The sequence below is a fragment of the Fringilla coelebs genome, assembly GCF_963513975.1.
Source record: "Fringilla coelebs genome assembly, chromosome: 13".
In the NCBI taxonomy this organism is placed as follows: Eukaryota; Metazoa; Chordata; class Aves; order Passeriformes; family Fringillidae; genus Fringilla; species Fringilla coelebs.
In genome coordinates, this window is record NC_140039.1 from 3,954,285 (window position 1) to 4,019,442 (window position 65,158).

At 44.6% G+C, this 65,158-nt stretch overlaps 1 protein-coding gene across 1 annotated transcript; it reads left to right on the forward strand.

Moving 5' to 3' along the window:
* The first annotated feature begins 12,085 nt into the window (after nucleotides 1–12,085).
* On the forward strand, nucleotides 12,086–59,911 carry VGLL4 (vestigial like family member 4). The gene is made up of 5 exons (XM_084214759.1): nucleotides 12,086–12,478; nucleotides 33,561–33,747; nucleotides 49,222–49,444; nucleotides 54,083–54,197; nucleotides 57,063–59,911. Exons 1-5 carry the CDS (start codon nucleotides 12,397–12,399, stop codon nucleotides 57,332–57,334), a joined length of 879 nt encoding a protein of 292 aa, XP_084070885.1. The 5' UTR covers nucleotides 12,086–12,396; the 3' UTR covers nucleotides 57,335–59,911.
* Nucleotides 59,912–65,158: the final 5,247 nt, after the last annotated feature.

Here is a 65,158-nt window from a genome sequence, read left to right on the forward strand (position 1 = left end):
CCCATCTTGCTTTCTATCCATTACTCTATTCCAAACTCAGAGTTTCCCACCCTGTGATATCCCACACTTCTGATCAAACTGCACACCCACAGTCCCAGTTCTGTCATTCCATTCTGGAAGCTTCTCCAGAGCCCCAGTTCAGTGCAGTGTTCTCCTGGGGGGCAGTGCCTGGCAGCACAGAGAGTTTAAAATTTTCACTAACCAGGGTTCCAAGCAGTTTGCAGCCTGAGCAGAGTGTGGAGAAGGAGGTGGGTGTTCCACCAGGGTTCCTTTAATAACACTTTATTAAAGGCTGGTGCTGTTTAAAACCCATTGTCAGTGCATTAACAGGTCAGACAGGTTCTGCCTGAAAGGAATACCCAGAGCAGAAGTTCTTTTATTTGTGATTTTGAGCGTGGATGAAAGCAAGGCGTGGTCCTGGGGCAGTCAGGACCTGACTGGCTTCTGTGCCTTCAGGGAAATCTCAGCTCCTGCCTGATTCCTGCAGCTGGAGACTCGCCCCAGGTGAAAACCGAATGGATTCCTGCGTGCAAGGCTCCTTGCAGATGGAAATTCTGCATGCACAACAATTCTGTGTGTGAAAGGTGATTCAATTCACCTTTTAGAAGTCAAAATTCTGACCGTGTGGCTTTAGTTTAGGTGCGTTCTTGTCTTTATATAGAGTAAAAAATATAATAATTTGTTCCATTGTGTTATGGGCGTCCAATGTGTGACCAGAGGAAGTTCAAGATTGTGAATTTGTTCTGAGACAGAAGATCTCTGCGTGCCTGAGTGCATTTGATGATGGGACACCAAAGGAGAAAATGTATTTTGGCATTTGGGGCAGCCTTTATCCAGCTACGCTTTGAAAAAGTTGTTGTGTTCTGCCCAACCCCAAATGTTTTGGCACTTCACAATCTGCCTTCAAAAATGTTCAGTTCAAAAGTTTTCTCTCATTTCCAGTTCTGAGCTTGTGGATTCACTTCAAGGCCTAATTTGCATGATTAAAAAAAAAAATCTGTTAGATTCAAAAGCTGAAAAAAAGAAATTGTGTGCAAGATCTTCATGGAGAAATGGGCCTTTGAGGAAAGCATCAGCATTGCAAAACTTTGCAACATTATGGAGTTGCAACATAGAGAACCTGGAGAAAAAAAGGAGCAGTACTCTTTAAACATTTCTGTATTTTAAAAATTATATATGGCAATATTTATACTGAAAACTGATCCCTAAGACATGTAGTGCTAGAGTGTGTCCCGCTCAGGATTGTAACTTTGTTCAATTTAGTTTATTAATAAATTGAAAACGATTATATAAAATTTATTCACTTTTATCTAATCTATTTTAATTTATTAAATTATTTTGATAGTTGCATAGAAATTAGTTTTATACTTTATATAGATAAATTTATATTATGCATAATATATATTTATATATTTAATTTATAATTCTACATTTTTATATATTTATACATTTTATTAGAGGTATATTAGGGTACAGTTTAGGGTATATTTTTAATATTTAGGTACAGTTTTATATTTTATATGTTATATATATTTATGTTTAATATGATTTATATTATATTATATTATATTATATTATATTATATTATATTATATTATATTATATTATATTATATTATATTATATTATATTATATTATATTATATTATAATTTTGTTTATATGTTTATTTATATATTATATATAAATATAAAATTTAGATTATTTATTTTTATATATTATATATATAATTAATATATTTTATTTATAAATACTATATTTTATATAGATTTATATATAATTATGTTTATGTTATATATTATATAGTTTTATTTAATATTTTACTTCTATATTTTATATAGAAATAAACATATAAACAAAAATTTAGTGTATATATAATAAAATAATAGGTATTCAATATTTCTATTATATATATTTATTTATGTATTTTATAGTTTATTAAGTGAAATGCTTTGCAGCCAGGGTTTTTGCTGCTGATCTTTTCCCAGAGCAGGCCAGCCCAGCAGCCTGGCAGCAGGGTGGGACTGGGGCTGCTCCCACACCTGCAGCCAGACCTGCTCCAGCCCCCTGGCCAAGGCTGACACTGTGAGAAACACCAGCCACTTGTTTTTAAAATTTGAAGGGTTTAATGGTAATAAAATGGTTATAAAAATAGCAATACAATTAGAGTAATAATAATTTGGATAATTTGGATTAGGACAATATGAGACAATAGAAAGGAAGAGTTACGGACATCCGGGTACCTTTTTCTGGGCAGCATAAGCCTGAAAAAAGACACACGTTAAGAGAGAACTAACCCTTAAAAACAATAATCTGTTGCATATTCATACATCTCAGACATGATGCATCAATTCCATTCAAACACAGGATTCTGTCTGGGCAGTGTCAGCTTCGTCCTCTGATTCCTAACAGCACCTTTGAGGTGGGAAGAAGTTCATTTCTTCTGATAAGAGGGCAATAAATTCTCTTTCTCTGAAAGATCTTGGTGTCCTGTGGCTGCTAGCTTGCTGCAAGTCCTTTCTTTAAAACAAGTATCCTACATAGCATCGTTTCTATTTTAACATTTTTTTATAACCTAAAACTATATTTAACACATGACTTAAGAGAATTAATACACCATTCCTTTCTAACACAACACATATAATATTCATTTGAATATTTGCAAAAAACCAATCATAAAACACACATTTTCCACAGACACCAACTCAATATTCAGGTTGTAGCCTGGGAGCTGGAGCTGGTGAGGCTCAGTGCCCCGCTGTGCTGCTGCTGCAGTGCCTGTTGGCGCACGCTGTGTCTCTGTTTGGCACCCTTGCAGCAAATCAGTGCCTCACACCAGGGATGTGACTCCTCCTTTCACTGGCCCAGCCCCAGCAGTCATTTTCATCTGACACTTCAATTCCTTCGAGCTCTGCAAGCAGCAAGCCCAGGATTTTTGGCAATAATCTGATTTACATAATTAGCCCAGCTCACCACCTTCAGCTGATTTTTCTTTTTCTTGCTTGGGAGTTGGGATTTGTTTATAGGGGAATTTAATCTCAGTGGAGAGCTGCTGGGACTATTAAGACTTCTTCCTCTTTAGCCTCCAGTCCTGTCCCAAAATAATGCCTTTTTCCCCTTTGCTCTGGAAGGAGGTGGATGTGAACTCCAGCACAGCCAGAACATCTGTTTTTCCAGCTTTTTGGAGAAAAGGTGGAATATCACTGGGTTAGAGAAGCAACCACTGAGTTCATGGCTCTGAGAGCACCTGTAGCTCGAGAGAAAGGAAATAAAAGTCTGTAGGAAAAGAGCCAGGACAGGGAGAGTTCACCCTGAGAGTGGGATCTGCCTCTTCATTTGGGGGATTTCAGCATCCCATCACTGCCTGTCTTTGGGTGCTGTGTGTGCCTGGGGCTGGTCTGCAGGGAAACAGGGAATTTTAAATCCTGGATTGTTATAATATCTTCTTTAAGCCAGTTCTCAAAAGCTTTTGGAGGGCTATAACACATTCAAGATGGCTCAGCTACCCTTGGAGGCATAAAAATCAGTAGGATGGCTTTTGCTGTAGTGTTGGAAACAAAAAGGTTTAATAAAAGGCAAAATAACAGAGAAAAACCGAGTAGGTGCAGGAGGTCTTTGCTCTTGGTAAAATACCCCACAAAAGCCATTAGTTTCTTTGTTCTCTTCTTTTAGTTTCTTTGTTCTCTTCTTTTTCCAGTAAATTGTTTAGGCAGGACTTTTTGGCTCCTGTCCAATTGGTTATTTGTTTGAGGTGAAGTCCCCCAGGTCTATAAAGTGGCTTTTTCACCTAATCAAGGAGAGAAACTTCTGGGCTTCTTTCTTTTTTGGGAGTTATATTATCTTCTTTAAAGCAAGTCTCATAAGCTTTTAGAAGTCTATAACACATTCAAGATAGCTCAACCACCCTTAGGAGCATAAAAATCAGTAAGGTAGCTTCTGTTGTAGTGTTGAAAACAAAAAAGTTTAATAAAAAGCAAAATAACAAACAAAAAAAAAAAACCCCAAGCTAAGTGCAAGAAATCTTTGCTCTTAGTAAAACATCTCACAAGAGCAATAAATTTTTTTTGTTCATTCTTTTTCCAGTAAATTGTTTAAACAAATGTTTTTTAGCTCCTATCCAATTAGCTATCTTTAAGTTTGAGGTAAAGTCCCTTAGGCTTATAAAATAGCTTTTTCACCAAAACAAACAAACCAACAAACAACTTCTAAGCTTCTCTCTCTTTTGAAAAGACAAAAAAATAGTTTTGTCACTCTGGGTCACAAAGAATTCATCTTTGAGAGTAGCTTGAAGTGAGTGAAAGGGGATGTTAAGATGGAAAATATTTTAAAAGGCTGAGGAAATTTTGGGGGTGTTGTGGAATATTTGTCCCTTTTGGGGAAATGCTGAATTTCAGGAAGTGAAGGAGGTGGATGTGAGCATTGGGGAAAAAAAAACTGATATAAAAAACCTGGTGTAAACCCCACAAATCTGCAGAGCCAAGGCTTTTTTTGTGGTTAAAATTTGGTAAATGCTAAAACATGACAAAGCTCAGGTTGTGGTCACTGCAGCACCTGGGATTCCCCAGGGCCTTGGGGACAAGCTGTGGCATGGGCAGTGCTCAGCAGAGGGAGAGTTTGATGACTTTTTGGTAAATTAAGGGAGATTTTTGGTAAATTAAGGGAGATTTTGACTTTTTGGTAAATTAAAAGCCAAAAAATTGGGTTTACAGAATGGTCTCTGCTTTTAAAGGTGGTTGTGTGATCCCTAAGAAAACCAGGGTAGAGCTAGCAGGGGGGAAGTGATGGGAAATGTAAATATAGATTTTACTGGTTTGTCAGAAAGCTGGAAATTAATAATAAGTGAGTGTCTTTTTTAATCCAAAACATGAAAAAAACCCTTCTTTTTCCCATTTCTTTTTGGAGTGAAACCAGCAAAAGCACAATTAAAAAAAGCTAATATTGATTCCACTGAAAAATAGTTTTGGTGAGGAATTTTCAGCATTCTCTGGGCTTCATTTTTGGAAGGAAAATGGACCTGTAGAATTGGAAATGGTAACTTTGATCCTTTGGAAAAAGAGCAGCAATGTTGGAAGGTTGTGCTTTGGAGCAGGGAGGACTTTTGGGACTGCTTTTATCAGGTTTTCCCCATTATTTCTCTATTTGGGAGGGTTTTTGTCACTGCTTTTATCAGGTTTTGCCCATTATTTCTCTATTTCTGAGCCCTGAATTTGTACTTCTGGACAGCAAAGGCATCCTCTGCAGGATTTAGTGGGATTAGGACAATTTATAATATTCCACTTGTGCCCTACAGAACACATCCATGTGTGTGAATAAATAATGTATAATATTATATTTTATATATTAAAACATGCTATTCTTGTATTAATACTTTAAATAATGCAAAGGCATTGTTCTTTTTATTGTTTTCTTTGGGTTTTTTTCCTTCCAATAATTCAGAGGACACCCCTCAGCATCCTGAGAAAAGGTTTTTTTGAGTGGCTGGGTTTTTGTGAGCACTAAAATTTGGGATAAGTGAGAGTGTGTTTAAGGTTGGGTTTGGTTTGGTTTGGTTTGGTTTGGGGGGTAAAAAATATTATTAAGGTCAAATACTTTTGAAATAATAGAGAACAAGACCCTCAATTGGAAAAGAATAGCCTTAGAGCTTGAATGAAATTTCATTTTAATTTCATGGAATAAGTTGCAAGTTACATAATTGGGTTTTGCAATAGCTACTTATTAATATTTTAATCTTAAAATTTAGGATTAAGTAATTAAGATTAAGTAATTGCTAGGATGTGTAGAAGCCAAAATGATTCCATTCTCTGAGAAAAGTTGTGATTGATTTTAGTGCATGGGACAGCATTGGGAATCCTGGTTTTATCTCATTTATAAGGGGATTATAATTATTGGGATATATTCAGTCTGTGTGCAAGAAGGGCAGCTCCACAGATTTGCATATGTTAATACCTAAGCTCAATTAGGCCATACACATTTATATATATATATATATTTATATAAAAAAGTGTATTTCATGTCTTGCCAAGTGAGCTATAAGGGGAAATGTTTTCAAAGACTTTAGCAATCTTAGAGCTCTGTGCTTTATTTCTAAACCCTGCAATTAGTGGCTTCTGGAAACTGGATTTGCTTCTTCCCAAAGCTGAGGGATACACATGGTAATTTTGAAATCTAACCTCTAAACACAGTCTGGCTCCTCATTTTCCTAAGTTAAAAGTGGTTTAGATGCCTGAGCATCAAGCTGACTTAAAATTGGCATTTTTTCTTTAGTAATCTCTCTTTTTTTTAATTTTCTTTTTTTTTTTATCTTCTCATTTCTCCTATTGGAAGGTTATAAAGTAATTTTTTGCCATGGCAAGGTTTGCACTTCACTGGTGGTGTTTGAGACTCTTTGTAGTTCAAGTTGAATTATGTTCGTGATTATCATCAACCCTTCAGAAATTTAAATTAGTATGCAAACAACAGAAAAGATTATCAAGTTTTTAATTAGCACATAACAATTTTCCCACCCAGATAAACCAGATTTATCTGTTGTGTGCTTTAGCTGTATTTTTGAAGTGTTCTCAGCCCAGCCTAAGAAAACAAAAAGAGAAAAACGGCAGCAAATTGAGAGCTGCAAGATACCAGTGAGAAATGGAAAATATTCTTGATAAACCAGAGGCCTCACCCAGCACCTCTGTGCCTATTTTATATATTCACACAGAAATAAACCTGGGGGTTTTGCCAAAAAAAACCTACAAGGGAAGCTCTGTGTGTGCCCTGCCTTGGATTCTGCCTTTCCTGGCCCAAATTCCCACCTGGAAAAGGCTGTGGAAGGACAGCAGGTGTGTTTAGTTTGGGGTGGGAGGCAAATGATTCCTGCTGCTGAGGGCAGCTTTTCATTAACCAAAAGCTTTTTTGAGTTGGAATTTTCTGATCTGGTACGAAATAGTTGGTCCTAAATCACTCAGTATTTACAAACAAGTGATCTGAAGTTTGTATTTACCAGCAGGGTGAGATGCTGTTTGAAATCTGTGTGTCTTTAAAGAAGGGAGTAGTGCAGAATAAGAACTGCAGTGCAGCAAGGCATTTAAAAAAGTAAATAAATTTTAAAAAAGTCCATCTGCCAGTCCAGACAAGCCACTGCCATCTCTTCCTGGGCCCTACAAGTGCTTGCAACTCCAGGCACTCTGAGGCATCTCTGTGTTTTTGCTTTCCCTGGCATTTCAGATTCCCTCACCAGACAATGCTGTGTTTGGGATTTTTAAGCAGCATTCCCTAAGTTTAGGTTATGACAAGAATGATGGGATACACAAGTTCTTTTGTTACAATATTGAAGGCTGGAGAAGCTCCAGTGATCATTAAAAAGGCATTTTTTGTGTTCTATAATGTCTGGCACGGGGTTGAAACCTTTAACTAGGGACAGATCAAACAGGAAGGCACCAGTTTGAGCTCAGAGATGCCCTACCTGATGGGGCTTTCTTTAATTATTGATTTATTTTAGGGAACGGGTAGTTGGGGGTGATTAAAATCTATTTGCAATGCAACTTTATGATTAAGGAAAAAATGGAAGAATGCACGTGGGAATGATGTGTGTTTTGGTATTTTCTGTTCACTGTGAGTGCTTAGTGCTTTGTGAGAAGTGTGTAAAGCTATTTTTGTGGTGTGTGACTCACTGAGGGAAGAGTTGTGTTTGTGGATCTCAGAGGCACAGCTGGGAGATTGCTGCTTGCAAGGAACTTGGAATATCATTTTCCTTGTCATCCACTTCTGGGCTTGCTGCATGTTCAGTCTGTTGTAACTCTATATCCTCATCACACCTGAATGGATTTCAAAGCAAACACCCCATCCTGCTTCAAGGGGAATTTCTGTTTTGCCTTTTTCCTGTGCAGTGCACTCTGAAAAATATCAAAACAGGGATGTTGAGAGCAGCTTTTCCCACCCACTGCCGTGGAGTGTGTGGAGAAAGAAAAGCCTTTTCCTTCAGGCACATCGCCACCTAGCAACCCCCAACTCCAATTTGCTCTTCTCTTAGGCAAGAAAAAAAAGTAAAACCTGTTTTTTTTAACTGTTCTTGCTTTATTCCTCCACCTTCTCCTCAGCGTGCATTGAGGTTTCAGTTGGTGCCTGTCTGACCTGAGGAGCTGCAGCTGATAATTAGCAGCTCAAAAATAATAATAGAGATTCCATTCAAAACTGGAATTATGCTGAGCAGCACTGTGTGGCCAGACAGACACAGCAGAGTGTGTCCCACCTCTAGAAAGACTATTTTTTTCTCTCAGCTGCAGAACTGGTCACTGTTTCAATAGTTGCTCTCTGCTGATGATCTTCACAGGTGGAATTTCAGTTGTCTCCCATCCGTGGGGTTGATTCTCAGCCAGTGTTGCCCATTTTCCCCCTGGAAGATGTTGTAAAAATAAAGGAATTTTATTTTCTCAGGCTCTTCAGCACTGCCTGAGGCAGCAGCACGTGTGAGAGAGGAGAGGGTCGAGGAGGACAGAGAAAAGGCACAGAGAAAAGCAGTTCCCTGTGTGTTTGTAATGCTCTGAAGCAGCTCAGTGCTTGTTCAAGCGCTCTAAAACCCATATAAACTCACTGTCAAATCTGATGTCACAGACTTGATATATTAAGAATTTTCCCTACAAAAATCCAGGTGAATAATCTAGAGTTGTAAGGATTTATCTTTACATTAAGTGGTGATTTACAGTGGCGATTCACCTGCTCTTTTTGCTTTCCTTACTTTGCTTTTCGTGTGTTCCGAGGTTGCTGTGTGCAGGCTGGATTTGCTTTCTGAGTTGGAGTGAAGCAGATCCCTGAGAGGCTGAAGGCTCTGCCCTGCTCTGTGGGATAATTAGAATAAATCCCATGTCAATCCCAGCCTTTCCCGTTACCTCTAGAGGCTGCTGTTGTGTTAAGTTAAAGTTCAGCGCGTTCCCAGCGGATCCCAGGGCTGGGATTCACTCCAGGAGCAGGGAGGGTGCAGTCCTAGAGGAAATCCTGCAGACAGTGACAGGCAGAGATGCCCCAGCTCGGCTCTGTGTTTGCAGCTTTGGGGATGTAGCAGGAACTGATGAAAAGCAGCCTTTTTTGCCAGCCACTGGTGCTCTGATTGTCGCTTTCAGTTCAATGGAAGGTCTCTCAGAGGATGAGCAGCACTCTGAACTGAGAATTTGCTGACAGGAACCAAGTACTTCACAGTGACCCTGTCAGTATTTGAGGTTAATGTCTGCTGGACTTGGGTTTGTTAAGCTGATAAAATTCTCTGTCAAAGAAAGTTTTCCTAAGAATGGATTTTGGGTTTAAAATGCAATCTAAGGGCTATGTTTACATTGATAATTCCTCTCCACTCTTTCACTAGGCATTGCCTTGTTTGCAGCATAGATATTTTAATTTAGAAGATATTTTAATTTAGAAGATATTTTAATTTAGAAGTTCAAAAAGCTCTCGGTGTTTGGTACAGTTTATTATTATTTATTGTGAAGCATGCTCGTTATGCAACATTTGACAAGTCCAATCAGAGTTTGTACCGAAATGCTGAAAGCCATTCACCTAACAGGGATCATTACTGCCTAAAAACCTGCACACCAGTGACTGCTGGTCTAATAAAGAAGAATTAACTCCTTTATTAGTGTCTGGACAGCACCCCTGAGTAGTCAGTGGTTTCTGGACAGCACCCAACCACGCTTTTCCAAACAGCTTGAAGAAATCTGTAACTTTGAATATAGAGAATTCAAATTGGACTGGGAATTGTAATGCCCATGTGCACCCCTGCCTCGCAGAACACTGCTCTAAAGGAGTTTAAATAGTGTTTTCTTCCTCATCACCTGCACCTCCAACAAAAATCTAAGTATTTTAAAGTGAAAAAAGCAAATACTTATCTTCTTGTCCTTCCCAAGCACCCAATAAATGTGTTGCATTCCTGTGAATTCAGGGATGCTCTCTACATTAAAAACTGAACATATCAAAATACTGTCCCCAAAATTGGTGAGGGACTTGCATTTCATGCTGAAGAAACGTGTCTCTATTTTTGTAATGTTGTAGGTCTGGGTTTTTATTGTTGTTTATATCTTAGAGGGCTCAGATTTTTCTTGATGTCTTTATCAGATGGCTGTTTTAATTTGATGGGTTGGTGTAGAATATCTCTGAGTATGCTCAATGTGCAAAACTTCTTATGCCCTGCTTAAAAATCACCATACACTACTCTTTATTAAAGATGTTTCTCCTTCTAGAGAGTATCATGGGCTGCTTTGGTCTGTGTGGTTGCAACTTTTACAAAACAACTGCAACTTTTTATTCAAGAAATGTACTGTTACCTCAGCATTGTGTATCTGAAGTGGGGAGACACCTTTTTTATGTTCTAGGCAATCTTCCTCAGAATATTCAGTAGACACCAGCAGTAAATTTAAGCTACCTGTTCTTACTGAAATACCCAGAGGATTCAAGCAGTGACTTTCAAAATGCCACCAGATTGTATCACTCTGTGAGTTGCCTCTGTCATGTCATTGCCTTCTGTAGCAGAGGGGAGAAGTTCTCAGGGTGGAAATTGAAGTTTTTTACTGGTTCTGCCCTTTTGCACCATGAAGATTCCCCATCCCAGATGGGCAGGCATGAGCTGTGCTCCAAGGTGAAGAGGGCAGAGGGAGAATTAGGATTCCATTAGCTTTTTTATTTCACTTTTCGTATCAGCCAGGTGCTGCTGAGCCGCAGGAAACACGAGCTGACGCCCATCAGGTCAGCACACGCTGCCACCCATCCAGATGTTTGTAGTGCCATGTCAGATGAGTGGCACACATCTGTCTGAGAGCTCTGGGCTGCAGGAGGGCAGCACATCCCGGGATGGGAGAGCGGCAGGAGGGCAGCACATCCCGGGATGGGAGAGCTGCAGCAGAGCAGCACATCCCGGGGTGGGAGAGCTGCAGGAGGGCGGCACATCCCGGGATGGGAGAGCTGCAGCAGGGCAGCACATCCCGGGATGGGAGAGCTGCAGCAGGGGAGCACATCCCGGGGTGGGAGAGCGGCAGGATGGCAGCACATCCCGGGATGGGAGAGCGGCAGGAGGGCAGCACATCCCGGGATGGGAGAGCGGCAGGATGGCAGCACATCCCGGGATGGGAGAGCGGCAGGAGGGCAGCACATCCCGGGATGGGAGAGCGGCAGGAGGGCAGCACATCCCGGGATGGGAGAGCGGCAGGATGGCAGCACATCCTGCAATGGGAGAGCAGCAGGAGGGCAGCACATCCCGGGATGGGAGAGCTGCAGCAGGGCAGCACATCCCGGGATGGGAGAGCTGCAGGAGGGCAGCACATCCCGGGATGGGAGAGCTGCAGGAGGGCAGCACATCTCGGGATGGGAGAGCGGCAACAGGGCACCACATCCCGGGATGAGAGAGCGGCAGGAGGGCGGCACATCCCGTGGTGGGAGAGCTGCAGCAGCACCAGCCTCCGCCACCTCTTTCATCTCGGCCGGAGCTTCGGCAGCTGCTGAGCCAGAGCCCGGAATGTTTAATCACTAATAGCACTTAAAAAATCCGATCTGGCTGTGCCCTGATGGAACTGTAGCAACGCGTGCGATGCCTGTTTATATGGAGAGAGAGAAACCTTTTAAAACTATTTATATATAAACTACATACACGGGGCAATGGCCATTGCCTCACGCCTTTCATTTTGTCTCTCTCATTCCTGTGATTCCACGTATCATTCCTGTGATGCCACGCCGCGATTCCATGGCTGCTGTTGCTGTAGCGCCGCACTACTCCTCGCTGCGAGGCGCTGAGGCCGTGCCGGGGAGCGCACAGAGGCAGAATCAGTTTCAAGCAGCAGGCTCAGCACCCGCCCCGAGCCGCCGCGCTGCCGCCCGTGCCCGGAGGAGGCCCCTCAGCGCCGCTTCCTCCCCTCGCCGCCGCCTCCTCCTCCTCCTCCCGCCGCTGTTTCCTGTGCGAGCGGCTCTGACGCGGCCGTGCCCTCCCTCCTTCCCCCGTCCCCTCCTTCCCCCGCTCCCCGCCGGGCCCTGCGGAGCACAAAGCACCCGCGGCCGGCCGGCGGCGCCTGCGCGGGGCGGGCCGGGCTCTGAGGGCAGCGGGCTCGGAGCGGGGCCCGGCGGGCAGTGCCGGCCACTGCCGCTGTCAGCGCCGGCGCTCGCAGCAGGCTGCGCCCTCCTCCCCGCCTGCCTGCCCTGCCCCGCCGCGTTCGCTTTGCTTTTACGCTGTTATTTTTAATTATTATTATTATTTTTTTAAAAAAAACTTGGAAGAAGCCCCCGCACGGCTCCCTGCCCCCGGCCCGCAGCGCGTTCCCCGGGCTGTCGGAGCCCGCTCCCCCTTCCCGACCCGCTCCAGGCTGGGCCTCTGCTGGGCTTTGGAAGCCGGGAGCGCCTCGGCACCGTCTGCCTCCCCCTCCCGGAGCCGCTCGTCTCCGCCAGCCCGATAAATGCTGTTTATGAGGATGGACCTGTTGAACTACCAGTACTTGGACAAGATGAACAACAATATCGGCATCCTGTGCTACGAAGGTAACAGCGCCTGGCCGCGGGAAATCAATGGTGCCCTCGCACGGGGGGGGAACGGGTGCCTCGATCCCTCGCACGGGGAGGGATGGATCCCTTCCAGGGAAGGATCCTTCTCTGTTCGCTGTTGTTTGTCAGCGGGGATGTTTCTGGAGGTCGCCGGTGCGGGACGCCCCGCGGGCTGTTGTCAGAGCTTTGTTACAGGGCAGGGATTTCTTCCTTTCTTTGTGATTCTTTTTTTTCTTTTTTTTTTTTTTTTCCCCCACAATCCGCCTTTTCAGCGCCAACTTTCCTTTCCCTGACGGGCAGCACTGCTGGCACTAAAGGCCGGGGGGCGGGCGGGGGTTTGTCCGTCTGGGGTTTGTCCGGCTGTCCCGGCGCCGCGGGCTTGGGCCGTGGCCGGACACGCGTGGGCCCGGCCTGGCCACCGCCGGGGCCGAGTGTCCGGCGTGTCCCCGAGTGTCCGGCGTGTCCCCGAGCGTCCGGCGTGTCCCCCAGTGTCCGGCGTGTCCCCGAGCGTCCGGCGGTCCCCGCGGGGCCGTGGCCAGTGCCCGGCCCCCAGCGCCGCCCCGGGCGTTGCACAGGGCCCGTTGTGTCCGGCGGGGCTGGGGCTCGCTGCCCTCCCCTGTCAGCCCTCAGAGCCCTGCTGGGACGGCGCCTGAGGTAACAGGGCAGAATCAGTTCGTTAATGTGCGCGGAGTTTTCTCTACGTGCGGCTGCGAGAAGCGGTTATGGCTTGGCTTTGCCTGGAGAGAAAGGCACCACTGAGCTAATTCGGCTTGGCAGCGGGGCTGGTTTTGCTGTAGCCACACACAAGCGCCGCGAAAAGCTTTTTTTTTTTTTTTTCTGATTCAGCAGGAACGCTTTCCATGTTCGTTCAGAAAATAAAACTTGCTGGAGTTGTCAGGAAAGAAACAATGAGGAGCGTACACAGGCCAGGGAGATATCTGTTCACAGCGCTCAGAAAAGGCCAGGCCAGAGCACAGGCAGCTGAATCTCACTTTGGAAATTACAGTCTCTTCTATCCCTAAACCAGCATGGCCACATTTCTTCCCTTCAGGAAGTGGAGGGGCTCCCTGTTGTACTGTTCATATCTTTGTTTCTCCTTTTTTCCTGCACAAATATGTATATATTCATTCGGATTAAGCTCTTTTACAGAAGTTTGAGCTGAATAATGCAGAGCTGGGGTTCCATGAAGCTGAATTCCCAACTTCTTTCTTATGCCATGCTTTCTTTGTTAGAACAGGAAAACTTGCTTAAAAAAAAAACAAAAAACTTTCTGGATCCTTTAACTTTTTCATTTCAGGATCCTTTAACTTGTTCACCGCTCTCTGCAGTAATTAGTGTTTTCTTTGGAAGCAATTGGTAACTTCTGATGAAGATCATGAAATTTTATGCAAAGCTTTATTTATGTAATACATCTTTCTTAGCGTTCTGTTCACTAAGTTTTGTTGCTCTGTAGTTTTGGCTCATTAGTTCAACTCATTGTAATTATGCCCAATATTTATGGAATATTCTTTCTAGCCCCCTTTTTATTCCCCACCCTCTTCTCCAGTAATTGTTATTTAACCGGATCTTAGCTTTAATAGTTCAAAAGCAAAAGAACAGCTTAAGGAATACACTCCACTGGAGCAGCTTTTGTTTAGGTTAAACATCTGTTGCTATTTTCCTTATTCTGGAAGTTAACATTTTTAACACTAAAATAAACACACACAAAATGAAGAGAAGAAAAGCAAAACTTCAGTGGTGTTTATAGTGAGGTGTTTATATCCCAACGGTTTAAAAAGTGTAAACACTGGCAACATCTGCTCTGAACTCAAAGGGTGTTTTAGAGATGCCTACAGATCGTCCTGGCCTCTGCCATAGTATTTATTTTAGAAGTGAGTTGTGTCAGCAGTGATGGATCTTGTCTTTCCAGGGACACTGTTGCAGTAGTAACTACATTGACAACAAAACTCAGTTAATTAGGATTTACTGAAGGCCACACTTGAGCTACTTATAAATTGATGCCTTCCTGAAAAGTACTTCTGAAGATGCAGGATAAGATAAAAATAGGTTTGAAATTTCAGAGGAAAGAGTGATGGGCCTATAGGCCACAGGAAATAGATGGGTTCCTTGTTCCTTTAGATTCTCTCTGGAAACATTTGGTTTTGGTTTTTGAGATGATTTCTATGCTGGTGAGCTATGTCAGCGTGTTTTCTGAGGTTTACTGGTGTTTTACTCTTCTGGCACTGCAACTGTTGGATTTGCAACAGCCTGTGCATCAGAGATGTGTTGATACCTAAGAAATAGGCAGAGTTCCTCCAGTGTGTGCATCTGGCAGCCCTTCAGTTCAACATGGAGCAGAGGAGTGTGATTTGCATCCCAAGAGGAGTCCTGCTTTTTCTTGCCCAGCAAGAGTCCCAGATAGCAATTTGTTATCTGTGAGCTGCAGGCTGCTGAGTTAATGCCAGCCCTGGAGAGCCTTCCCTGCCTGGGAGGGGCAGGAGCCTCCCAAGAACCTCAGCCCTGTCTTCATCTCAGTCTGCTCCTGAATTGTGCCATTCGTGGTCACACTCCAGCCACGGAGTTGCCAGCAAGGAGATATTGTGCTGCTTAGTTCATTCAACACATCTCTGATTTTGGGAACAGGTGCTGCTCAGTTCATTAATCACACCTCTCATTTTGGCCTCCTCTCTGGGGGAAGAGAAGAAATGGTGATAACATAGATGGGATCTGCCTTGTGGACAGCAAATTGTCCTTCTGCTGGAGCTGGGCTGGGAGTGGGAGAGCTGGAAATTCTCCCATTAGCTGTCCAAAAGTGAGGCTGTGCTGCAGGTTTAGCTCTGCAGGTGAAACCTCACCTGAGGTTGGCTGTTTTCTCAAACATGGGGTGATTTCTTTCAGTTTTTGTCATGAGGTTGGTGAGCCACAGGCACAGGTTCTTCAGAGAGGCTGTGGAGTCTCCACCTTGGGAGATACTCAAATCCCACCTGAGCATCCCACCCTGCCTGAGGCTGGTTTTGAGCCAGACATTTCTAAATCACCTCTAAAGGTGCCTTTGTAGCCTCTTGGAAATTTCTGCACACTCATGTAATTAAGACAGCCACAGCCAGGAGAAGGATTATAACCAGAAATGAGGGGAAAGAGTTTTAGAAAGGAGGCCCATAACTCTGAAGCACAGGATAAAGCCGTTTCCTTTCCTCAAGGTTGTTTGTTTTACTGATTATTTATGTCCTTTGCAGGGTTTTCTTATCTCATGACTAGGTTTGAGTCCCTATGATGCCCTATGGTAATCTCAAATCCAGCTGATGCTTTTGGAGGAAAATCTGAATGTTAACGAGTTGGGGTTTTTTAAACCAGTTGCATATGAAAGATATTTGACTTTTGTATCCCTTTCCAGTGAAAGAAAATTTTTAAATCATTCAAATGGGAGTGCTTGGTCCTCACCAGTGGAAAAGGACAGTTGTGTTAGTGATGCCCAACCATTTCAAGCAGTTTTGGTGCAATAGGAAAGAAAAGAAGGAATAATTAGAGAATTGTATCTTGGCATCTGGACGCTCATCTTTAGCGTGAATACATCTGATATTCTTCTACTCAACATTTGCTGCCAGTGATCAACAATGGCCAGTTTAATGAGTGGTGCTTTCAGATCATTGTTTTCTTCCTAATGAGCTGCGGGCCATGGGGAAGCTCCTGGGAGCCCTGGCCGAGGTGCAGCAGCATTCTGAGGCAGGCTGGCATTCCCAGCGCTGCCTATCGAATGACAGCCACTCGATCCGGGCAGGTATTCAGGGCTGGAACATCTGCATCTCGTTTTGTGGTGGAAACTCACTTAACTCCAGCTCAATATTCCTTCAGAGCCCGATGTTGAGGTAATGGAGTGCTCAGAGTTAAACAAAACAGAGCACAGGTGATGCTGCTCTTTGACTCCAGGGCTGTCCAGCCAGTTCTGGCTCCTGCTTTCCCACGGAATATGCATGAGGAGGAGCAGTCTCCAGGCAGATCCCTTTCGTTCTGTTGTTTATCACAGATGGTGCTGTGTTGGAAGGCAGATTTCTGCCTTCCTTCCTCTCTCTCCCCCAGTTTCAGATGCTCTGGGTTATTGCTGCATTCTCAGGGCTGGAACTGCTGTGCTGGGAAAGGTATAAAGAAATGCAATAAGATGCTAAGAAATCCCCCAGGCATGTTACTTGGAGCACTCAAAATAGTTATGCAGAGTTCTCTGGATAGTCCAGAAGACTGGGATTTTTTTTTTTTTTAATGAAGAAAATTGGATCCAGATTTCTAGCAAAACACCCCTTTTTGGTTGCAGGACAGCTTTCATTAGTTAGTGGCATATTACATAATTATTTCACTGACTTCCTGTAAGGCTGGAGTGTTCCTTGGCTTGCAGAGCTGGGTGTCCTCTCAGGGCACTGCAAAGCATCCTGAAAATGTCTGTGTCTTCCCCAAAAGGCCACTTCAGATGTTTGCTGTCAGAGGCACAGATCCTGCTAACTTCATTTGGGTTTTAATGAAATGCAACATGTTTTCTTAAGTTATAAAAAAGAGTTTCCATCAGCTCTCTCTGCTGACCTTGCATTTTTCTCTTTCTCTAACATCAGTTTCTCCTATTAACTGCAAAGTTTGGGTTAGTTTCTAAAGATGTAAAATGACTTAAGCACTATTCTTCTGCTAAGAATTGGATAAGAATCTCCTTCATGGCAAATTAAGTGTTCTTATTTGTAACACAGTGTAAAATTTCTGTTCAAAGCCATGTAAATTAAGATGCACCTACAGAATGTTCCCCATTTATAGAACATTCTGTGGGTTTTGCATTTTCAATCTCTTTCATCAGGAAAGAAACAAAGAGCCCCAGCTTCACAGTTGGGCTTTTCTTGCTCATTTCCTCCTAGCATGAAGTTGGGAATATCCTCTTCAGGACTGACATCAAAATTCAGTTTATTTTCCTCCTTCATCAAAGGCAGGATAGATTTAGGTCATACTTGAACTTTTTTTTTTTTTTCCCTGGAGTACTGTTGTTCTCACCCTGGATGCTAGTTCAGCATTTGTACTGAGAGCTCAAACAAGGAAATTAAAAACCCAAATATAATAGAATGTTATCCCACAGCTTTCTGTAGATAAGATAGGCAGCATATTTTTTTTCCTGAGATAAAAGGTAGTGAGGTTTGTAGCAGTAAGTTGAAGTCTGTGTTAATGAGCAATTTGCTTAAAAGCTGTAACTTGTTACTCACAAGTCAAATTTGTTACAGTGCCAGCTCTCTTTGGATATAAATCCAGGGATTTTAGGAGACATTGAAAAAGCTTAAATTGCTCCAGAGTTTGAACAATGCACTGCATTGTATGGAGAGCTGTTAGAGAAAAAATAAAGCTTAAACAACAGTCTTCATTGTGTGGCATCTAAAATTATGAATGAAAAAGTTCATCCATATGTATTGGCTTTGCCTTTTTTAAATATCTGCTTTGCATGAAAATAGTCCTCTATTAATTTCTTCTTGAGCTTTAATACAGATGGGCCTTTATATTTGATTTTGGCTGAATAGACTGCAGGGTTTGAACATGCTGCATGCAGACACGGTGCCAAGCAATTTAGCAAAGTTGTTTACACTAACAATAATCCAGCAGGACAGAGCCTATAATTTCTCACTGATAATAGTGTGAGGTAGTGGTGAACACAAGGTCCTGGAGAAGTGTTTACAAGAATGGCTTTATACTTCCTCAGCCTTAGAGAACCGGGAGGGCTTTGGGCTTGAATTCCTTCTTTAGAGGCAGCCAGTTTTTCCTGCAGCCTGGATCATCCCCCTGCAAATTGCTCTCCAGATCAGCATGGATAGCTGCACACACAGGGGCATTGTTTGTCCCTGCCTTTGGGGACAACTGTGGCATGAGGCTGAGGGGCAGGGACAGACAGCAGCAGTGCCAGCAGGCTCCCTCTGCATTTCCTGGGGGCAGATTGCCCCTGGTGCTTCATCTCCCAGCTCTTGGAAAGGTTCTCATTCTCAGCCTTCCCTAGCAGTGGGTGAGGGGAGCTCAGGGAGCACTGGTGTGTGTCCTGGGAGGGATAGGGACACATGGATCCTCCAGGGCACTGAACAGGCAGTTGAGCTCTTAATTAGGGTTATCTCTGCCCACTTGTAAATCTTAGTCACAGATGGATGGAGCTGGAAGAGGTTTGGTCTTAACAGCAGGAGTAGCTGGCACTGATTGGAGGGTAAGGCGAGCTTGGGGGACTTCAGTCCACAGAATCACAGAATGTCCTGAGCTGGAAGGGACACACAGGGACCATGGGTCCAACTCCTGGCCCTGCTCAGACCCCAGCAATCCCACCCCGGGCATCCCTGGGAGCTCCTGGAGTTCTGGGGGCTGTGCCCATTCCCTGGGGAGCCTGGGCAGTGCCCAGCACCCTCTGGGCTAGAACCTTTCCCTGAGATCCACCCTAACCCTCCCCTGATGCAACTTGAGGCCATTCCCTTAGAAAAGGTCATTCTTGTTAGGAAATATCTCAGTACAGCTTCTTGTGCAACCTCGGGGGAGCTGAGGTACCCAGCACTGGTTCCTGCCAAAGGAAAAGTCACCCAGAAACCTGGGTGAGGTGATGGGACTTCATCACAGATCCTGTTTTAATAGGAATGGCAGTCCTTAAATCTCAGGGTGATGTGGGTGGTGGGGACAAAAGTGTGAAACTGAGGTTGGAATCGTTCCTTATCTCAGTTTCACAGCACTGGTTGATACCAGATTTTTTTTAAAACAGGAGTTTAGAGTGTTTCCTTGCCTAAATTTCATGGCGCTGTTTGGTAACAGATTTTTTTAAGTAACTTTTTTTTCCCCTTATCTTTTAAACTTGGTTGTTGCTAGTGTTAAAAACAAGAACTTGTTAAACATAGTAGCACATGGTGCAGTCCAGCCTTTCCCCCTGAAAATGTTGTGTGATGCTTTGTGCCTCATTTTGGTTTTGGAGAAAAAGCTCATCCACAAGTGGTGTTGGTGGATAGAAGCAGATAATATTTGGGATAAAGTGGAATGTTGCAGCCTTGGTGGCACGCAGGGAGGGAGGGAGGGAAGTTGCCTTCAGCAGGCTGGTGTCAGCTCAGTTCCCTCACAGAACCTATGGCTCCTGTCCTCTCCTAATTCCCCTTGTTACAAGAGTGTGATTATTTAAAGACATGCTCCTTTTCACTCCTCATCACTCTGGAGTGTTCCCTGTCAGCTGTGAGAACCAGGCATTGTAGTGTATAACTTTCCTCCTATTCTTCCAAATGTTGCTAGCAGGTTCCAGGAAATATATTTGCTCTCCCAGGGAAAGTTTGGAACCAGTTGTGTTTAAAAAGCAGTAGATTTTCCTGGAAACCCATTTGACAGGGCAGGCATGGAAACCTCTCAGCACTGCACTTTCCTGCTTTGTGAGGTTTAATATTTATTTCTCAGCATGCAGAAATAGGGGGTTTTTTGCATTTAAATATGGGTTGTAGTTAGATGTGAGAGAGATTTAGTCAGGTTTTTTTTTGCCCAGGGTAGAAATGGCACTGTTGTATGAGAATATAAACCAATTTAGAACATTTGTTATGTTTTGTTGTAACCCAAAATCTCAGAACAGCAGATTGACAATACCCTTTGTAGTTACAACCTACAAAGTTTTGCATGAGAAGAGTGAAACCCAAAACTGCCCAATGGATCTTTTTGAGTAGCTGTTGTTCTTTTGGGAACGAGTGGGGATTTATTTCTTTTGCAAATGGTATCAACACACTGTGCTTGCACTTTAGAGATGATATTGAGACTTCCAATTTTGTTATGTAGTTGCTAATGTTTAGTAGGTCTCACTTCTGAAAGTAAATTAAGATATTTGTGACAGTAGCAGGTTTGGACATTTTCAGAGGAGAACCTTTCAGAAAAATATGATTTCTTGGCTCCTGATTACAACATTGGAGTTGTTTTCTGTGATGCTCTGCTGATTGTAATAAAATATCCCTGTGAAGAAAATTAAATTGTCCAGGCAAAGGGAAACTATTTCTATGAATCTAAATGATCTGGGAAGATCAGTAAATGCCCCACAAGAGCTGGCCAAGTAAAATAGGACTATTCAGTTGTTCTGTTTATATTCTTTGGAAAGCAACATCTTCTAAAGCAACTTGACAAAAACTGCTCTTACCCTAGAGAAAAAGCAGCTGACACAAGTGTGGCACCTCCTCTGTGGTGCTTTTCTCCAGAACACATGAAATGAGGGAAGTGCTGTATGATTCATGTAAGGCAAGTCTGAACTCGGCCAGTTCCTTGGATTTAGTATAAATATTTATGGCATTGAAGGGGATTATTTTTTTTTAAATTTAATATTCTTCCTCATGCTCTGGATCCTTTTTAGATGTCCTCCTCAGACATCTGGTGAGCAGTGGTGCTTGTTTAACCCCCACCCTGCAGTTTTCCTGCTGTGCCATCTCGGAGCTCTCGCAGCCGCTCTGTGGTTGGCGTGGGTTGGATCTCCTCGGGCAGCTGGGGCAGTGCTGACGTGCACACTTTTCCTGCTGAACACTCCAAACCCAGAGGTGAACACTCTGCTCTTGTCCTGCTGCAGCCATCACACTGAGCCATTTACCAAAGGTAGCAAAAATAGGAATTCCAGCAGTAGCAAGGATGTTTACAGAGCCTTGGCTGGCTTCTCTATCTTCAAAAATGCTTCTCTCACTGGTGTTACATAATCCGTGTATTTAACTCAGCTTGTCACAAAAAAAAAGTTTTGAAAACTTGTTATCTTTCTTGAAAAACTCTTAAAAGTCCAAATATCTAAGGCTGTGACTGCTTTGAGGTACATTATCTTTGCCTTAACAGCTAATCTGTGGGTGTTCTGAGTTGTTCTTTGCAATACAGTAAATTGAACACTACCCTGTTTGAGTTCAAGTGTTTCTCAACTGGTGTGTTTAGCAACAAGTATGACAGCAAACATTTTAATGCTCACATTTGCATATATTTTTAATCCTCTCTGCAGAATCCTTGCTCTCACAGAAGCCCAGTTAATGCAACTTTTAGCCAGCCCTGTGAAATAAACAATGGCTGTTATCCTTATTTACAGTGGAGAATAAAGAGCTGTAACTGGTTGAACTCACAGAAGTCTGGGATAAAGCTGACAGCAGCATTCCAAGTGCCTCCATTGGAATATTCTGCCATAGCTGCTAAACCTTACTGTGACCTCTTAGTAAAGAAAATTGCTTTTACCTGTTTGAGATGTTCAAATAAAATATGTCATTAATCAGCTAAGCAGGTGAGAACAATGATTCTTGGACTGATGCTGTATGGACTTGATCCTTACTTTGTGCTCAGCAGTCATGGAGGGGAAACAGGAGCTTTTGGACCCAAATATTGTGACTTTGGTACCTCTGTAATGGACCCCAGCCAAACTGAGGTGATGGAATCTCCTTCTGTGGATGTAGTTGAGTCTTTTTAGGTGATAAAAGGAATGAGGCCCTGCAGACAATGCTGGGAAGAATTTGAAGTTCCCCAGTCTGAGCCACAGGACCTCACCAGGTCAGTTCCTTGAGATCAGAGCCCGTTGAGTTGGATAAAAGGAATGTGCCCACAGATGTTAATTTTTATATTCTCTTTGCAGGATGGGTTGGGATCAGAGACTTAATGAAATAGCAGTCCAGCTGTGCTCCTGCAGTGCAAGGCGGGCTGAGCTCATTTAGGACCTGAAGCAGGGCTTCCAAACCCTTTAATTAATCATGCAGTGTCTCACTGCCCCCAGCACTGCTGTTTGCTTCCATTAAAAACTTCACAGTTAATACAACCCCTGCTTAATTATGGGGTGGAACATCTTAAATGTGTGATAAGGGGGTAGAGATCTGCAGAAATGTTTTTCAGCTGAGATGGGGAAGGTTTTAACAGATGATTCACTGGGGAATTATATCCCAGTAATGCAGTGAGATGTTTGATTTCTGGCTCCTGTGGGAATAGTGTGATGTGAGTGGTGGGTCACAGACACACAGCTGACGTGGTTCTGTTACCTTTGTTTTACCAACCCATCTGCACTTCCTGTCTTTTCTGGGTTCTGTCAGGATTGAGTTGCTTCTGCAGCTCTGAAAGAAATAGAGAAGGAGCCTGGAGCTGTTGTCAAAAAGGAGATTCAGCTAAGGACTTGTAGGTGTAGGGCAGGAAGACAGCCCTAATTGAAGGCAGAGTGTAACTTTGGTGCTGCTCACCCCTTTTAACCCCATGACTGTCCAGATAACTTCAAAAATAAGAACCTCTGCTTGTTCTTGTTTTTCCAAGAGTTCTGGAAAACCTGTCCTCAGTGCCCAGAAAACTGTGAGAAAGGCTGCCCAGGCAGCATGTAATTTCTTGGTAGCAAGCACAATCCCTCCCTCTATCTGCCCTGCCTTCTCTTCCCCTTGGACAGAACATTGATTTGGAGTGACCCTGCAACTTGGCCCCACAAAGCACCCCCTGCTTGTGAAATAAACAGCCGGGCTCTGGGCTGCCCAGTGCTGCCATCCCTCCCCTGGCACCACGGCACTGGCTCCCTCTTATCCCTGGGACAACTTCCAGCCATCCCAGCCCTGCTGCTGGCCTGGGTGGGAGTGCTTGAATTCACATCCACCACCTTCAGTCCTTCTGGGCAGGAATTCATTCTGGGCTACCAGCTTTTTCAAGCTAAACCTTGAAGTGGAGCAACAGTTGGAAAGCTTTGGTGCTCTCTGATTAGCTAATTTTTTTTCTGTACATCTCTTCATAGCCATTTTCTTTTTCCCCAGTAAAATCAATCTAGTTGTGTGTCATGAACCCAAGATTAAAAACTGCTCTGTTAGAGGCACAGATTTAGTTTTATCTTTTTCCTTAGTGGTGCTGTGTACCTGTTTGTTTTGGAAGACAGTCCTGTCAGGAACAATGGTGATATTTTAGCTTTTATGTGTTTCTTTACACCAGCATCCATAACCCTGGAGAAATTACATGGAATCCTTTCCTCTGAATCTCATGAGCTGCACTTTTCTAGAAGCCTTCACAATTTCCTGGATAATAAAACACTGCATGAGAGCAGCATCTGAGAGAGCGTTGAGCTATACCTCAGAATAACACAGATCCAGAGGGTTAAAGGTCCTTTATTAACCATCCAGGGCTTGTGCTGAGCTGAGTTTGCTTTCTTTTCCTGTCTGGGGCAGTGGCTGGGCCTGTGTGAGCTCTGCCCAGGAGGAGGGGGCAGGCTGGCACATCCTGCCCCTTTGCCACGCTCCAGAGAGGATCTGGAGAGGGGCTGGCACATCCTGCCCCTTTGCCATGCTCCAGAGAGGATCTGGAGAGACAGACTGGCACATCCTGCCCCTTTGCCGTGCTCCAGAGAGGATCTGGAGAGGGGCTGGCACATCCTGCCCCTTTGCCGTGCTCCAGAGAGGATCTGGAGAGGGGCTGGCACATCCTGCCCCTTTGCCGTGCTCCAGAGAGGATCTGGAGGGGCAGACAGGCACATCCTGCCCCTTTGCCATGCTCCAGAGAGGAGCTGGAGAGACAGACTGGCACATCCTGCCCCTTTGCCGTGCTCCAGAGAGGATCTGGAGGGACAGGCTGGCACATCCTGCCCCTTTGCCGTGCTCCAGAGAGGATCTGGAGGGACAGGCTGGCACATCCTGCCCCTTTGCCGTGCTCCAGAGAGGATCTGGAGGGGCAGGCTGGCACATCCTGCCCCTTTGCCGTGCTCCAGAGAGGATCTGGAGGGACAGGCTGGCACATCCTGCCCCTTTGCCGTGCTCCAGAGAGGATCTGGAGAGACAGACAGGCACATCCTGCCCGTTTGCCATGCTCCAGAGAGGATCTGGAGGGGCAGACAGGCACATCCTGCCCCTTTGCCATGCTCCAGAGAGGATCTGGAGGGGAGCTGGCACATCCTGCCCCTTTGCCGTGCTCCAGAGAGGATCTGGAGAGACAGACTGGCACATCCTGCCCCTTTGCTGTGCTCCAGAGAGGATCTGGAGGGGAGCTGGCACATCCTGCCCCTTTGCTGTGCTCCAGAGAGGATCTGGAGGGGCAGACAGGCACATCCTGCCCCTTTGCTGTGCTTCAGAGAGGATCTGGAGGGGCAGACAGGCACATCCTGCCCCTTTGCCGTGCTCCAGAGAGGATATGGAGGGGCAGGCTGGCACATCCTGCCCCTTTGCCATGCTCCAGAGAGGATCTGGAGAGGGGCTGGCACATCCTGCCCCTTTGCCGTGCTCCAGAGAGGATCTGGAGAGGGGCTGGCACATCCTGCCCCTTTGCCATGCTCCAGAGAGGATCTGGAGGGGCAGACAGGCACATCCTGCCCCTTTGCCATGCTCCAGAGAGGATCTGGAGAGGGGCTGGCACATCCTGCCCCTTTGCCATGCTCCAGAGAGGATCTGGAGAGACAGACTGGCACATCCTGCCCCTTTGCTGTGCTCCAGAGAGGATCTGGAGAGGGGCTGGCACATCCTGCCCCTTTGCCATGCTCCAGAGAGGATCTGAAGGGGAGCTGGCACATCCTGCCCCTTTGCAGGGATCCAGGGATCCTCCAGAGAGGATCTAGGATCTGTTTTCCCTCTGCAAGGCTCCCCTGCTCCCTTGAGGGTTCCGCGGGTCCCCCTGCCCCGCGCAGTTCTCGCTGCTCCCTTGCTCTGCCCTCCCTCTGCACAAGGGATTTTGGAGCCCCTTCTGAAGGACAAAGGGATTTTGTTCTCCACAATGGATTCTTTGTGGGAGATGGGTTGGGATTATTCTGCTGCTCAGTGGATTAAAATCTTGGATATTCTGTCCAGTTTGGCTGGAGGGGCTCAGTGTCCCTCAGGTGGGAGACCATGGGGCTGCACATCAGGTAGCAAAAAACCAAAGTGGAAATCCAACTTCTCCCTGTGTTTGTGGTGCCAAATGTGATTTTTTTGTCATTTCACTGTGGTTTAGGAAGAGAATTTGGTCACTTGGATGCAAGTCCCAGGGATCCCCTCAGGATCTTGCACTGAGCAGTGACCCTGCTTTATTCCAGATCCATCCCAAAGGCAGCAACCACCCATCCATGTCTTTTCCTAACATTTTAAGTCCATCTGCTTTTCTGTTCATATTTTAAAGCATTTCTATTCTCTCTTGAGGGCTGTTTTACCTTCCAGGTAGGGAATTTGGGGAGAAATAAAATGGGAATAAAAGAAACATTGCTGGAAAGTGCAATATCAGATTTCACAGCTCTTTTAGAGAGCTCATTTACTTGATGGTCTGAATTTTTCCACATGTAGCAAAGGAGAATAATGTGAGAAAAGGTGTTCAGAGCATGTTTATTTTAAACTGCAATAAAAGCCTGTAGTACTTCTAAAAATAGGCTCCAGTTGAAATAAGTGGAATATTTTTTTACTTTTCTATTGCACCTTTTGCTTCAAACCCTTATGATGGAGAGGGTGCACAATTTATTGGATTTACTTTTAATATGACCCCATTGCAAGTGAACATCTCAGAGTGAATATTTGAAGCATGGTTGGGTTAGCACATCCTGACTGTGTTCATACCCACAAGGGACACTGAACACCCAGAACTGAATTTGTGTTACAGGATCACAGCCATGGAATATCAGCCATCAGAGCAGGGAGGGGTTAAACCTGAGTGTCCAGTAACAGAAACAATACCCAAAAAAACCCAAACCCAACCAAACAGAGGGAAGGTAACAAATATTTTCTCTCTAGGGGGAATTATTCAAATCTGAGCTTTCACAAATTGAATTTGTCTCTCTGCCATCACATGACAGCACAGCTATAAGGTAGGATTTAGTGCATTGAAATACTGCTTTAGCCCCAATTTTACAATTTCTTCTGTTGTGACCTTGCTGTGACTTTAATTTACTTTTGGAATAGATGGCAGGGCTTCTGGCTTGTATTTTTTCAGCTGGTCTTTGATTAGTTTAGCTTTGCCATATTTTATGTAACAAAGTCATTTAAGACTCTCAGTCTTGGTGACCAAAAAAAAAGAACACTTAGATTTGAAACCACCTTTGGTCTGGGAAACAACATCTTCAACGTGTTCCCTTAATTATATTTCACTCAAAAAAAAAAAAAATTGGTAATGCTTTTACATATTAAATAATATCACATTATCACATGTGTCTTTTGCTGCCCAGTAAAGAGGAATGTTATGTTTGCTAAGCAAAAAAGAATATGGAACTGACTGTTTTCTGCATGGCATGTAGAGAATTCTTCTCCCTTTCTTCCTTCCTCCCCTCCTGTGTTTGGGATGCCCAAACTGCTGCCCTTGGCTGGACTCAGGAGCTGGGCTTAGCCCAGAGCTTGGTTCGTCTCTGAGCCAAGACAAAATGATAATTGTGCTAATTTTGAGTCCCTCTTAACTGAGTTTGGATGGTTGGTGCAGGATTTTCCTGGGAGAGCTGGCAGAAAGGCTCAGAGGTTGTTCCTGGGGTGCAGCCTGGCTCCTTGAGCACAAACCCACCCTCTGTCAGAGAAATCCTTTCTGACACTGATGTTAACAAGTATTGCAGCCAGCCCTGGTGTTGTTTACCTGGAGATCAGTCTAGTTTTACCATTGACTTCATCCAAATCGTGCCTGCCAGATAACTGAAATCTTGTTTTAGCCACAGTTTGCACAAGTGCAGGTACTCTGAGCAGAAAAAGCAACACTTTTTTCAGAGTTTTGTAAGAGTTACCTACATGGGACATGATCTTAGTGAGAGTTGTGAATTCATAAAGTAATCTCATGGTCTAAAGTTAGACCCAAGTCTGAGTTCATTGTTGGGCTGGAAGTGAACACAGCTCACAGTCACAATTGTTGAGGTGTGAAAGCTGCAGTTTGACAGAGGAAATATTAAGGAGCTCTGCCAGACCATAGCATTAAAATTTATTCCACCCTGCTTGCTTTGTGGCAGATCTGCTGCCCTGTTTCTTCCCATGCCATCAATTCTTGCCTCCTTACCAAGGAGACTCCCTCAGGTATTTTTAGGTACCAGGGAAAATACCATGTACCTGAATATTTCAGGGAAAGTTTTCAGCCATTGTTGAAGTGTTCAGCAAAGATGTTGGTTTTATTTAGTAATCTTATGTATTTGTGAAATAGTTTGTGGAACTGAAGCAGTTCCCCAGCCAAGGCAGTTGATGTAGCCATGGTGTTTTGTCCAGCTGTGCTTTTACAACATGAGGAGAGAGAATTTCAGATGACTAGTCAGTTTTTCACGCTACCTCTGAAGGAGCAAATTGGGTGATGTTGGCTTGGGGGAGGCAAATTTGCCATTTTCTGCCTGTTGCACTGTAGGTTTTGGTACATAATGCAGCATTTTCAAGACCTATTAAGTAGAAATGATCTCTAATTTTGATGGACAAGATATTTTTGGAAGGATCCTCGAGCGAGCTTGGTGCAGGCTGCCAGTGATGCTGCTGCACCAAATTCTGGCTCCTTTGTGAGGCTTTTGAAGGGAAGAGGAGGAAAGTGGGTGGAGGTGATTGAATGCAGAGGTCACTATTTAATGTCCCTGCCTGCAGTGTGGAGCAGAATGTGTCCCTGCTTGGCAGGCAGGGGCAGCTGGAGGAGCCAGCCCAGAGCAGTCACTTTAATCACTGTATTTTGGTTTTGGCCATGGGTTTTCTGGCGTACAGATCTCTGCACAGTGGTAGCCAGAGCTTGCTTCCAGGAGTAAGTGCTGTTCATATGTTTTGTAAACGGAGGAGAAGAGGCTTTTTGCCAATTTTTCTCCACATGTGTATGTGACTTTCTGGTTTCCTAAATTAGCTTTTTGTTATCATAGCAGAAAGTCAGTAAAATATGTGGCAGATAAAGGAATCAGTAAGTTGGCTGCTGCAGGAAATCTGTCAATTATAATAAAGAATATTTCCAAGATCTGATGTCTTAGCAGCATGTTTTAATCAGGCTGTTGCCATTAATACTTAATTTTTTGTTGTTCTGTACTTTGCTGTTTTATTATGCTCTCCAGATAGGCCTGTTTAATGTACTCTAAAGGAAATACAGACTACTGTGACTCTGTTTATAGTGGTTGATCTACTACTTCCCAGAATTAAGTCTTATTTAAGCTCATCTTAAATCATAACTTCTGTAGAAGCAGCCCTGAAATAAAGTAGTGGTGCAGAATGCTGGTTTTTGGGATGAGGGATTTTGTTTGTTTTTCTGAGTGAGGGTTACAGAAGTGCTCAGCAATGATACAAATAATATAATTTGTAATTCTTCTTGGGACGTCTCTCACGGTGACCGAAGATTTCCTCCTGAGAATGGATTAATTTGTTGTCTTTGGTCAAGCAAGTGAAGCAGATCTGCCTGGAACTGCACACTTTTCAGCTTGCCTGCAGGCTGTTTCACACAGATCTGATTTCAGGGGAATTTCCCAGTGCCAGGGCCGTCAGTAACACCCAGAGCAGGCAGCTGGCCACATCTGCACAGGGACTCAGTGCTGCATGGCAATTCTCTGCTGAGAACTTGTTCTGATGCCTTCTTGAATTGAGTAATTTGTGGTGGCTTCCCTGCTTGGTATTTGATATCTCAAATCATGTGATTATTTTGTGCATGAATTGGAATTTTTATGCCATTTATCCCAATTTATGTTGGCACAGACTGATTTCAGTGGAATAAAACATTCAGTCGTTTAGAAATTTGTTCCAATCTGTTATTCAATCTCCTAATGATTTTTAGAACATAGTGATAGAAAATAAAATAAATTTTCTTTTATAATATCTTTTTCACATTTGTATTGCTTTTGTGAAGATCTTGGCTTTTCACCATATGCCATGAAAATAAATTTTGATCTTGGATCAACAGAAAAAGCTGCCCTTGAAGGTCCTCATGTACTACTCTTTCCTGGGAATTTGGCCTTAAGAACATGAGGCAATTCCTCTCACTAATGAGAGTTTGTCTGCAGGTATTGGAAAAGGTAATTAAAGGTGTGATGCCCATTAATTAAAGTCTGTTTAATGCTCTTACCCATGATTTTTTTAATTAATAAGTGGCCTGAGGTCATAGTAATTCAATCCAAGAATTCAATATACAGCTATACACAGACAATGGTAGTAACATTTAGCAAACAGTGATATTTACACATATTTACACATAGTTTTTTGGCTAGTTCACTTAAAGATAAGAGGACCTTGATGACAAACACCACAACTGAAGAATTGTAAGGGTTTTTTTTCCTTAAAAGTTAATAAACTTGTCAGGAATTCGCCCTAATGGATAAATCCATCTGTCAGAGGAAGAACAAAAAACGGGTGAGGGCAGTGCTGGGATTTTCTTTTGAGGAGTTTTATTGTAACCTAAGTTTGGAATAGGTGCAGGCAGCCCAAGCTCTGCAGCATGTCAGCCTTAGCTGGCAGGACAAAGGCACGTGTGGCTTTCTGGGCTGTAATTAGTGCTCACACTTTGTGCTTTACCAGCAGCCAGCGGGACAGAGGAAGTTGGGAGGGGGGATAGGATATGGCAGCGCTGTGTCCCTGCAGCCCATACCGAGTCACAGGAAGGAAGCTTGCTGCCAGAGCAGTGTATATTTTTTTTTTCCCAGTCTTTGGTGACTCCTGGAGCTCTCAGACAGATTTCAGACCCCTCTGGTGTCTCTCTGTCAAGGCACACTTGTTAAAACACGGCTTTTGCTGTTGTGGACGTTCCGCTGGGGCCGCTGGGCTCCCGCTGGCCAGAGAAAGGCAAACAGAGCTGGACATCCTCTGTTTACACAGAGCTGTCCCAGGGCTGTGAGGCTGGGAAGAGCCCTGCTGGCCTGGCAGACATTGTGCTGAGTGGAAGCACTTCCAGCCAGGCTCCTAAGTGGTTAAAATAAAGCACATTCCTGCTGACTGCATGGGCTGGTGTCAAGTGAGAGCAGAGCTGCTCTATAGGCAGACACTACGTCACGGTGTTATCTTTGTTTAGCTTGTCTGTGCTTTATCATGTTGCCCAACAGTTTTAATAAAAAAAGAGAAGGAGGAGGAGAAGGGAAAATATAAAAAAAGACTAGTATGAATAGTTGTAAGTAGAAGTATCTGAAAGCAGCAGATCTGGAGTGCCTTCTACCAGCTGCTGGCTGAAACAAAGAGGAGCATTATGAGAGGCACAATAAATGTGTTTGCTATCTCTGCTCTCAGTTGCAGGGCAGACACAAGCCGTCACAGTAATGAATTTTGAAGCCTGGAGTTTGGACTTGGGGAATTTATAAAACACAGTTGTTTTATCAGAGTGTTGCCTTGCCAGCTGTGTGATGGGAGTCTGGTTTCCATGGAGTGTGGTCAGCTGGGGGAGACAAATCTAGTCCCTAAAACAGCATTTGGGGCCATAGTCTCCTCTGTGGTTTCTCTCTCTCTGCTTTAAATTCACATTTGGTAAGGAGGAAAGTAGTGGGGGAGGAATGTTATTTAAATGAAGAGCAGTTTTAGCCCTAATCAAATGTGCAGGCCCCATGAGAACTGAGGGTGCTGTGCAGAACCAATGGAGGAATTTGCATTTTAGCCCTCTAAACAATGTAAAGAGATGGTTTCCTTGATTTTTCCTGTCATCTGGACTCTTTTTGGCATTGTTCTCCTGCCTGGTGTGGGCAGGAGGGGCTGTACAAACTGAACTGTCCTGTCTGTCCTGTAAGAGACTCTCACTGCTCCCACCTCTTCAAAGTTTGGTTAATTTAATTCATTTTGGCCCAGTGGTGCTGGTCAGATCCTGGTGTGTTTAGCTGAAGTCTTGGTGTTCCCTGCATAGTCAGGAAAATGCATTACCATCATTAGAAACCCTTCCTTTCTTTGCTAAATTTCTTTAAAATAGGTTTCTTCCAGCATACAATAGCATTTTTACCAGATTTTCTACTCAATCTGAATGTTAATATATAAATGCTGTTCTTACCATACATAGAAGAAATTAGTATTTTAATTTTGAAATTAAAAAGTCTCAATTTTGATTATTGTATACTATCAATGTCCTGTTTGGGGAAAAAGGGCAAGTTTCTGATTTACTGGGTTGAAGAATGCCTAGAGATTTTTGGTGTTTTGTAAACACCCAAGTTAGCTTTCCATGGGTGTTTAAACTGCCCAAGGCACTTAGGAGTTGCTCAGGAGTCAGTGGGAGTGAGGTGCCCACATGGAATTCGTAATTGCTGTTGTGGAATTTTGTGTTGGGAGTCCCCAGAAGTGGTGGGAGATGCTGCAGGGAGAAGAGTGATTGTGCTTGGGTGGGAGGAGACAAGCTCCAGCCTCAGGTGCTGAAAGCTTTATCTCTTGACATTGCTTTTAGATTATTTCTTTTCAAAGACAGGAGTGAGGGAGATTCCTCATGGAGAGGAACTGGTGTGATGTGGTTTGCTTTGAAAGTTTAGAACGTGAACGCTCTGTAGGTGGGGGTTTCTGTTGGCAAAATACAAAGGAAAAATGCACAAATTTACTGATCCGAAAACAAATTCCAAAAGATGTTGTGTTGATAAAAGCTTTTTTGATGGCACTGGGGTGGTTGGGGATGCTTCTCAATTAATGTTTGGTTGGAACAGGAGAGCTCTGGGTGTCTGTCCCAGAGCATTTGCAGCAGGGCACAGTTTTTGCTATTTAGAGCTGAGATGGAAAGTTCCTATTTAGATTTGGTGCCAGAGTCTTTAATAGAAATCATGGCTTGTGGTGTATTATAGGTCAGCGTATATTTGCTAGTTTATATTATGCTGACTAAATTGGCAGAATGCTTATTTTTACTGGTAAACATTCAGGAGGTTTTCTCCTCACTCCTTCTTTTTCCAACAAAATGTTATTTGTCGTGTGTAGGAATTAAGGCAGCATTTTATAAATCATCTGCCTCGGTGATGATGTGAAAATGTGTGGTGGCACACAAAGATTTCCATTGTCAGGTACCACAGGGCTCTAGATGGAGTTAACTTAGGCCTAATTTTAGGTCTGGAAATTATGGCTGTGTAAAAAACAAAATGCTTCTGGCAGTGTAGGAAAAATACAAATTCTAAACTCCAGCAAAAGCAGCTATTTCAGGGATATTACCAGAATAGGTAACTCTGGTTAATTTAGCTCCTCTCCAAGCCCCTGATGGAGCTCCAAAAGCACTTTTTTTACATCTTTAAATCCCTTTGAGGTCTAAATACAACCAGAGGATGTGAGTTCCAGTAAAGCCCATCGGGAAAAGCCTGGTCACGCTTTAACGCCTGCTTAGCAAGGATCTGTCCTGTGCTCTGCACAGCCAACTGGAGCATCGCTGGAATGACCTACACAGCTCCCATATGCTGGCAGTGGCTTTTCTGGGGAGTGTGAGATTATATAAAAACTTACCATCTACTCAGTCTGTTGGAAATTAGCATTTCTGTGATTCCTCTGCTGAAGAATTGTGCTCTTTTGTTCCTGGGTCCAAACATAGGTTTAAAGTATAGAGAAAGACATTTAGGGACATATTTAAAAGTTGAATCAGCAAGTTCCAGTTTCCCCCCCTAATTTTTCCCTTGCATAGTTATATACCAGACAAGCTTGTTTTGGACAGCATTTTATAAAGGGAATCATCTGAGAATCTGAACGTTTATTCAGTTTTAGATCTGGAATATTTGGCATTAACGTGAACTGTAGCCCTGGAATTTATAACCGCGACTGTAAGAAGAGGAACAAAGCTTTTATTTCTCTGTGAATAGTCATGGTTTGCAGAGTGAGGTAATCACAGCCCAGCGCTGGGATTGCAGCCTGCCAGGGGAGGAACCTGAGTGAAAAAGCTGAGGGGGGAATCTGAGTGAAAAAGCTGAGGGGGGAATCTGAGTGAAAAAGCTGAGGGGGAACCTGAGTGAAAAAGCTGAGAGGGGGAACCTGAGTGAAAAAGCTGAGAGGGTTAATCTGAGTGAAAAAGCTGAGAGGGTTAATCTGAGTGAAAAAGCTGAGGGGGTTAATCTGAGTGAAAAAGCTGCTGCAAAGATGGGCTAGTTCAGCCTTTGGGACCATCTGGGGTGAGTACCCCTGTCCTGTTGCCTTTTCTCACCGCTTGTTCCAGCATAAAGCGTGGCTTGGGGTGCCTTGTCCATCCTACAGCCGCGTCCCACGTGTGCAGTCCGGGAGGTTTACTGGGGAATTTCAGGGGTGGTAATGTGGAATTTTGGGGGGTTTTGCTGCGTGCTGCCTGGGGGGGTGTTTGTCACTGTTGTCCCCGTGGTGGTGACCCCCTGTCGTGTCTCCCCGGGCAGGTGAAGCGGCGCTGAGAGGGGAGCCCCGAATGCAGCCCCTGCAATCCCCCGCGCTCAGCAACCACCGCACGGGCCCGCCGCCCATCAGCCCCAGCAAGAGGAAGCTCAGCATGGACCAAGGGGACGAGGAGCTGGACTGTGAAAACGACCACGTCTCCAAAATGAGCCGCATGTTCAACCCGCATCTGTAAGTGCCTCGCGTCCGTCACCGCACGGAACTGAGCGCTGCCTGCTGAAATCTGCTCAAATCGTGTCCTGGCTCCAACTTTGCGCTCGGTTTTTCCCCTTTGTTCCAGTTTGTGTGGGAGATCTGCACAAGAGCCGCCGCGATTAGATGGGTTTTCATGTTTTCTTTTGTTTTTGTACAGCGTGAAGTAACAGGAATTAGCTCAGCCTAACTATTTATAGCAAGCCATACGTATTCACCTTGCGATTCCTGCGGTATTGTTGCCTCGTTCTTTGTAAGGCGCTCCTTTCACTTCCCCCCATTCTGAGGCTCTCAGGCTGGGGGTGGGGAGGCAGCAGCAGCAGGAGGAGGAACACAAGTGCTTTGCATTTTTCCGAGGCCAGCAGCTCGGAGCCAGCTGCTTCCTGGGCTGCCTTGACAACTGGGCAAGCGGCAGTTGTTGCTAAACATTCCTGCTCTGACAGTCAGGTGTGGAATGTGCCGGCCAGGTAAGGCGTTGATGAGCTGTGTTGGGCAATCAGCAGATGCCATTCCTGGGAATGCGAGCCTGGCTGGCACTGCTGCAGAATTCCTGTCATTCCTGCCTGGAGGAAGCCATGGATGGAGCTCCTGTGGCTGCTGCCTCAGCTCCTGCAGCCCCGGCATTCCGCGCATTCCACAGTCATGGGATGTGGACGGAGGGATTTATCCTGCCATAAATCACCACAGCCTTACTCACAGGCTGGGCCCGCAGTCTGCAGCCTTGGAATTTGTTACAAATCGGGAATCCAGCGCTGAAGTAATGCAAAACAATGAAAGCTCCCTTCTCATTTACAACATACCTCCTCCTCTCCCCGAAAAATTAACTATTTATAGCCTTGCTCTGGGGCCAGGAGGGCTTGGAAAGAACCCTGTGCTGCATTTCTGGATGCATGACACAACTGAGGAGATTTATGGCATTTTTGAAATGTTATGTAACTTTATGGGGGAAAAGTGTGATTTTTTTTTTTAAGGCTCATTTTCTACTGATGAAATAAAACACAGCTGGCAGTTACGTACATTATAACACTTTATATAGCAGAGGCCATAAAAATAATGAAGTCTGAACCAACAGACTCATGTGCAACCAAGGTTCAAAACTAAAAGATGCAGGCAGTTATTTCATGTGATCCCTTAGCTATATGTCAGAGCTGTCTAATAGTTTCCAGTGTGGTACATTTTTATGGTTTTTTTCAATAGATTCTTTCTGTGATTTCCTATATGAGACATTCATCTTTTCTTCTTGTAATAAAAAGCACTGGTTTTCTGCCCAGGTTTCGTGTGACTTAATCTGTTTCAATTAAACTATCTGCTGCAGATGAATTATAATCTAAAATAGCCTCCATGAGGCCATCTCTTTTTCTCCTTTATTTTGTAAGTTTGATCTGGCCATAGAAAAGTATGTTTTCAATGGAATATTATAAAAACTCAAACATTTGTGATTAATCTGAAATAGCTAGATTTCTGTGTATTTCAGATATATCAGAAAAGTTCACAAACATTCTCTGAATTTTATTGTCATTTCCCTGCCACTTATTCAAATGAAGTTATGGTTTTTTACTTTTTTTCATATTTTCCATCTTTTTCTGATTCTGATGTTCTGGTTTAACAGTAGAATTGGATTACTCAAGCCCTGTGGATCTGTCCAGAGATTTTGAGTTGGGAGATGGAAGTGTGTTGTGGAAGCTTGGCTTGCTCACACCCAAAAAACCACGGTAGATTTGAGGAAAGAATTATTTTCTGGAGCACGATAATGGCAGCCATTGGAGTGACTTGGAGGTTCTGGAAGTGTAAGGTTGACAACATTCAGTTTAGAAATCCACATGTGTGAGAGATGTGGAGTGTGGTGGGGAGATCAGGTGCCACGGTGTCTGTGGTGTCAGCAAATACATTTCTGTCACTGGCACTGTAAAGATTAGTTCGAGGCTGTGTGTTTTGAACTTTTCACAGCCAAGTTCCCTGAAAGCATAGGATGAAAGTGTTCCTGACACAAAACCTGGGCACAGCTGACAGAAGTCTTTATAACCTCCAGCAGCAGCTCTTGTTCAGGCATTTGGGTCTTTGTGATGGTGCTGGTAGAACTGGGAAGCAGTTGTGTATTCATTCTCTTAACACCAGCATCTTGTGGCTGGAAACGTAATTAAATAGGCCAAGAATTGTGTGTTTGGTTCATTATAAATGGTGGAACCTTTTTGTTAGCAATTTGATCTCAACTCTGAGGTAGCAGCACCCCACTGTGCTTCAGCAGGAATGAATCCATTGAAAGGCTTTGGATGTGTTATTAGAAATCCAGTTACGTCAGCCTTTTGTTGGGAAATGGAGTGCTTGGAGACATTCCCCGCTCAGGTGTAATTCCCTGAAGGATCATTTGTGAGCTGTACTTGGGTATGTTTACTTTTATTGTGGAAAAACACAACTATTGGAGTGCAGTCTCTGGAGCAGAGTGAATCTAATGCCCTGGCAAGCCTAGCAGGATCCTCAAATGTGTAATGGAATGAATGTGCAAAGAACACTTTATCAAATGGGCTTTTTCAAAGGAGAGAATTCTCAGTGTTAGGATAATAATATACTTGAGAACTTGTGGATTAATTTTTTTAAAAAACAGCATGTGACCCTGCCTCCCTTTCATGTACTTTTATAACTTCTATGTTTTTGTGGTGATAGAAGTTGTGAACACCATAAATTCCTTGGCTAGGAGGAACGAGTACTTGCAAATTAAAATATAGTGACAGGTAATATAGAATTCCCTTATTTTTCTGCTGTGTCCCTCAGGTGTTTAGCTTGAAATGCACACCCTGAAGTTAAATCTTGAAGTAAAAGGTGCTTTTGGCTTGTGCTGCTCTGTGGAGGAGAAGGGAGCTTGTTTTGAGGCTCGGCTTGAAACATGGCTTTGTTTTCCCGCGAATTCATTAGAACCACCGTGGTTTACAGCAGAGTGATTGAGAACTAGGATTACACGAGAATTCTGTGCGGTGCAGGGCCGGCTGGCTCCGTCCTGACCCGTCCGGGGAGCGCTTGGGGCGGCGCGGCCGGGCGAGGGCAGGAGGGAGAGAGGGCAGGACGGAGAGAGGGCAGGAGCCCGGGGCCCTCCTGCCCGAGCTCCTGCCCGAGCTCCCTCCTGCTCTCTCTCCCTCCTGCCCGAGCTCCTGTCCCCTTTACCTCCTGCTCTCTCTCCCTCCTGCCCGAGCTCCTGCCCTCTCTCCCTCCTGCTCTCTCTCCCTCCTGCCCGAGCTCCTGCCCTCTCTCCCTCCTTCCCTGGCTCCTTCCCGGGCCCCCTCCTTCCCTGGCTCCCTTCCTCTCTCCTTCCCTTTTTCTTTCCCTCTTTCTCTCCTGCTCCCCTTTCCTTTCTCCCTCCTGCTCTCTCCTCCCTCTCTCCCTCCCTCCTGCTCTTCTCCCTCCCCTTCCCTGTCTCTCCCTCCTGCTTTCCTCCCTCCCCTTCCCTGTCTCCCTCCTGCTCTCCTCCCTCCCCTTCCCCGTCTCACTCCTGCTCTCTCCTTCTCCTTCCCTGTCTCCCTCCTGCTCTCTCCTCCCTCTCTCCCTCCCTCCTGCTCTCCTCCCTCCTCTTCCCTGTCTCCCCCTCCTGCTCTCCTCCCTCCCCTTCCCTGGCTCCCTCCTGCTCTCCTCCCTCCCTCTCTCCTTCCCTGGTTCCGTCCCGCTCTCCTCCCCTGCTCCCTCCCTCCTCCCCGCTCTCCTGCTCCCTCTCTCCCTTTTCTTCCCTCCTTCCTCTCTCCTCCCGGGTTCTCTGTCTCCCAGCAGGGCTCCCTCCTTCCCTCCCGGCTCTGTGGCTGGCTCCCTCCCCCGTCCCTCCCCGGTGTCTCTCTCCTCCCTCCGCCCGTCCCTCCCGTTCCGCAGCCCCGGCACACAAAGGCCGCCTTGTCCCGGCCGCCCCGCCGCCCTAAGAGTCCCCAGCGCGGCCAGCGGGCACAGCGCTGCCCCTTCCAAAGAAATGGCCTTTGCAAATCAGCCGGGACCATTATTTTTGTTCCTTGTGCCGAGTACGTCAGCCTGGAAGCTGGAGTTTGGGCTTTGGGACGAGCGGGCTTGTGCGTGGAGAATTTTCCCCTCGTTCCCGTTTGGTTCGGTGGCATTAGGATTGAGATGGGAATTAATTTTTGTGTAAAAATCTTCCTGTGGCTAAATGTTTGCAGCTGTGAAGTCGAGGGGAAGATTGTATTTTGGTTTATGTGATAAATAATTTGGCTTTTTCTTGTGATAAAAGGTCTGCACATGAATAAGTTACTTTAGTGTGTATCATGTGTAAAATGATGTGCAGTTTCAGACTCTTCAAATTCTGGGCTGTCTTCAGTTTTGTTACACTGAAGAATTATAATAATCCTACCCAAAACACTCCTGAAGTTTTTTACCATGAATATCCCAATGGCATTTGCTTACTTTAATGACGCTGTGATAGAAATTAGTGGGGAATCCTTTAAAACAAATGTGTGCTAAAAGTTTATTATTAAAGCTTTATTTGAAGACTGTGGAATAATTCAGGCTAGAACAGACCATTTCATCCAACCTCCTGCTCAGAGCAGGCTCAGCTGCATCTTCAGTGAGTTTAGAGTTGCTCAAAAGGAGAAATTTTGAGTAAGATTAGAAATATTGATTAGAAATTAGAGGGGGATTCTTGTCACCTTCCTCCTTAGCTTGGCTGAGAACTCAGGGTGGAAATGTTCTGCAGAAAATCAGGTCCCTGTTGTGGAGGAACGTGGCTCCAGCAGGGCTTGAAAAGATGCAGAGCTGGCTCTCAGAGGTAGCGTGGGAGTTGTCAGAGAAGCTCTTTGCTGCTTTTTGGGTTCCAAACTTCATGTGGTATTGAGAAATATGTTCCCACTGTCATTTTATTGTGACAAATTGGAGTTGGGAAAAAAACCCAGCACACAGTTGAGAACACCCAAAGTGTCTCTCATGTGCTGAGCGAAGCGTCTTCACCCAGTCCTCAGCACAGATGTGCCCTGAAGGATTTTGGGGTTCACCTGGGGCTCTCAAAGCTGAACTCCTCAGTGGAACTGAGCCATGTGGCTCTTGTTGATTAGGTGGACAAAGGATCACAGAGCAGGTTTCAAACTGCTTCTCCTAATTTTTTTTTTCCTTTTCTTGTCTGCGTTGTTTGAATGATGGAGCGAATCAGACATTTTCTTATTTATTAATGGACATCACACGCTGCACAAAATTAAATTGTTTTCAAGAAATATATGTTAAATGGAACCTTCAGAGACAGACTTGAAAGAGCCACCATATCTGAGTTAATATTTAACACAGAGTTGTGCAGTTCTTAGCCACGGGGGAATTTCAGAAAGCACTCCAGTCCCTTTCTGTTGAAGCACATGTGAAAGGTTTGCTAGGAACAGTTTCAGGGCTAAAAGCAATTTGATTGATCAGTACTTCACAAAAAAACCTATCTGTCAAAATTTGGGTAGATGTTGAGGTACTTGAAAAACCAGCCAATGTTAGCTCAGGTGTCTCCTCCACTTGCAGACAGAAGGGGGTTGTTAGCCAGCTCCAGATTTCTGCTTTGATACCATGTTTTCCACTTTCATTTTCCATCTTTTGTGGAGGAGCATGACCCTTCCCTGGTGTGGCAAGGCTCCAAGCTGCCTCTCAGGGCAAAGCTGTGTTAGTGTTGCACAGAGGGGTTTGATCACCCGCTTAGGGGAGGCATCTGGGGCCCTGTGCACTCAGGGGTGCAGTGGGAGCTGCAGAATCACAGAATATTCTGAGCTGGAAAGGACCCTCAGTGATTCATGGAATCCAACTCTTTAATGAATGGGGAATCCCTCGAGCCCTGCTGTTGGATTTTTATCCCAGGGTAAAAGCAAAATTTTACATTGTGTGAATCAACCTGTGTCTACATGGGGTGAAATTCAGCACCAATCCAAAATCCTGAGATCTTAGAAAGAAGCAAGGAAAGAACCAGTAACCTTTGCAAACATACTCTGGATGTATATCCAATCCCATGGAAACAAAGGTTTAATCTCACTTCTTTCTATTTAACCATTTTCCCAGATGTTTCCTGCAGTTGGACAGATGTGCCTTTTACTAGAAAGTTGTGCTCTTGAGAATGAGAGTGTTATGGACACAGTTGCTATAGACAATGTCTGTGTGAGGGTAAGGTTTGGAATAAAACCTTACATTAATTTCTACTTGAATCAGTAGTTTTGTTCCCCAGGCTGGCAGTGCTGATGCTGTGGGACAGCAGGCACAGCCTGGCAGGTTTGACTCCTTCCTGCAGCATTGCCAGGTGCTGGCAGGCTGCTGCAATTCCCAAACAGTGAGCTGGGGGAGGAGGCTGAGGGATCCCAGGGAATCCTTGAGCTGCAGGCCTGGGGGTTGTGGGATCCCCAAGGCTGGGCTGTGCAGGGCTGGGGCTGGGTTGGTTTGGGGTTTATCCTCAAAGAAAGAGGGGAATAAAAGGGCTTTGCTGCTATTGGGGTCTGGAGGGTTTGATCCCAGGGCTGGGGTTGCTTTCCCGGTGGGAATTCTGCAGAGATGGATCCCATGTGGGGGGATCCTGGTGTGGATGAGTCCCCAGCTGGATTGGTCCCACTGTGGATGGTTACAGAGCCACAGAACATTCTGAGTTCAAAAGGACCCACAAGGATCACAAGTCCAGCTCTCCAGTGAGTGTCCCATATGGGTGCTGAACCCACAGTTGTGCTGGTGTCAGGTGTGGATGGACCCCACGGGCACGACTGACACCACTGCCATGAGTGATCTTCTGCTGCCCAAGGGATGCTTCAGAAACCTTGGTCACATTTTTAATCAGTAACTGTCATGGTTCACAAACCAATACCTTCAAAAGGGAGTAAGCAAAGTCCCCAAGCATTTTTGCTTGTGATTTGCTTTTCTAATTAAGTGTCCCCTAAACCAGAAGCTGCTGTGGGAGGAGACTGTTGACTGCACACTGTGGGGTGCCTGAGCTGCAGAAATGGCCTCCAAACACTCATCTGTTGCTGCTGGGGTCCAGCTTTTCAAGGAAATATTTTACTATATTGGTCTGAATAGTTGTGCAATATACAATGAAGCTGTTACTGTTTTTATGGTGCTTCTAGAGTTTTTGGTAATTTGGATTTTATTAGCAATTACAAACAGTTTCAATAAACTTTTAATGAAATGTTTATTCCTTCCTTTAAAACAGCCTGTGAAAAAGTCTAATTTCTTGAAACCAGTTGTTTAAACACTGCTCTTGGTCTGAAGGCCTAAAGAGCCTGGGGTTTTTTTGAGAAGTTTTGAAATGTCTGGAAGTGAGTTATTGTAATTTCTCAGCTTTTCCTGCTTCACCTCAGCTAAGGTTACAGTGTGTATCTGATGGATAGAGACCATAATTTGCAAGTTTTAAGGATCCCAGGCCCTTTTCCCTCTTTCTCATTAGACCCAGTGAAGCTGGAAGGGAATCCTGTACAATCCCATTTTCTCCTGATGATTTGGCACAGTTAATTCCAGCACTGTGACCTTATTTTCAGAGGCTGGTTTGTGTTGTTAAAGCTCTTACCAAATAAAGTGGCTATGATCATGCTGTTGATATCTTTTACTTCCCCTGTTATCTATTTGGAGAAAATTATTAATCTGCTCCTCTGCTGTAAAATTCAACCTGATGCAGGCTTTTAGGTGGTGGAACTGGGGGAAATCCCACAGACTTGTGAGAATTTGGGGTTCATGGATTGATTCAATCTGGTACCAACTTTTACAAAAACAGTTCCATGACAGGCATTGGGTGATGATCAAAAATACTTTTTCCAAATAAAAAAAAAATGAAAAGTTTTGCAAGGAACAACCCAGTGAATCCTCTAAGAGAACACAACTGACACTTTGTATTTCCTTTAACACTCCTGGCAGGTTTCACGGGTGAGTTTGAGCACCAGCAGCTTTTCCCAGAGCCTGCAGCACAGCCTGAAGTGCCCTGGCAGTGCTGATCCTGCTGCCCTGGGACATGACCCACTGCAGCTCTGGATGTGCAGCCTTTCCCCTGACACTGGCCCAGGGTGTCTCCTGGGTGATCATAAATAGTTTTTATGGTATTTTCCAGTGACTGGGTATAGAGGGCTCGTTGCATGTGCCAAGTTTGACTTCAAGAGGAATTAAAAAGCTGCACATGACCCCTCTGATGGATGGGTAGAGCGCAGGGGACATGTGTGCCAGAGGTGTTTGGGTGGGCACTGCAGTGGGTACAAATGAATCCCTTCACACCCTCTGACCTTGCAGATGTTTCCATTAAAGCCTCCCTGCTCTTTCCCTGCACTCAGGTTTTCCTTCCTGCTTGTTTGAAATGTGGAGTGTCTCTTGTACCTCATGGTTTTATCCTTTGCTCTCCTGGAAGTTCTCCCCTCCAAGCACCCAAAGTGCTTTAAGCACTTGAAGCAGCTCAGAATTCTGCAAGGATAGTTTTCCTTTCCCTTCCAGCAGTGATTTGCTGTTCTAGATCCCATCCTGTTCATCCCAGCACCTCCAGTACCCTGCCTTGCTCCACTCCCTGTGCTTCACCAGCTTTGTTTGACTGCCTCAGGTGCCTCAGAGCACCCAGGCACTGTGCTGGCTCCTGCAGGGTTCACTTTTGAGCTGGAAGGGAAACCTGACTTCTGGGCTGGACTGGCAGCTGTAGGATGGAGTTCCTGGCACACTTTGATGTGTCTGAGTTTTGCTGAGACTGCCATCCAAACAAATGCTCTCCAAAGTGCAGCAGCAGCAGCAGCATCTCCCAAGGACAGACCACATCCTCTGCAGGGCCTTTCTCAGCTTCCCAAACACTCCTGTCTCCTGTCACCTGGTCCAGAAATGCAGCATTTTTCTAGTGTGCACTGCAGGATTTTCCAGAGGCAGCTGGAGCTACTGTTGTTCTTTGAAGAGAGAGTTGTGGAGAGGTGGCTGAAGCAGATAAATCCCAAAGAGTTGCATGTCCTGTCTCCTTTCCAAGGCTGCTCTGCTCCTGGGCAGGAGCTGGGAGAAGGAAGACAGAGGTGGTGCAGATTAGAGGATCAAAAAGTTTCTCCTTTTGGACTGATGGGATTGGTGGGAGGCTGAAAACTTTTTGACTTTTTGTTCTCAATCCTTGAAAAGTAAGGATCTGATGGGAGCTCAGCTGCTGGTTCCCACCTAGTAAGAGTTAAACAGAACTTTCAAGATGTGGAAAAGGGTTATGTTTATTGTCCAGAAATCAGTGTGCATTTTAGGAAACTTTTGCTGCAATATTCATTTATACCTAGGCACTTTTTGTGGTAACACTGAAATCTGGAGCTTTCTCTTGTTTCTTGGAAGGCTCCACTTTTTGAGCTATTCATGATTTTTAAAATTTTCTTTACAGGTTAAATTTTGTGAAAGCTGCCTACCTGGTTAAAATTTCAGAAGTTTCCTGGGTATTTATTATAAGTTAAAACTTTGTTGTTTGTGTCTCAGGAATGGCCTCACATAAAGGCTCTTCAAAAATGCTGGAAATTTAGAATGAGCCATCAAGTGTGCTAGGCAAAAGAGAACCTAGATACAGGAGTTGGAGTAAGTTTGGAGTTGGAATATATTTGGAGCTGTGCAAGGCAGCAGCAGTGCAGAACAGAGAGATTAGTGAGTCATTTTTTCCCCTTTTAAAAAAGTTGAATTGCAGGTAACCTGCAGCCTGTACCTATTGCAATGAGGTCACTTTGTCATTGTTTCTGCATTCTGTTTGTACACATGTTCCAGCAGTGACAGAGCTTCTGATTTAATAAATCCCTGATGTTTGCTGTTATAAAGCAACCAGTGCTGTCTTCAAAAACAATCCTGTGTTGGAGTGTTGGAGCAAAGGTAGCCAGCCATTAAAAAAGAATCCTGTGAGAAAAACGAGTAGGATCTGAGATCGTGGTAATTGATTTTACTGTACATTAGATTTAGATTTCAGTTCTGTGGGTTTGGCTTTGGTCTGAGCTCTTATGTCATGCAGTTCTCTTGCATTCTTTCATCCTTGTGAGTATGAAGGCTTCAGGAAGGGAAATTCATTTGTATCTGAACATTGGTGCTTGGTGCAGGCTGTAATGGGACACTCCTTGGTGCATTTCACAGCTCGTTATTGATTTCTTTCTTCTTCTGTGAAATCTGTTCTCCTGGTCGATTCCATTTGCAAGTAACTGTCTGGTCCAAGGTTTATCTCTGAAAATCCTGTTTTGGTGAGGATAAATATAGAAAGTCTGGCTTGTGTTTGTTTATATGAGATGATCCCATTTCTTTTTAGTGTTTTTTTTTCTTTCAATGGTTTAGACTTCAAGGTCTTTCCTTTGAGGGGAGGGTATTCATTATGTTTATCAGGAAACCATACCTGGTTTTGTGGCAGGAGTGATTCCTGCAAAAAACAAGGATCTCTGCAAGTTTTGGCATGGAGTACTGAGCCAGAAAAAGGCTGCTCAAAGGAACTGGGAAGCACAGAGCTGGCAAAGAGGGATGGAATGGGGCTGTATATTTAGATGACAGTCATTCAAGAGGGCATTGGGCTGCTTGGAGTATTTTTTCATGTTCTGAATACTTCAGATAATTGGCTGAGACTCAGAGCAAATTGCTGCTGCTTTCAGGATTTATTGGGGGTTTTGTTTGTTTTTTTTAGTGAATTTGTATTGCTTAATTCTGAGTAAGGAACTCTTGGGATTTTTCTCCTTGGATGTATATAATCACATTTTGAAATACCACTTTAAATTCTAGTTTTCCCACCTCACAGCAACAGAATTAAAGTGTGCCAGTAGATACTTTGCAGGAAATGATGTTCTTCATGTGGAGCAGATATTCTGTATCAGTGGGTTAGAAATCCTTAAGCAGCCTTTAACAAAAGCAGCTGCCCTCTTCCAGACCTAGTGAACAAAAGCAGTAGAAGATGATGGAAAACAAATATCATAAAGACGCTGAAAATGTTCAAATCATATCAGAATGAGGTTGCAGAAATGAAAGTTTCCAGCAAGGCATTGTGTTTGTGTGAAGAAAGGGGGTGCTTGTTCTTTGTGCGAGTGAAACTCTGCAGCTTCCATTTCGAGCCAGCGCTGCGGTTCTGCCAAAGGGAGTGAGAGCCGTCTGTGATTCCTTGCCTTGGAGGTACAGTAATGCTTTTGGCAGCATTCCTGAGGGCCCTGCAGGCTGGAAGTGAGTGCAGGCAGCGCTGTCCCCTTCGTGGGCCTCTTTTTTCCCTTTTCCTGCAGCAGCTGGCAGGGGCCGCCTGTTGCTGTGGGCCGGCTGTGAATTCCCCCCTGGCGGTGCCAGCCAGCAGAACAGCCTCGGCTGAAGCTTCTGCAGCACAAAACCCTGGGAGCAGGGGGATTTACCCAGCCTGGAGCTGCTCACTGCCATGGCTGTGCCTTTGGGGACAGCCACCCCAGCACATGATGCTTGGTAAGTGCTCTGATTCAGTGGGGAGCAGCTGGAAAAGCGTGGCTGGGTTTTAAGGATTGGAGAAATTCACTGGAGGTTGGGATCGTGTCTAATTTTGCTCAAATAAAGCTGAAAGTAGCTGGGATAGCTGTGATGCACTGCTCATGGACTCAGGGTTGGTAAAATATGCTGATTTTTAGGCCAGGATTGGAGAAATTCACTGGAGGTTGGGAGTGTATCTAAATTTTCTAAAATAAAACTGGAAGTAGCTGGGATAGCAGGGAATGGGGGTGGTGGGCATGGATCCCTGTGCCTGGCTCTGCTCTGGGCTCACTCATGGGAATTGCTGGATTTCAAACACTGGGATTGCTCTGGCATCCCCCACACTGCTCATGGACTCAGGGCTGGTAAAATATGCTGGTTTTTAAGACCAGGATTGCCAACATTCACTGGAGGTTGGGATTGTGTCTAATTTTGCTAAAATAAAGCTGGAAGTAGCTGGGATAGCTGTGATGCACTGCTCATGGACTCAGGGTTGGGAAAATATTCTGATTTTTAAGACCAAGATTGCCAACATTCACTGGAGGTTGGGATCATGTCTAATTTTGCTAAAATAAAGCTGGAAGTAGCTGGGATAGCTGTGATGCACTGCTCATGGACTCAGGGTCGGTAAAATATGCTGATTTTTAAGACAAGCTGGAGTCCAGGGATGGCAAAGCTGTTTGGACAGCTGGATTTGTTTGTGATATATATTTTTAAGTTCTTTTTTGAGCTTGGTCAGAAATCCTTCTTTGTGATTTTGGGTCCTTATGTTTGACTTGAGAGATGCATCTCTGAACTTGTCCAGAGTGTGAGGAATGTCTGAGCTCGTGGACTTCAGTGAATTATGATTATCTCCCTGAATCATCGTTTTAATAACAAACAACAATCATCATTTTAATAACAACAACAAGTTTTCCATAGAATATTATTTTTTAAGTGACACTCTAAACGAAATTACTTCATAACATGAAATTGATGAATAAATAATCTTACAATTGTCTGACAAATCTGTAGGATTTGCTATTTATGTGTGAGCAGGAGGGGCTCACAAATGCTGCTGTGTTTTCCCAGGGGCTGAGCTTTCATGGTACTGTCCTTTATGTCCTTCTTTCCAGAAAATATATTATCTGATGTGGAAGTAGAAACTTGGGGTGTTTTTTGGTTTTTTCAGACTGTATGAGTTGAAGGTGGATGAACTGAGGAGAGGATTTTTAGGGAGTGGATTATAAGCAGTTCCCTGCCCGGAAGAGGAGTTGTTCTAATTTAAGAAGAGAGAATTATTTGCCTACAGAAAGGCCTGGGGTGTGGTCTGCTGAGATTGCTGAGATAACTCCATAATTTTAGGTGTCTTTAGGGAAGGTCTGCCTGCTGGGCCTGTTCCTGGAGAAAAGCTGATCCCATTGCCCAGTTTTTTGGTCTTTTCTTCCAAAAGTCTTCAGGGAAAATTTTTGGTGTTTTTTTCTGTGTTATAATTTTGTTTGGATTGGGTTTTTGTTGTTGTTGGTTTGGTGTTTTTATAGCAGAAAAATTACCAGTTCAACAATATTTAGGACTGTGACTCTTCATTTAAGGTGAGGATCAGTGAAATAAGCATTGTTATGTAAAATGGAAAGTTTATTTTGCTTGGGAATTTCAGTAAGCTTGTTCATCAGTGGTCACTTGACAGCCCCACCCCCCCAGTAAATGCAACACTAAATTGTTGAAAAGGGAGTTCTAACTCAAAAAACCCAAACAGCTGGTGTAGGTACATGTTTTGTTTCATGTCATAAGCATTTCTTGGGGAGTAAACAAAACTTTTGCTTTGAAAATCAGCCTGTGCTTACTGAAACAAAACAGAATCATTCTGAGTGGAGATTCTGTTTGAGGCAGTGAGAAATAGCAATCCCCTGGATCTCTTGGTGGTTTTGCAGCTTCCAAATTGTAATTTTAATTGTAGTAGCCCAGCTAATATTCAGTTGAAAAGTGAGAATTTGGCTGCAGCCACAGAGGTTCTGCACTGCAGCACCAAGAAGGAGCATTGCTGGTTTTAGGTGGTTTTTGGGGTTGCTGGTTCCCAGGATATCCCAGGCTTTGTCCAGGCTGTGTGTGAGGTTCCTGCCTGCATGCTCAGGGCTGGGGTGGGATCATTCCCATGTCCAGGAGCTGTTTCCATGCTGTAATCCAAGAGGAGCTACTGTAGGTTAAATATAGAGCCCCTTGTGCTGCCATTAACTCACATTTGCATCAGTCATTAGCTCAGAGCGCTGCAATTCCAAACTTTCCTGCTGAGGCTGCTCCTGCAGTTGAGTTCTGCTGGAACTCAGCTGGGACAGTGATTCCTGGGGAATTGTGAGCTGCTGCTAAAATCCAGCCTGGAAAAGGGGCTTGGGGAACACACAGCACCAGCTGTGAAACCTCCAGGGTTGGATTTTACGGTGGATTCTCCTAATCTGCAGCTGCTAATTTTTAATTAGTGAAAAGGGCCAAGGGGATGCAAAGGGTTACAGATGGTATTGTTGTGCTGTTGGCTCTTCCCTCCCCAGGCTGCCAGGGGAATTTGGCACAGAGTCCTGTGTCCTGAGCTTCCCAAGTCACTGGTCGCCTGGCATCATGTTAACCAACTTCTACCATGATAAATGAGCTGAGATTTGATTCGGGAGCAAGAATTTCTGTACAGCCAAGTGGCTCTGGAGCAAGCTGAGGAATAGCACAGAGCAATTGTGAGTAGTTCAGCTAACAGGGGCCACAAAGGTGACAAGGATACAGGTTATACTTGAAGACAGCATTACTGGAATAAAATCTTGTTGAAGAGATGAACTTGGGAGTGGCTGCAAGATGATGAGAGGGGAGCAATGGCTTTGTCTCTCTCCTAATTCAGGAGTCAGGGCTAGGGCAATCCAAGCCATTGGATTTTAGGTTGAAAAGAAACAAAAAGAGCCTGTGAAGAAAAGGTAAAGCCTGGAGTCCATGGCCAGGGGATGTTGAGGCTAAAGGATTTAGGGCTGGGCAGGATCACCATGGGACATCCCCACACCCCATGTGGGTGTTTTAGGGGCTCCTTATTTCCCTTGGTTGGCAGGACTTTTTTATCTTATCCTTGTGTGTGGAGAGACTTCCTCAGACATTGAAATAAGCAGTAGCTTTTTGGTCTTGTAACTTACTTCAGCATTGAATATTGATTCCTTTTCTGTCTCTGCCTTTCATCAGAACCTTTTTAAAGATTTTCCTGTATATTAATTTGCCATGATAGGCTTTAAAAAACAGGAGGAAAACCACCTTGAATTTCACACCCAGACAGGACACAGAGGGTGTTTCACTGCTACTCAAGAATGGTCCTGAGACAGGTTGTTATTTTTATTTTCCATGGAGCCAGTGGTGCTTTTGCAGCTGGAATTTGCTGTTCCCCACTGCAGTGTGTGAGCTCTTCCAGCACTGCTGACTCCAGGCTTCTGGGGATTCCTGGTGATGAGAGAAGTGCTTTTCCCTTCAGTCACTTCAGTTTGCCTTTAATGACAATTCTGTTGCAGCGTGGAAACTGAAATCCCTCATCCACAGATATAAACCCAGCTTTCTTTTCATTGCAGTGAATGATGGGCTCATTATGTGAGCACATCTACAGGGATTTACTGTTCAGGAGTAGCTGGAAATTAGTCTTTTGAAAGAGCAGTTGTAAATAAAGGATTCTGAGATAAGTGCAGTGTAGTTTGCTTTTCCTTCATTTTCTGCTCTGAAAATGTTTCTTCCTGCCTTGACTCCCTACATTTTTGCTGATATCAGCCATGTCTTTTCAGTTAAATAAACTTTCCTTGGGCTTCAAAAATGCTTAGAGAATATTGCAGTGTTAGATGCTGAGTGGGATTAGTAGTATGGTAAAGAGGAGGAGTCTGATGTTTGAAAAAGTTGTTTCTTGGTGCACGTGGATGAGTATCTGAAGAAATCCTAGGCTGAAGAGAGATGCTGGCTGGCAAAGCTGGCAAATGTGGGGGGTTGGCTTCTCTCAGGCTATCCCACTGGGGGATTCCACCTGGCAAGGTGCATTCCTGACAGGGCTGATGGAATGCTGCCTGTCTCAGGCCAGCCTGGAACCGCACCAATCCCTTTTCCCTGTTTGCTCCCTGCCAGAACCAAGACTGCCAACGGGGATTACCGGAAGGAGCACCGGGAGCGGAGCCGCAGCCCCATCGACCGGGCGGCTGCCCCCACCATGAGCCTGCACGCCAACCACATGTACGCCTCCATCCCCAGCCTGAGCATGGATCAGCCCCTAGCACTGACCAAAAACAGCGTGGATGCAGCCAGGACAGTGGGCATCTCCCCCAGCCTGAGCAGCGTGGAGCGGCAGCAGGTACGGGGCTGGCACCGGGATCCGGCTGCAGCGGGAGGAGAGGCTGCTCCTCGGGCAGCACGGGGTTAAAAATGCACCCTGAATGTCACAGGTGTCATGGTACTCATTGTGACATTCCCAGGCTTGGGAATGCATGTGTTGTATTTGGGGATGTTTGGGAATGCAGGAGTTGTATTTGGGAATGCAGGAGTTGTATTTGGGAATTCATTATTTTTATTTGGGAATGCACGAGTTTTGTTTGGGAATGCATGAGTTTTTATTTGGGAATGCAGGAGTTGTGTTGGAAATGCACGAGTTTTGTTTGGGAATATTGGGGAATGCAGGAGTTGTATTTGGGAATGCAGGAGTTGTATTTGGGAATTCATTATTTTTATTTGGGAATGCACGAGTTTTGTTTGGGAATGCATGAGTTTTTATTTGGGAATGCAGGAGTTGTGTTGGAAATGCATGAGTTTTGTTTGGGAATATTGGGGAATGCAGGAGTTGTATTTGGGAATGCAGGAGTTGTATTTGGGAATTCATTATTTTTATTTGGGAATGCACGAGTTTTGTTTGGGAATGCATGAGTTTTTATTTGGGAATGCAGGAGTTGTGTTGGAAATGCATGAGTTTTGTTTGGGAATATTGGGGAATGCAGGAGTTGTATTTGGGAATTCATTAATTTTATTTGGGAGTGAATGAGTTTTATTTTGGAATGCATAAGTTGTATTTGGAAATGCATGAGTTGTATTTGGGAATTCATGAATTTTATTTGGGAATGCAGGAGTTGTATTTGGGAATGCAGGAGTTGTATTTGGAAATGCATGAGTTGTATTTGGGAATTCATGAATTTTATTTGGGAATGCACAAGTTTTATTTGGGAATGCATGAGTTGTATTTGGGAATGCATGAGTTTTTATTTGGGAATGCAGGAGTTTTTATTTGGGAATGCATGAGTTGTATTTGGGAACGCATGCATTGTGTTGGAAATGCATGAGTTTTGTTTGGGGATATTTGGGAATGCAGGAGTTGTATTTGGGAATGCATGAGTTTATTTGAGAATGCAGGAGTTTTATTTTGGAATGCATGAGTTGTATTTAGAAATTCATGAATTTTGTTTGGGAATGCACAAGTTTTGTTTGGGAATGCATGAGTTGTATTGGAAATGCATGCATTTTTTTGGGAATATTTTGGAATGCATGAGTTTTATTTGGGAATGCACGAGTTTTTATTTAGGAATGCATGTGTTGTATTTGGGAATGCGTGAGTTTTATTTGGAAGTATTTGGGAATGCACGAATTTTGTTTGGGAATGCATGAGTTTGTATTTGGGAATGCAGGAGTTGTGTTTGGGAATGCACAAAATTTTATTTGGGAATGCAGGCGTTTGTATTTGGGAATGCATAAGTTTGTACTTGGGAATACCTGTGTTTTAACTGGGAATTCAGAGTGTGGTTGGTTCAGGGAGGCCCAGCACCTGCTAGGCAGTGCCTGGGGCCATCCCCTGAGCCCCTCCTGCTGATCCCTGTGCTCTCCTCCCCTCTGTCCCAGTGCTCTCCACCCTCAAGAAGGGGTACAGCACAGAAGGGAGAATTTGACTCTGGGTGACCTTAGTTGTTTTAGCCAGCCAGAAGCATTTGCTGTGTTGTTCAGAGCAATGTTGAAGCACTCATTCCCTTTTCCTAAAGCTAAATCATTCTTTTTGATTATTTTATGCCCGATTTCCCTGTGCTGGAGTGGTTGTTAAGGTTTTTTATTGGTTGTTCTTTGCTTTGCCATCTTGCACATGGCATTTGTTTTGCTGCAGAAGTGCTGAAGCTGAGCCATTTCTGTAGGCAAGAACAGTTTCCTCATGTGCCAGACTCACTTTTATCCCTCCTACAAGTGGAGAGACAAAGCAGAGAAGGGAGCTGTGATGAGCTGCAGCACTGAGAAATCAAACTGGCCCATGTACCCAAGCTCTGCCTTCCCTGGATCCCTCTCTGTTCTCTTTGACATTTTGAACCAGATTACAATCTTTTTTTGGGAAAACAGGATGTTGGGGCAAGACCTTGCTAAAAGCACAGAGTAGGAATCATACAAAATAAAAAGTGTACTGAAAAAAAAAAATCCTCGTTTGATGATTCCTTGTTTTGGGGATTTTTTTTTAACCTGAACATGTTGAATGAAATTTCATACCTTATTTGCATCAGGACAGGGTTATTTAGCTGCTGGAGTTAGTGATTATGACTAAATTCTCAGTTTATCTCAATATTTTTATAAAAGTTTTTACATTCTGTGCACACAGAGCCACAACAGAGGATTCTGCAAGGTGCCTTATTGGGTTCTTCAATGTGTTGGCATGTGCATTTCTGAGATATTATTACCTGTCCCTCTCTACTTCCCACCCCCTGCATGTCCAAAATACTCTTCAGAAGAGAATTAAATACATGTCTTTCCCAAAAACCACTTCTGAGAGGCACAAAATCCCTGCCCCTACAGAAAATAATTACTCCCACATGTGAACTGTTTACAGAAAAATCAAATAATTCTTCTGTTTTTCTTTATTTACTTTTTCTACTTTGCTGCCAGTGCAGTAAGATGTAAATAACCTCATTGCTGTTTTGGCCTGGCAAAAATGATGTTAAACTTCCCTGGAAAGCTCAGCTCTTTTACTTTAGTGGCCTTGCTCTTACTCTGCCTAAAGTACCACCAAAGAAGGGAAATTCCCTCCTTCCTCACTGACCTTGCATGGGAGTAGGTGATTTGTTTGTGGGTAAAATTTTGTAAAATGGTCAAGAAATTAAATTCCATCAGTTCTGTTAATCTTTTGAACACTTAATATTTAATTTGCATTGAGTATAATGGACTCCTTGCATCATCAAATATATGGAATTTATTCCAATAGCTGTGTTATTTCCCTTCAGCCACCTGGAGAAAGTGGGACATTTCTTTTCCCAGTAAATGTCCATAGTAAACAACTCTGAAAAGAATATTTTATGGTTGCACTTAAAGTACAGAGGGAGGAGTTCTAATGTAATGTAGCTGTGAACAGACATTTTGGGGAATTTGCATGTGCTGAGAATGACAGTGAAGTTAATTAAGTATTAATTATAAATTAATTCATCTACTGGAAAGGCAAGGGAATTCCAACAAGAAAGGATTTGTGGTCTGGACTGGCTCAGAATTCTTCATATTTATTGTACATCCCATGGATTAGGATGCACTGTGGAGTACAGAGATGAGGCTGGGAAAACTCAACTTCTGGATAAAAATTATATCACCAAGACAACAAATACCTGGAAAATCTGCAAACCCCTTCTATGTGTGGCCACAGAATGAAATATTTCATGTGTTGATATGGAACTCAGTGAAGTTGACACAATCCCTGTACAATCACTTCAGAGATTTGCTTTCACACTGCCCTTTTTGTGTTCACTGAAACAACCTCTATGGAAGTGCAAGGGATTTTTAAAAGTGGATTTTTATTTTTAATCAAAGAAACAGCTAAATATTAGGGGTTTAATATGAATTGGATAGTTTATGGGTTTAATTGCTGTGGCTGTGAAGTTGCAGCAATCAATGTAAAAATATTTTGAAGATTTGTTTTCACACTGCCCTTTTTCTGTTCATGTACATAAGAACTGTTGTGCAGATGTGATGTGGATTTTCATTTTTAATCCAAGAAACAGCTGAATATTCAGGGGTCTAATATGAATTAGATAGGTTAAATTGCTATGAAGTTGCAACAATCAGTGTAAAATTATTTTTAAGATTTTTCTTCACTCTGCCCTTTTTCTGTTCATGTACATAAGAACCATTGTGGAAATGTGAGGTGGATTTATATTTTTAATCAAAGAAACAGCTGAATATTCAGGGATTTAATATGAATTGGATAGTTTATGGGTTTAATTGTTGTGGCTGTGAAGTTACAACAATCACTGTAAAATTATTTCTAAGATTTACTTTCACGCAGCCCTTTTTCGTTTCAAGTACATAAGAACTGTTGTGCAGATGTGATGTGGATTTTTATTTTTAATCCAAGAAACAGCTGAATATTCAGGGGTTTGATATGAATCAGATAGGTTTAATTTTTATGGGTTTAATTGCTATGAAGTTGCAACAATCACTGTAAAATTATTTTTAAGATTTACCTTCACGCAGCCCTTTCTCTGTTCATCTACATAAGAACCATTGTGGAAATGTGATGTGGATTTTCATTTTTAATCAAAGAAACAGCTGAATATTCAGGGATTTAATATGAATTGGATAGTTTATGGGTTTAATTGTTGTGGCTGTGAAGTTACAACAATCACTGTAAAATTATTTCTAAGATTTTCCTTCATGCTGCCCTTTTTCTGTTCATGTACATAAGAACTGTTGTGCAGATGTGATGTGGATTTTTATTTTTAATCCAAGAAACAGCTGAATATTTAGGGGTTTAATATGAACTGGATAGTTTATGGGTTTATTTGCTGTGAAGTTGCAACAATCACTGTAAAATTATTTTTAAGATTTACCTTCACGCAGCCCTTTTTCTGTTCACTCACATAAGAACCATTATGAAAATATGATGTGAATTTTTATTTTTAATCAAAGAAACAGCTGAATATTTGGGGGTTAATGTTCAGTCTGTTGAAATGCTGCTGCTGAGTGTGCCACTGTGCTTGTGTCCCCCCAGAACCGTCCCTCTGTGATCACCTGTGCTTCTGCCAACAACCGCAACTGCAACCTGTCCCACTGCCCCATCGCCCACAGCGCCTGCTCCGGGGCTGCCTACAGGAGACCCTCCAGCTGTAAGTGCCTGCCTGGGCTGGGGTGGGACAGGTGGCTGCTGAGGAAGGCAGGAGCCTCCCCTGAAATGGGAAATGTAAACCCCCTCCCTCCAAATTATTGTAGTTTTGAAATTAAAGGGCTCTCGGGCAGAGATATGGGAACAAATGCAGTGATACAAACCAACCCTGCCAGGGTCAGAGCAGTGCCTGTCCCCTGTGTGTCAGGGTGGGGGCACAGCCCCATCCCAGGGGGCTCAGCCCTCCTGCAGTGCCAGCTGTGGTTCTGCTGCAGCAGGATCCTGCACAAGGGGGGAGTTTTCCTCTGCAGCTCCAGGGCTGCTGGAGATGGGCCTGCTCTCCCTCTGGGAATGCAGGGCAGGAGAAAGCTGCTCCTCTGGGAATGCAGGGGGCAAAGGCTGCTGGGGTGTCCCAAAATCTCAGATTGTATCCAGGTAGGAATGCTTCCAGCCCTCAGATTGTATCCAGGTAGGAATGCTTCCAGCCCTCAGATTGTATCCAAGTAGGAATGCTTCCAACCCTCAGATTGTATCCAGGTAGGAATGCATGGCTCCTCCCCTGGGCAGAGCATCTCCCATGGGATGATGGAATTTGATCAGCCCTGCAGGGACACTCACTGGCCATGGACAGCAGAGATCTGCTGGAGGGAGGATGGGTTTGTGGAGGAGATAAAGAGAACTGCCCCACGAACAGAGGATAACTGCCCCACCTCTGACAGATGGAAATAGCACACACACCCCCAGCACATATTGCACTGCACCCTAAGGCAGTGCCACCCTCTGGCCTGCCCTCACTGGGGTCCCAGCAGAGCAGAGTGGTCCCCACTGTGCCGTTATTGACAGGGAGAAAAGGAGGTGAAATGATGGACACCCCTTTGTCTGCTCCTGTGCCACAGCTGGAGGTACTGCTGCAGAGCTAGGGAGAGAGAGGTGTTCTTTCTTCTTGTTTTGAAAAGCTTATTTAAAAAAATAAACAAAAGCAAGCACCCCACACAGACAAATAAGTCATTATGTTTATTTTAATCCAGCTGACAAACAGCAGCCAGGGCCAGCAGATCCCCCCACGCTGTTTTTTTAGGAGCTGTAGTTTCCCCTGCTCTCTCAATGGCCAGGAGACTCTTGTGATTCAGCTGCAGTCACAGAAATCTTTCCTGCAGCCACAAATACCCTTCCAAAGCCTGGAGCCTGCACCCTGCTCTGCATGGAGAACACAAAAACCTTTGGAGGGCAGTTGCTACAGCAACCCAAGCAGGGAGCTTTAGCTTTGTGCCTTCTGTGCACATGAAATCTGCTCAGGCAGTGCTTGCTGGGAAAGCTGGGCTGTTCCTGCTCACTCTCACAGAGAGCACAGGGGAAGCTCAGCCCTTCCCTTGCAAGTCCTTTACCTGCTGGGGCAGAGCTTTAACTTGCAGCACCGCCAAAAGCTCAGGGCAGGGAGGGCTCCAGCAGCCAGGATGTGTCCATGGAGTAAAACCAGCATGATGTGGGCAGCTACCTAAAGCCCATAGCAGGGTAATTATTAGTATTTTTTATAAATAGTATTTTTTTAAAAATTTTATAAAGATCAGTATACTGTTGATAACTAGAATTGGGAGCTGAAGCAGCCCCTTGGACTCTTGGAGAAATCAATCATTGGGGGTCTCAGATGATATAAACTCACAAACTGGTGCTACTGCTCCCAGGAGAGCTGCTCCAGTGGCCATGGGAACAGGGCTGGATGTTTCCAGAAAAGATTTGTCTCCTGTCTGGTGAAGAGGTGTCTGTGCATGACACTCAGGTTTATTTTAGGATCAATCAAGCAGCGGGGCTGTGCCACGGATCCCAACAGTTCCATATATTTTTGGAAAGACAATTCTTATTAAGACAGGCAAACACTGATTCTAAATTGTAAAACTGCAGTGCTCTTATATTTAGTCTGAGGAATTACTGCAGTTCTGGGTCAAAACCTGTCTTTGAAGGCTTTTGTAGTAATCTTACAGCACTTACTGCAGTGTTCCTGATTCATTTAGTTCTGACTGCTCCCAGCACTAGTGTGTGGAGTAAGATGAAACCCTGAGCTCAGCTTTTGGCATGCTGCAGTTTAGGATGGGGTCTCCTCACACCTGACTGCTATCAGCAGGCTTGGGAGCTGATTTTAAACAACTCTTTACATCTTAACTCCATTTAAGCCTAAATATAAGTTCTGTGTGATTGTTTTGGGAGAAGGTTTCCACAGAATTGGAGCTGGAGCTGTTAGTTGCCTGAGGGACAAATACAATTACATATAAATGCTCACCTGTACCAGGTCACAGAAATGTAAAAATTTTTAATTCCTTTTTTTTTTTTTTTCCATTTTAACTCCTTCCTTCCCACCTCCTTGCCTACCCCTTTCACTCCCAGGTCTGTAAGGGTGTGAGGAAGGCCATCTTAGAGACAGGGACTTGTGGTGACAGGGCATTAAGCTATAGGGGAGATGCTTTGGAGCCCTTCTGCTCTGGAGGTGTAGAAGGCCCTGGGGAGAGCTCAGAGCCCCTGCCCATTTCTAAAAGGGCTCCAGGCAAGCTGGGGAGGGACTGGGGACAAGGCCCTGGGGTGGTGGGATAAGGGGAATGGCTTCCCATGGCGCAGAGGGCAGGGTTGGATGGGATCCATGGCAGGGTGGGCAGGCAGGTGAGCAGCTTTGCTGCCCCTGGATCCCTGGCGGTGCCCAAGGCCGGGCTGGACACTGGGGCTGGGAGCACCTGGGACAGCGGGAGGTGTCCCTGCCATGGCAGGGGGTGGTTAAACTTTAAGGTCCTTCCAAGCCAAACCCTTCCAAGATGCTGTGAGAGCAGGCAGGCCGAGGTGCGGTGTGCAGGGTTTGAGTGCCCCTCTGCTGCTGTCCCCACAGCCACCACTGCGTGCGACCCGGTGGTGGAGGAGCACTTCCGCAGGAGCCTGGGCAAGAACTACAAGGAGCCCGAGCCGGTGGCGAACTCGGTGTCCATCACGGGCTCGGTGGATGACCACTTTGCCAAAGCCCTGGGGGACACGTGGCTGCAGATCAAGGCCGCCAAGGACGCCGTGGGCAGCAGCCCCGAGGCGGCAGCGGCGCGGCGGGGCCAGGCGTCCCCCTCGTCACACATGGTCAGCCACAACCACTCGCCCTCCGTGGTGTCCTGAGGACAGCGCCCTTCCCGCCGCACGGGAGCTGCATGGTTTGACTGAGCTTGGAACAAGTGCTTCGGTAGTGCTGGGGAGGGGAGGTTAGTTTGCCACACACGGTTTTGTGTACTCACTTTGTTGTTTTTTGGGTTTTTTTTGTTGTTGTTTTTGTAAAAGGGTGCCCTTAAAGACGATAGCAGGAACTATTTCATAAAGATTCGTATGATGTAGCATCCTTTTCTTCCTGCCTCAATTACCAAAGAAACCTCTGATGCAAATCTGCTGCCCCTTAAAAAAATAATGCACGCTAATCCACAAAAGCCATTACACTTAGTTGGTTGACCCAAGTGCTTTTTTTTTTTGCTTTTCTTAGCTTCTCAAGACTAGAATTTGTCTGGTTTGCTTACATTGCTTTTTTTTTTTTTTCCCTCTGTGAAGTAATTTTGTATGTATATACTTGAAAAGAACTGTCATGTATGATTTGCACTATTGGAGGAGGACTGAAGTTGCACAGCAACTTTCTGGAAGAGGCTAAATATTTTGAGGGCAAACTGCTGAAAAAAGGGTTTAAGGATGACATTTCTATCAGTTTGATTTTTCTTAGAGCAAAACAGCTTTGGAAGGGGAAGTCTCATACAGGTTATAGGTCTTTCTCTCTTTAGATTTCAGGTGCTTAGTGCTTGCAACTGGACTGCATAATTTACAGAACACGGGCATTTTTTCCTAAACACTGCAGTTTGTTAGAATAGAGCTGAGGTTGGAGGGTTCCATAGTGCTTAACGATGCATGTTTTATGAAAAATAGCTGGTATCTATTAATGTATAGACAGTAAGAATCATAATACTTATTAGCTTCTCTTCAGAATTAGTTTATTTTTGTCAGTAACAACCCTAGATATACTTACTGCTGGTACAGTTGTACTCTATGATATTTGTATTTGCTATTCACTTTAGTGGCAGCAGCACCGAGGGCAGCTCAGGACAGGCCTCGTGCAGCACTGCTGCTTCACAGGGATCTGCTTCCCAACCCCCAGTCTGTGTAATCCACCCTGAACTAGCTGCAGGAACTGCTACCCTTACACATCTTGGCTGGACAACAGATTGTTACAGTTTGTGAAAGATGATCTTTGCATTTGTTTCTTTTATTTTGTTTTTTTTTTAAGCCTATCCATCAGCCTACGCCAAGTCGCAGCATACATTCCTCCAGTAGGTTTTATACAGGTATTACTGCATTTATTATCATTTGCTATATTAATAGCTACTAACTAGAAATTAGGCAGTAGAGGCAGGCATAAAACCACAGCTGTGCTAGTGCTAAGAGCTTCTCTTCTTCTTGTTAAGTGTAACTACTCTCCCCAGTACATTCCATCTTCCCAGGACAGTTGCAGCCAGGGCTTGGTTTTTATACTGGGCCCCTTGAAAGGATGGGCTCAGTGTAGGAGGTGAGAACTGGTTGGAAGATGAACTCCACGTGATGTATTATGGACTATGTTACAGTATTGGGTCCATTGTGGCTTTTATTTTATGCTTTTTTGGTTTGTTTTGTTTTTTTTTTTAAAGTTAAGCTATTTAATTTGGAAAAGGTGCAGGGTAGAAAGAGATCGGGAGATTATTGGCTCTTACTCTTGGTGAGAAGGTGGCTGCTCGGTTTTCTTTAAAAAAATGAAAAAAAACCCACAAAAAAAAAAAAAAACCACCCAACACCTAAGCCCCCCAGTTTTACACATTTCACTACCATCTTACTGGGTAGTCAACGCTTCCTTGCTTTGGCATTCAGTACCCTACTCTCTGTAGGAAGATTGTTAAAAGAACACTTTTTTATATAGGTAACTTTAAGACCATCGTTACGCTGTGCGTAAAGAATGTACAGAGAAATTTGTAGGTATTTTTTGAGGAACAATTAATTTGTTAATGATATGTAGCTATTTAATTTTTCCCTTTCCTTTATTGTAATCATTCTTTTTTTTTTTTTTCGTTCGTTCGTTTGGAGAAAAAAGTTGATCTTTTTTTTTTTTTTTTTGTTGTAGATTTGTCTGTAATACAGTAAAAAGTGCAGGAACACAGTTATTCTATGAGGACACTGCATTAGCATTAATAGCCACTCGTTTGTTATTGCTACAGGCTACTGAGCAGTATAACAGTCAATACTAATACTGTAGATGGACTCTGTGGAAAATGTGACTCCTCTATTTCTTTGTAAACACAAATAAGATAATGTTTTTAAAGCTAATATTTTCAATAATAGCTGTTTTACAAGGTTACATTTACTTATCTGAGATAGGTAAATGGATTTGAGGGCAATAAAGATTTAATGTGCTACGTCCAGTAAAGCAGATACTGGGCACAACAATGTCACGAAAGCCAAAGGGTTGGGGGGAGGTGGAAGGACACTAAACTGAACTCACCATCATGAGACGTGGTGAAGCTTCTTCACAGAGCCAGGTTATCTACAGTTCAGTTTGAAAGATTCTCTCTGTGTTTGTAAATCTGTAATATACCATTCTTTTGTGGCCTTGTTTCACCTGGAAAAAAAAAAAAAAAGGTTTGGCAGGCCATCTTTTTTTTTTGTACTTAAAAGTAGCCTTAAAGAACAATAAAGTGCTCTTAAATCACAGGTGTGTTCCTAAGCCTCTGTGTTGCCTGGTGCAAACCTCTGGCCACGTTCTGCCTTCCTTCCAAGCATCCCTACCTTTTTTAGGACCATAACCCCACTAGTGGGGCTGCCACAGCCACAGTCTGCAGTTCAGGGGGATTTTCCCTACAAGAGTGTGTCAGGAAATCCTTCACAGCAATAAAAACCCTGCTGCTGCCTCAGCAGCTGTGCTGGGCCTTGAGGAACTCACCTGGACTGGGGCTGGTTTGGAAACACCAGCTGGTGCTGCATTTCTGTTCCTGAATTGATCAATTTTGTGGCATTTTGTTTGTCCCTCAGCTTTTTCAGGGAATCCTTCCTTGGTGGAAAACAGCTGAATTTCACATGTCAACATCCACTGTCCTCTGGTCCAGGTGAGCATTCCAATGGCACTGGAGATGGTTAATCCTTAAAAAGTGGCTGTAATTACCTGAGTTTGAGAAAACCCCGTGAACCAGGCAAGAAAAGGGGCTCCAAAATGGAAAAAAAGCTCTAAAAGGAAGGAGACACAAAGTTCCTGTTGGCTCAGCGGGGTTTGGAGACATGGCAGGGCTGGCTCAGGGTGAGGGGGATGCCATGAGGACACTGCAGGAGGGTTGGTGGAACACATCTGAAACACCTCCCTGGGAAGAGGCTCAGATCCCTGCTGGGAGGGTGTGGGAGGCAAGCCAAGGACACCCCTCAGGCCTCCCAAGGGAGCTGCTGGCCCTGCAGGGAGAGGGAAAACATCCCTGCACCAACGATTTGGGGGCTCCACGACACAGGCCAGGCACATTGCTGTCTCCCAGGTCAGTAACTCACAGCAAACTCCAGTTCCTGCATGGCAAAAGGGTTTTTCTGACTGGCACCAGGGAGAAACCAGCCCAGACACACAGGATTTCATCAAGTGCCCCAGTGTTTGTGGTGGCATCTTCTGGGAGCTGAATGAGAGGCACCTCCCAGCTGTGCCTTCAGTCCCACACACACATAAATCCTGATTTCAGCACAACCACCATTTCCATGTCAGAAAGGAGAGCTGACAGCACAAGGACCCTGAGGGATGCACAGCTCGGGCAGTGAATGCACTTTGGATGCATTTCAGACTGGACTGGGTGTGAGAATCACCTGTGCAGACCAATCCAGCATTTCAGACTGGACTGGGTGTGAGAATCACCTGTGCAGACCAGTCCATGCAGGGGACAGCAGTGCTGCTGTGAGCAGGAGTGGTGGCACAGGTCCCAGCCCTGTGACACCCCCAGCAGCATTGCCAGTGTCATTTGTGCACTGCCCTTGGCCCAGGGGGCTGCTGATGCTGTCTTTGGATCCTGCTTGAAATGTAAAACCCTCTGATGCTCCTGGGCCCAGCCCCAGGTGTGTTCCCAGGTCTCCAGCTCGCTTCCCTTGGCAGACAGGGGTTCCACAGCTGGATTCCAAGGTATGATCAAGCACATTTTATCCCTGACCAGCTCTTGGTAGAAATGATATCCATTTAATTATTGTTTTAACCTCTTTTGAAATGGCAACACTCTGCCCCTCTCTGGAACAGCTGCCTCAAGTGCCTTCCTGGGTGTAAGACAGCCAAGGTCATTTCAATGTGTATTTTTGAGGTGCAGTGGGAGCAGTGCTGAGCAGCAGCCCGTTCCCAGCACAGTCCCTGCTCCTGAGCTGCCCCTTCCCTGTGGCCACCATCCTGCTGCATCCCCATCCCCAGGGAGCAACCCCAGAGAGGAAATTCTCCTTTGGGAAGGGTCAGGAGCCCAGTTCAGACAAGGAGGGACAGGCTCAGGGTTTTAGGGCTGCTAATTGCTGTGGCACTTGGGCATCCACAGCCAGGGAATGGGGTCAGTTACACCTGGATATTCCTGCAATGCATTTGTGTTGTAGCAGAGCTGGAAAAATCAGAATTTCTTTCCCCACGGGCTCATTTCACATCATGACAAAGCAGTTACTGCCACATTTCACTGCAGTCACACGAGACCCTCTCAATGTTTTCTTGCTCAGCCAGTTTCACTGCTCACTGCTGCGCTGTTCAGTCAAATTTTACTTTTTATTTTGCTAAGCAGCAGCTTTCTTAAATGCCAGGGAGAACATCTGTCTCCTCTCCATCACATAGAGCCACAGAGGCATCTGTCAGCACCAGGCTGTGTCAGCCAAACCCTGCTACATGTCATAGCCAAAAAGCTGCTTATCTTCCAAGTGTTCTCTCAGTTTGGGGAAATGCTCTGCACACAGAGCCCTTCTGAGAGCCTCTGCTAGCTGGGCAACCAAGGTTCCCTTTTTTAAACCCAGGAAAACACAAAGCTCTGATCTCCAGCTTCCTGAAAACAGTCAAACACTCTGGGCTGAGCTGTGTTAATGACAGCTGGCTTGTGTGTTAACACATAAACAATGCACCACTGGGGTTAGAGTAGTTCTAGGGAGTTTAAAAATACAGGATTTTTTTTCTTTCAGTGGAAAAAAATGATTCAACACATTAAAAAAAAAATGTTTCCCAGGCTAAGCCTAAAGCTCTGCTCTCTGCCACACTGCAATATTCAATATGCCATATTACCTGGTTTTTATGAGGGGGGATGTAGAGTTGAAAATAGTGGGAAGAACTAACAATACCCACAGATCAAAGCAAGGCCTTTTCCTTTTCCTTTTCCTTTTCCTTTTCCTTTTCCTTTTCCTTTTCCTTTTCCTTTTCCTTTTCCTTTTCCTTTTCCTTTTCATTTTCCTTTTCTTTTTCCTTTTCTTTTTCCTTTTCTTCCTTTTCCTTTTCCTTTTTTCCTTTTCCTTTTTTCCTTTTCCTTTTCCTTTTCCTTTTCCTTTTCCTTTTCCTTTTCCTTTTCCTTTTTTCCTTTTTTCCTTTTCCTTTTTTCCTTTTCCTTTTCCTTTTCCTTTTCCTTTTCCTTTTCCTTTTCCTTTTCCTTTTCCTTTTCCTTTTCCTTTTCCCTTCCAAGGGATGAGTTCTTGGGCTCCTGCTAAGAAAATCCTACAGAAAATCTCAGTTTATCAACTTCCCCAGAAGAAAGTGTGGGTGACTTCAAACAGCCCCCCAGGGAACAAAGGCTTTTCTCTTGAATTCCCTGACGTACCTGGAGTGAAGCTGATGCAATTTTGACTCCTCACAGGCTCTGAGGAGTCCCTGGCCCTGTCCTGTTCCATGCCCTGACACAAACACACCTGCTCAGGAAACACTCCCCAAATCAGAGCTGCTAAAAATAAAGTCACCCTCTGCTGTGAAGCTTTTCACCTTAACACCAACCTTTTGGCACTTGTCTCTCCTTCCCAGTGGCTCTCATACCTCCCTCAGGAAATGGAAAATCAAGATGAAAAGAGGTCATTTATTAACCTGCAAGCCCCATTAATAAAATAACAGTAATGGCCAGCAGATCTGGCTGTTAAATGCAAGCAATATTCTCATTTTTCCCCTAGAACTCAGCACATTAATACACAGGTACAGAATTCACCTTTTGCTGTGAGAAAGCCCCAAGGATACATCAGGAAAGTGCCCAGAGGAAAACAACATCTAAAAGCACTCCAGACATTTTCTTTGCTGTGATCAAGATGTGACTGGCTGAGCACAGGGCTCAGAATCACCAGCCACAGGAAGGTAAAATGCACTTCAGCTTTTAAAGACCTTGCATAAATTGTCTTATTTCAGAGCTCTTTGTTGTGCTCCCCTCCTCTGATTCAGCTGATTCAGCCTCCAGCTCCCTGGTCTGGGCAAAGTAATTAATGTCATTAACTCAAACGTGGAGTTTTCAGGTGGGAAAATGAAGAAAAAAACCCAAGAACTGCAAAGCCACCATTGAAAACAATCCCAGGGCTTGTTGGAAGGATTTCCTCACAACAGAAAACGCTGCTTTGGTTGCTGCCAGGCTGACAAATGCAGGCTGTGAGTCAAGCTCTGACCTTTCAGGATGATGCAAAATCAGCAGCAGTAAATCAAACCCCGACTCTGCTGACACGTCTGTACCTCCGAGTGATTCATCCCACAAATAAACAATTTTCTGCCTGGAGATGCAGGAAGGGCACTGTGGGATTCTCCTCCTGCTCTGCCCTGTGGCAGCTGAGCTCTGGGTGCAGTTTTGGTCCCACCAATTCTCACAGGAAATGTGAAAAGCGCTGGGGCAAAGGCTGAGGATCAAACTCAGCAGAGATCATTTATGACAGAGGGAAGGCAGGAAATATTCCCTGGTTAGAGGGAAAGGTGGATGCTTTTTACTGCCCCATGGCAGATCCATCCCCTCTCCACCCTGGGACACATCCCCAAACAAACCCCATGGATTTCCCTGAGAGAAATTCATTTTACCAGCACAGCTCACACATCACTCTGGGCTTTGGAGGCTTCTTCACACAATTCCCCAGCCATCCAAAAATTGATTTTCTGCCTTTCTACAGCTGAAGAGCAGATACAGAGCGTTGCTTTTCTATTGCTGGCACAAATCTCCAGTGCTGTTTGCCCTGCACAGACCCAGGGACAGCAAACAGAGCAGCATCAGTGCCTGCAGAGCTCTCTTGCCATCAGATATTGGAGTTATAACTCATGTGAGCAATTCTAGGGGATGTCTCACAACTGTTTTGTGCACTCCCAGCACTCAGAAAATATTTCACCCCGATTTTTCAGGAGGGGAATGGGAATCAGGTTGTTGTGAATGATGACATTTGGAGTTGATTCTGTTCTTCAGGCATTTAGCTTCACATTTTCGAGTCTTTTTGACACGGCCGCAAAACAGATGGGTTCATTTTGAAATGAAAGAAAAAAGAAAACAGATCCTTGGGAATTGGAGGAGCACAAAACAACAAAACCCCAGCTCTGGGAGAGCAGCAGCATTCTGAGAGTTGAGAAAGCTGCAATTTACCCAGACTGGTGAAAAGCAAAGCTTCTCCCCTCAGGAAACCTCCACTGCTGAGCTCTGCATCCCCAAAGTGGGAACCAGCTCCAGTCCAACCTCAAAGGCAAACACTGCCAGAGCTCCCACCCTGGATGGGGTTTGGGGAGCCCAGGGATTGCTCACTGAGCTACAAAATCACCAGGGAACCCTCCAGATTTGTATTTATTTATTCATTCTGCTCCAGCAAATCTGTTCCTTGGATTGCTGTGTAGGTACAAATTCAGAACAACATTCCTGAGAGCACCAGAGGAGCTGGGTGGCAAGAGGGAAATTGCACTTCATTTCTGCACAGGGGAGCTGAGAGCTGCCTGGGAGCCTCTGAAACCTCACAGCCACAGCTCCCTGGAGCTCC

What these genes read in the sequence shown, in the direction of transcription:
- VGLL4 (XM_084214759.1), top strand. Translation starts at nt 12,397, where the DNA reads ATGCTGTTTATGAGGATGGACCTGTTGAACTACCAGTACTTGGACAAG. An exon ending in CGGCATCCTGTGCTACGAAG is followed by an intron (nt 12,479 to 33,560) that starts GTAACAGCGCCT and finishes CTCCCCGGGCAG; the next exon opens with GTGAAGCGGCGCTGAGAGGG. An exon ending in CTACAGGAGACCCTCCAGCT is followed by an intron (nt 54,198 to 57,062) that starts GTAAGTGCCTGC and finishes CTGTCCCCACAG; the next exon opens with CCACCACTGCGTGCGACCCG.